Here is a 58,149-nt window from a genome sequence, read left to right on the forward strand (position 1 = left end):
AAAACATAACTTTTATTCACAATTAAACCTCACACAGTAAGCTTCCTTTTTAATTTTGGCCAGTTTTGCACATTTTCCCAGTGGCTTTGAAAGTCATATCAAATATAAAAAAATGTTTTACAGTATTGTATCCAAGTTAGAAATTACACTATAGAGACAACACTAGGTGTCAGAATAAAAATGTGATAACTGGGACAAACATTAAGATGGAAATATAATAAAACAAGTGTATTCTCTTGCAGGACTGCTGTCATTAACACTGAGTATACAACAAGAGTATATTCTAATCAAGGAGTCAATGACATGGAGAAATGCACAGAATTACTGCAGGACACACCATACTGACCTGGTCACCATTCAGAGTAATGAAGACTGGACGCGTATGCGAGAAGATACAGATAGTTTTCCTGGCTTTACCTGGATCGGACTGCACAATGACATCAACAGCTGGCGCTGGTCCTATAACGAGGAGAGTCTGGTGTTCAAGAACTGGGCTTCTGGTCAGCCAGATAACTACTATGGAAAAGAGCAGTGTGCTGGAAAAAGTTATAACGGAGGCTGGCAAGATAAGGGCTGCACCGACTTAAATTATTTCATTTGTTATGATGGTGAGAAACATGTATATGCACTCTTTATAGATACTCATTAATTTGGTGTGTTTTTCTGGATTAATCGATTAATTTGAATGTAATGTTTTGCCGTGATTATTATTATTATTATTTTTTTTTTTGAGGAATCACAATTTTGAAAAGAATTGACATAAATATTAGATTTTGACACTTTAACAAAATGCCGGTGATAAGAGGAAAGAGTAATCTAACTGCATGTCGTCGCACGTGATTAACCTCTCGTGTATGTGACTGCCCATATCGCTATGACAACTTTTCAAATATCTGAAAGTACACTCTTAACATCAGTAAGTCAAGCGTTATAATTAGGGATGGTAAACGATTAATTTGTTTTATCTAATTTCATGATGTGGTGATTAATTAATCTAATTAATCGCACGTAAAATTTGGAGAAATTAGTCAAGTCATCTTTATTTATATAGCGCTTTAAACAAAATGCATTGCGTCAAAGCAACTGAACAACATTCATTAGGAAAACAGTGTGTCAATAATGCAAAATGACAGTTAAAGGCAGTTCATCACTGATGAAAAGATAATTTAAAGTCATTGTTGTGCAAAGTATCTAATGGAGATTACAAAAAGTAGGTTGAGCAAGAAATATTTAGTTTGATAAAATTGATTACATATAGCCTACTCTTTTGGACCATAATGGACAGAATTGTAATTTTTGGTTGGGTAGACTATAACTTTAATATTTTTATTATTTTTATTTTATTATTATTACTATGAAAATATGAAACTACTTCTTTAAAGGTGCCATCTGTAATGTTTGGCAAAAAAATCAAGTCATACTCCACATTTCATACCAGATGGGGGCAGTATGCCTCAATAAAGTGAATTGGTCTACTCTAGAGTAACAAACAAGAAACGGCATAGTCTCTATGCTCCGCCCCTACCTTCACAACAACACTACAGCCACAGCCGAAGCCTAACTGTGCGTTCACACCGCCGGCGTCTAGAGCGTCAAAAATCGCTCTTGCCGCTCTGCTCACGATGCTGCAGAAAGATTTGTGAGCGCTCAGACGCTCTGACGTAGATCGAATGCTTATTTTGTATTTAAAGCGGCCGCAAAGCAAACAAGCTTGTTTATCTCGTGCAGACTAACCACAGGGAGTTATAAGTTAACCTCATTAAATATTGTTGTGGACGAAATATTAGGATATTTTACTTAAAATGAACAATCTCAGACACCTTGGTCCACGTATCACTTTTAATTAATTTGTTATGTCCCTGTACGCAAACAGGGACACATCATAGATTAATACAAAGGCTAAACAGCAATAATCAACTTGTCCTTTATTCTGCTTGGGAACTAATGTGCCAACTCTCAAGCATTCACCGTGAGACACACGCAATTGACTCTTTTCACACGCTTTCACGCCACACATTAATTTTTTCATGCACAGAAAAACCACGAAGCAAAGAGGACACAGAGACCAACAGACTAGACAGAGCAGGTTAGTTATGATATAATAAAATGGGTAACGTTAAGTTATAGCTAGCTAATTATCAAATGCAGCTACGGTTAGCCATCGCTAACATTAGCCCGTTTATCGAACAGCCTTTGATACATTTCTATGTTATAACTTCCCGAAAACAAAAACACAAACATGTAAAACAAACTTCTAGCGAAATACTAACAGCATCTAACTTGCAACCAATGCAAAAGAAATGTTGCAAGTTCGGAGTCGAACCTCATTTCTTTCAGGTCCATCAATTGTCTCCAGCGATTAAAAGCAGTGCCGATGTTTACTCTGGTTCGGCTCCTTTTCTTATCGGATTTGATTTGTGATTCCGAGCACGGTGGTGGTCTCTTTCCAAGGGCTTCAGTCATCCATGAAGTACTGTGCTGTGCTTTCCACATGATTGACATCAGGTTCAGGCACGCCGACAAGCCGTGCGAGTTATTCGTGTATTGCAGGTTGGCTGGTGGTTATGTTGCCCACATATCGCCTCCCATGGCCGAAACTGGTATTACGACACCTGTCGGGCCGGGGCTAGTAATGCTAATGCTAATTAAGGTTGATATCTCTGCAGCACTATGACTTGAAATTTTTTTAATGACATCATCACCCTTATTTCTTCTCATTCTTTTGATGCGCGTAGGTCATGTTATGGATATTTTTATCCTCAATTTTTGCATATGGCACCTTTAATGATATGATACTCTAAATAATAAACTAAAACTGCCAGTAGGTGATGGTTAATGTCTTAATGAATAAGTCATCAAGTATTTCATTCATTCATTTGATTCGTTCAAATGGCTGATTCATTCAGGAGTGAAGTAAATGGATCTTTGTGAATGGTTCATTGAATCATTAGGCTTGATCAACTTGAAGCATGACATCAAAGTAACGCAAGAGCTTTAGAGAGCAGACGACTCCTTGTGCCTTTGATTCACACACCGATCAGTCTCTGCAGCGCCACTTCAAAGTCAACTCTGGCCAATGGTTCAACATGCCAAATGGTACAACTATGTAATGTAAATTTTTGAGACACAATTTTAAAATTTTGTCTCAAATTTTGTTCCATATCTTAAATTTCAGGGATATTCTCTCTGAAAATTTTTTATAAAGAATGGGTAAAAACTAACAATAATACTTAAGATAATAATATTTCGAATTCCACTAATAAGAACAAAGTAAACCTCACTATGGATTAACAAGCTGCTGGATTCATGAATATTAATCAGGTTGTGTGCAATCGCTCGAACTGATTTGCTGAAATCAAAACAGGGACGATAATATTTCCGCCTACTACGCTCTACAGAAAAATTCAACAAAGGATATTGTTTTTCATGTAACGTGTCAATTCTGCATGTAAGCCTCTCTTGCTTTCTCTCTGCATGTGTGTGAGACAATGCGGTGAGTCGTGCGCTTCACACTAGAGTTCACGGTATGTCAAATACAGATGCTCTGTGCATGAGATGAACTGAAAAACAGCACAGATCACAGCGCGAGAGAGAAACTCTGAAGCGCTCTGTGAAAATAAATCTGGGCTTAACTTATAGTGAGCCTCCAACTCACACACCGGCGAGTAAAATCAGACAATTTATTAGCTATTGGCTAATATTAGACGTCATGTAGTAGCCCAGAGTCATTTTTAGTGATTTATTCGCAAGTGTGATTGATTTACTTGCAATGTAGAGGGTTGGCTCTGCGAGTGACGTGTGTGTGTGTGTGTGTGTGTGCATCAGTAAAAGCAGCGAAATAATATAGTAGCAATATAAAGTTAAAAGCAAAGAAACAATTTAAACTTTCTAAGCTGAGGAAATAAGGAAGTTGAATTAACTTTATTTATAATGTTCCCTTTTAATTTCAAAATTGACTAAATGTGTTGTTAAAGCTCTACAAACGTCTTGATCGGTCTCATGATCTGGAGTCTGAGTTCATATGAAGTGGTGTGAAGAAGAAATGGCCTGAGATCACTTCAGTGAGGAAGAGGACCATGAAAATAACCAGGTTTTCTTTTGAGTCCACTATATTGTGAATAAGAGGACTGAGGTCCCTTAGGCTGAGTTTGGTTTAAAACAAACTATATGTGAAAAGACCTATTTTTTTTTTTTTGTTTTTTTGTTTTTTTACAAATACAAAAGATTTTTTGGATTCCCCCCCTTTTTTTGACTTTTTGAAGTTTCTGCTCACCATGCATGCATTTAATTGTTCAAAAATACAGCAAAAAACAGTAACACTATTTCAGAGTGTTACTGTTTTTGCTGTATTTTTGAACAAAAAAAATCTTTAAACTTTTGGCCAGTAATGATAACATTATAAAGTTCTCAATGATTCAGTTCACAAAAATGGTTAGATTCTAATACAGAAAATGCTGAAAGGAATTTTGGTCTTCAGTCTTCAGTTCTTCAGATATTTTCATTATCTCAATTACAGCCCATGTCCTGCACCGAGTACTCGAGTTCTCGTTTTTGAAACATATCGATGATCGAAATGAGAAGCTGCCAAAAATGCCCATCCCTGGTTCGTACATGGAAAAAAATGTTGAAGGATTAACTTTGAAAAAAAAAAAATAAATTAATTCAGAAATTGCTAGGAAATTTCACAAATAGGCCTAATTACATGGCATTAGCAATTTTGAAGAAGAAAAACTTAAATGGTGTTTTCGTGCAAAATTTAACCTAATAATATTTTGTTTACAACTTCAAAAAAAGTTTTTACAGTGCAAATTGAAAAGTCTTAATAGTACTTAAGAGTAAATTAAAAAATAGCTTTGGGTGAACTTTCCCTTTAAACTCATTTTATATTGGGTGGGGTATGAGTGGTTATGAATGAATGAATTCAATGCATTAGTCCGTGTTTCACTCCAAATTGCACTCACGGAAAGCGCTTGACAAATAGTAGTATAGGATTTTAAAATGTTTATAACAACTTCATTCTCATGACATCCCTATAGGCTCACATTTGGTAGAGAAAATGAATTTGGCTTTAATGTCTTAACTGTTTTTGATTTTTCACAGGAAGTGCAAATGCAACAGAGAAAATGGTTTTGAGCAAGACTTCAAAGACGTGGATTGATGCTCAGGAGTACTGCAGACATCATTATACAGATCTGGCTACCATTAGGAGTCCAGAAGACAATGATAAGATAAACACGCTGCAATCTAGTTTGCAGGCTTTTGTCTGGATTGGATTGTACAGAGATAGTTGGAAGTGGTCAGATCAGACAAACTTCACTTCCTCAACCCAACTCACCACTCAGAAATTTGGACAACGGACCTTTGACTGCGTTGGTGCATATATTAATTCTGGTTCACTTGAGAGCTGGAGTTGCTCCTTAGTTTATTACTTCTGCTGTAACACTGGTAAGTCTATCCTGAACTATTTTGTACAATCATTTGTTTGTTATTTGTTGACAAACTCTGAATAGGAAAATGTGACTTTGATTCAAATGATCTACTTTAGACTTTTACAGAGTATGTTTGGTGGGAAAAAAAAACTATACATTTTAACATTTTGTTTTCTATTTAGAGATTTTACACACAAGACAAAATAATTATGTCACAAATAATATTCTGAAGGTCAAGTGGGTTTTATATGATACTTTTGTATTGTGGGTTTGGTGAAGAGTACTGAAATTTTACATTTTTCACAGTCTTCCAAATTGACCCAAACCTAATCAGTTTTTAATTAAAGTAATTAATTAAAAGATTAGTTCACCCAAAATAGAAATTCCCCCGTTTTACTCACCCTCAAAGAAACCTAGGTGTATATGACTTTATTCTTTCAGAAAATCCGATCGGAGTTATATTTTAAATTATCATTGCTATTCAAGTGTTAGAATGGGAGCAGGCGGGTGTTTTTGTTCAACAGACCAAAATTAGTCAAATAAAGTGTGCGCATCTTTAATAAAACATGTCAAAACTAAAATAAGAATAAATATATTGCTTTCAGAAAGCTACTTGTTTACTGAAACATTAAAACAGACATGACATTCACATTCCTAACAAATGTTCATGTGGAGGTTTGCTCTTCTAAGGGTAAGTTCAACAAAAAAATTAAAATGGTCATAATTTACTTTTCCCATTTATTCCAGACCCAATACAAACTCTGCACATTTTTGGAACACAAATAATTATATTTAATTTTCTCTTAATTTTTGTCCTCGATGGCTAATCTGGGAGACCAATATTTTCTTTCGAACAGACATGTTTGTTATCATACAATTTAAGACATATTCATATATAAATATCTGAATGGATTACTTCTGCAATAACTCTGTATTAATGAGGCTTGAAAATACCAATTATCTAGACTCTCAATGGATTAACAAAACAATATATGAGAAAATTAAAAATATTAATTTGTTTTGTAAAGACAAAAGTCTTATAGCTTTGGAATGACATGAGGATAAGTAAATTATTTTTTGTTTGTACTTTTCCTTTAAGAAATTGTGGGCACAATGAAGACACAAGTTCAACAAATCTAAAATATTCCATGCAAAACATTACTTTTAACAATTACCACTTCAACAGCCTCAAAACAATTATGCCAGTCTTTATTACATAACGCTGTTTCCTTTAGGAAACTAACATTACATTCAGTTTAACCGTGAAAAATCAGATAACAAATTAACATGAGTGTAACCGTAACCATAACCGTCTATTAGCACCTAAAAAATTGCAGATATTGTAAAATCTTATGAAAATATTACATAAGATACTCATGGACATTATATTAAAAGTACCTTTTCCATTCAAGAGACAATTAAGACCCGTTTCTGATGGCCAAATGTGTCAAACTGCTGTTTTGAGCATCGCCAGCTACTTCTCAGATATAGCAGGTATGGCTAGGAGACAGGACAGACATCTCTCACATATGGAGAGGAGTAGGGCTGACATATGGTGGTTCACTCTGAAGATAAGTTAGATGAATATGCACTATATATGCGCATATTAAGTGTTTATGGGAAGTTTGGGGGTGTTAACCCGCTTACTGCATGACATTTAGGTGCCCACGCAATCCCTTTTTTTCCAGCAGAAAGAACTTCAAATACTTTCATTTTTGGTAATACAGATAAGAGCAAACTAATAGGCTACAACTTTTGCAAAATAATAATAAAAAAAGATTGCTTTTATTTATGTACACTCACAATAACGCCAAAACGCTGTGTTTTTGTAAAATAAAGAACATAAAGAGGTGCTTTTTGACTTCTAATCTCTGTGATCTCCATGACAATAAACCAGTTACATGCCTCACAGACAAAAGAAAGAAATCTATAGAAAGAAGTAAATATCTACTTTTAAACAAACCAATATTTTTTTGTTTTTAATTAAAATTGTAATTATGTATGAAAATGTGCATTCCTCTATTAAAGGCACGTCTAGTGTCAGCGTTCAGCAACTTCATCTTTACAGGCAACACTGACTGAGAAAGCATAGATTATTAAATATAAAATATGTATATAAAATAGAATATTTTTCCTAGACAACTTCATATTAATTTCTTTTGCCAAAACGTGTGTGATGCATAAGATATGAAGCGTCTGTTAAGGTCACGTCTATAGCACATTTTTATGTTTAATAAGAGCAAAGAATGGAGATGATCTGTTAATCAGAATTAGATTGGACATAAATTGGCTTTGTACAGAAAGTTTCAAGTTAATTGCATTAGTAATTACTATATGATATAAACGTAGTCTTTAAAAATGTTATGGACATGACAACTCTGAAGCGCCCTGATGTCATTAATCTAGCTCGCTGTTAGGCAAACTGAGTTTTTATTTTTCATCTTTCTAAAAAATGCATACTTTTGAATAAAAAAGGGCAGCCTTTGATCTCTCATTTGAAAACATTAAATATAGTTGGATTAAAATTACATTTTACTCTTGGTGCACCCCTCATATGTGGTGGATAAACATAGTGATTTCCTTTGAATTTCTACTAAAGCATGTTAATACGGTGAAATACAGACTTAAAAGCATAACTTAAATAGGGTTTTGGTCTTTTGGTAAAAAATAGATTTTTTCATGATGAGGTTGACATTTGCAAGCAATTGCCCATATAGTAAAACATACAACATGTGTTTTTTTTTCCCACAGTCAAGAGGAAGAAGCAGATGATCCGAGTGCAGGTGAAAGCCGCTGAAAACGTGGATGAAGATAAACTGAAGGCGCTCGTCTTAAACCAGGTTAACTTTATAATACTCATCAGACTAGAATTAATTGTAGAACATACAGTATATATATATATATAACAGCAAATATCATGTCAGTTTAACCCTTCCAAGCTGCTCATCACCTTTTTGACCCCAAATTAAAATTGATGAAATAAAATAAAAATTTTCCCTTTATCAAAGTGGAATGAGACTTTGTACCACTTCCAACACTTGCTAGCTCTACAACAAAAAAATGAAATTGCATTGATATTTGTTATGTTAGTGTGAAAAAAGTCACACTTAGGATGTTGAAATGAAATAGGGAAATAATTAAAATGCTTCATTTATATAGCATTTTCAACAGACCCATGGCCATCCAAAGTGCTTTACAAGTTGCCTCACATTCACCCATTCACTCACTCATTAACCAACGGCGGTGGTGTCAGCCATGCAAGGCGTCTTCCAGCTCGTCGGGAGCAGCTGGGGTTAGGTGTCTTGTTCAAGGACACCTCGACACTTGGTCAGGTGGAGCTGGGGTTTGAACCAACAACTTTCCGGTTCTAGACATGAACCACTGCTGCCCATAGATACTTTTTCTTTTGAATTTGTCAAATAAAATCACTAAATCCACTGCAGTGCAGAACACAAAATAAACTAAAATTATGTGCAACCTTCAAAATTCTTTGCAATTTTATACAGGTTTACAAAACCCTTTGGAAATCATGTCAAAAAGTGAAGAAAATTAATCTGAATAGATTTAGAATAATTTCAAAGATGTTTCCAAAACAACAGTTATGGCCAGACGGTCGCTCCACATGATGTTTTGACACTTTGAATAACAGAGCAAAAAAAAAAAAAAGTTAAAATTGGTTAATATGTAGGAGAGGTGCTTCTTATATACACCATCTTTTTTATGCATTTAAACCAATTTTTAATTGACAGAAAATGCAATCTGACGAAAATATAGGTCTCGTTATTGAACCATACACCATTGTACAACCATTGTCAGTCTTCTTGTACAGACAAAACACACTGCTTTGTGTTTGTAGTTTTGGCCATTTCTGCTCTTTTTGTAAGATTTATAAGTAAGAGGTGTTAATTCTGAGCTGAAAAAGGCTTCAAATTAGTTCACGTGAGACTGATTCACAGAGTAATGGAAGTCTGTTCTGTGTTTAGTTAAAGCAGACGCTGAGCGATGAGGACATCACTATGACATGGAGGACACAACCCAACGGGAAAGTCTGGACTGTACGGAAACGTAGTGAAGCAAACACTACTCTTGTTTGTCCTTCTTTTCCTTAAATTAATCATTAGTTACAGATATCTGAATATTACAGTTAGATTAAAAAATTATTGTAATTTCTCAAAAATATTTACATATATTCATTCTGCATTTATTCATAGTTGACATATGTATGCCTAAATATGAACTAACAAATGGTAGTATTTAGGGATGCACAATATTTGATTTTTGCCAATATCCCATATGCCGATATTTTTCAAATCATTTTGGCCAGTAGCCGATGTTGATACTGATGTGTTTCCCATTGTTTTCAAACAACACTAAGTCTCTCCTGTGTGGAAATAATAAACAAATAAATTTTGGTTATTTTTGAGCAAAAACTTAACAAACATTAAAACTAATAAAATTTGTACATTGTATATAATTTTTTATAATTCATAAGAAGAAATATTACATATTAGCAAATCTGTATAAAATATTTAATTTATTCATGTAAAGAATACATGGCAAGATATATAAGTATAATTCCTTCAAATGCTGATGTTTGCATTTTAAGCCATTTTTGGCCCGATTCCGATAACCTCAATAATAATAATAATATTGTGCATCCCTAGGAAAATGTTTTAGCATTGAAATTTTACTGCTACATTGCCTTTTAGAGTAGATAAAGGCCTTTTGGACGATTAAAAATGTTTTCCCAAATGCATATCACAAAACCATGATCCTAAAGGAACCAGCCTATTAAACTTTGTGGAATAAATGTACTATATAAATGAGTCGGTTTCAAAACCGATTCCAGTCCAGTTGAATGTATTACAGAAGGGTTATAATGGTTAGAGCTTAGATCGGGCCCAACAAATCAAGCCCGACCCTACCCGAGCCCGGCCCGGCCCGACACGTTCACTGTAATTATGAGCCCGAGCCCAATTTAAACCCGACCATTTTTAATATATGGGCCGTTATAACCAGGGGCGGCGCCAGATTTTATTTTTTATTTTTACCGCAGGTGTTGCTGTGCTACGGGGGAGCTGTATATATATATATATATATATATATATATATATATATATATATGCGTGCCGCATTTAATGCATGAGACAAAGCCAACACATATGTTGTCACTCCCCACAACTAGTTTAAAATGCTTCCATACCTCCGATTTTCCTCCAAACTTGCTCAAAGTTAATTCTCCTGTTTTTTTTTTTTTTTTTCTTTGCTTCTTCAAGCTCAATGTTGCACTTAATCTACTGAATAGTAGGCTACAGCGCGCACAGCAGGTGTGATGCATCACGCAAGCGAGACTGAGAGTGGACGAGACACTGCGCATGACACGTGACGTGCTTTATCAAGGGCCCGACCCGGCCCGAGGACGGTGGCGGGAAATATCGGCCTGGCCCGACCCGGCCGGCCCGGCCCAAGCTCGGGCTCGGGCAGAGAATCTAAGCTCTAATAATGGTACACAAAAATGATCATTTGGTAGGTACCGTTTGATGTCCCCTGAGTGTGTATGTGAAGATTTAAATCAACATACCCCACAGATAACTTTTATAAATTGTTAAAATTGCCACGTTTAGGGTATGAGCCAAAACGCGCTGTTTTTGTGTTTGTCCCTTTAAATGCAAATGAGCTGGTGCTCCCAAGAGGGCGGAGCTTCAAGAGCTCACTCCAGCTTACAAATAAACATTCCACTATTAGTACAAGCTTGTTATTTTTACAGAAAATGTACTCTGTTTAAAATCAGTTATCTGATTGTACTGTCAATAAATAAATGAGCATTTATAAATTAGATAGGACCAGGCGCAGGAAAAAAAAAAAATGTTGGGGGGGGGGGGTTAGATGAACAAGAGTAAAATAAGTGAAGATAAGAGCAGAAGAGATACTGATAAGACTGATACTCGTAGCTGTACACAAACACTGGTGTTCATCACACCTGTATGACGCCTTACAGACATTCACATTACAGACAGAAAACAACAAATTAACCTGAAAGGAAAAAAATAACGCTGGAATTGGTGCTTTCTGGTTTTGTTATAATTATATGTGAATAATTAGAAAAACGTATTATATAAATATAACTCTATATTATATAACTATATACATTACTAAAACAATATTTACACTGTACTATGATTTGTGGTTATGGTTGTAATAAAGCATCTAATGCACTATAGTAATTCTGTTGTGTGTTTGTCATTTTTATTATTTTTTGTTAAACATGTCTTTATAGTATTCATTATTTATTTGTTAGTTGTAGATTATTTGGTATATCAGTTTTAGTACTTTGTGTTAAATTAAATGAAAATAAAAAAAAGCTTTTTTGGCAGTTAGCACAAAAAAAGAGTTGTATATTGATATTTTATTACATTTTATTTTAGTTAACGTTTATTTGAAGTAACAATGCATTATGAAATATTTTTTTTTAAGGTAAAAAAATCTCACAATGTGAAACAGACAACAAATGCTGCGTTCAGTATACTATATTTCTCTATAGATTGCAGGATAATATACAGATTCATTTAATTTAACTATATATTATCTATATAGATTATATTTATTAACTATGTAATTTGACTGCATAATTTTGTTCATGGGAATATGTTTATTAATTAAAATGTGTATTCCTAATTAATCTATCTAATGTACTGTTATGATCTATAGATATGATATTAAATTATTATTAGTATTAATAAATAAAAGCACTAAGCTGTCAATAATGCAATTCAAATCAATGTTAAAATTCTGTTAACAACCCATTTTACATACACAATCTGATGCATTTTGAAGTAAAATGTTCCCAATGAGAGTGGGACTTTATCCATGAAGAACTGACTTCAGACTGCAGGATAATATAGACTTTATTATATAGTCTTTAAATGATAGGTAGTTGAAAAATCAGAGCACAATTTACTACTTTTTGGAGGAACATTGCTTAAAAATCCAGTTTTCCCAGCCAAGGTCTGATGAGGCCTCCAGAGTGAGCTTTATCTGATCTTTTGCTGCTTGAACTTGTCTAAGTAAACCAGCCATGAGTTATGTCATGATGACATTAGAGCTCTTACTTGGGAGCCCCAATCCTCTCTTACTTTAAGAGAAAATTTCAATCAAATTTGGCTCCACAGTAACTCTCGGTGCTCTCGGTTCAAATACGGAGGGGCTGGGACATTTTCTATTGTAAAGCACTGGTGGATTCTGGCGCAGAAGGTAATTTTTTGGATTGTGGCACAGCGTCTAAGATGGGTATTCATGCAGTTCCACTTAGTCCACCTATCTCAGTCAGTGCCCTCTGTGGTCAGTCGCTTCCACCCATCACTCATGCCACTGAGTCGGTGAGTCTTATCACTTCGGGCAACCACACTGAGACCCTTTCTTTTTATTTGACTGATTCCCCTTTGGCTCCTGTGGTTTTGGGTCACCCCTGGCTAGTGTTACACAACCCCAATATAAACTGGCAAATAAGCACAGTCTCATCCTGGAGTGAATAATGTCATGCATCATGTTTGTTGTCTGCTTCCTCTTCTGTGTCTTGTTCTGTGTTGCAGGATGAACATGTGGATCTGTTAAATGTGCCCGCAGAGTATCTTGACCTGAAGGGAGTGTTCAGTAAGTCCCGGGCTGCTTCTCTTCCTCCGCATCGTCCTTATGATTGTGCAATAGATTTATTGTCAGGTACTTCTCCGCCTAAAGGCAGGTTATTTCCGTACCGGAGAGGGAGGCCATGGAGAAATATATTTCTGATTATCTTGCAGCCAAGATCATCCATCCTTCTTCTCCTGCAGTTGCGGGATTTTTTTTTTTTTTTTGGAAAAGAAAGATGGTTCCCTGTGTCCTTGTATCGACTATCGAGGGTTGAATAGTATCACGGTAAAGAATACCTACCCTTTGCCGTTGATGCCTTCAGCCTTCATGAGTCATCAGGGTGTTTCCTTTTTCACAAAATTGGATCTTCGCAATGCCTATCATTTGGTTCACATAAGAAAGGATGAATGGAAGACCGCTTTTAATACCTCCAGGGGGAATTTTGAGTATCTAGTTATGCCGTTTGGGCTCTCTAATGCTCCCGCGGTCTTCCAAACACTAGTCAATGATGTGCTGAGAGACATGGTTGATCATTTCATATATATCTACCTGGATGACATTTTGATATTTTCTCATTCTCTTTAGGAACATGTTCAGCACGTCAGGGTAGTGCTTCAGAGGCTGCTAGAGAATGGGCTTTTTGTCAAGGCGGAGAAATGCATTTTTCATGCACAATCTGTTTCTTTTGTAGGGTACATTATAACATCCGAGGGATTACGCATGGATCCTAACAAAGTTCAGGCTGGGGTAGATTGGCCAACCCCGGATTCCCGCAAGGCCCTGCAGAGGTTACTGGGCTTTGCCAATTTTTACCAGCTTGTTATTCGCAATTACAGCCAGCTCGTCGCCCCTTTGTCTGCCTTGACCTCCGCCAAGATGACGTTCAGGTGGTTTAGTGTGGCGGAAGCTGCGTTTTGCAAATTAAAGAGTTGCTTTGTTTCAGCTCCCATTCTGGTGGCCCCTGACCCCTTCCGTCAGTTCGTGGTGGAGGTCGATGCATCAGAGGTGGGGGCTGGTGCGGTTCTTTCCCAGCATTCTTCCACGGATGGTAAGGTTCACCCTTGCGCATATTATTCTCACCGTTTTTCTCCTGCCGAATGTAATTATGACATTGGTAATAGAGAGTTGCTGGCGGTTAAGCTCGCTTTGGAAGAATGGCGCCATTGGTTGGAGGATTTGGAGGAACCTTTTATAGTCTGGACTGACCATAAGAACCTTGAATACATCAGTTATGCTAAAAGGTTCAATTCTAGGCAAGCTTGGTGGGCCTTATTTTTCAGTCGTTTATTTTTGATAAATCTGAATGCCCGTTGTCTCCTGAGTCTATAGTGCCACATGACATCGTGGTATTTGGTATGACTTGGGAGATCGAGTCGAAGGTCCGTAAGGCTTTAAAAGGGGTAACGCCTCTGCCTGGATGCCCACCGAGTAGTTTATTTGTGCCAGAAGAATTACGGTCCGAGGTCATCCGTTGGGGCCATTGTTCCAAAGTAGCTTGTCATCCAGGGGTAAATCGTACAGTATTTCTTGTCAAATAGCGGTTCTGGTGGCACTCTATGGCCCGGGATATACGTCCTTTTGTTTTGGCTTGCTCTGTCTGTGCCACTTCTAAGGTTTCCAATCGACCCCCTGCTGGACTCCTTCAGCCGCTGTCAGTTCGTTCGAGACCCTGGTCCCACATTTTGCTAGATTTTGTTTTGGGACTCCCGCCATTGCAAGGTAACACGGTAGTTTTGACCGTGGTGGACCGGTTCTCGAAGGCAACTCATTTTGTTCCTCTGCCCAAATTACCCTCAGCCAGAGAAACAGCGGTTGCTGTCGTCTTTCGTATTCATGGTAGATGTGGTCTCTGACAGGGGGCCTCAGTTTGTTTCCAAATTTTGGAAAGAATTTTTTCGTTTGTTAGGGGCGACTGTTAGTCTTTCTTCTGGGTTTCATCCCCAGAGTAATGGTCAGACGGAGAGGGTCAACCAAGATTTGGAACGGATATTGCGGTGTTTGGTGTCTCAAAACCCGTCCTCTTGGAGTCAGCAACTCTCATGGGTGGAGTACGCACTCAGTTCTTTACCAGTGTCATCCACGGGCCTATCTCCGTTTGAGTGTAGCATAAGTTACCAGCCACCTATCTTTCAGAGTATGGAATCCAAAGTCGCGGTCCCCTCTGCTCACGCCTTTGTCCAGAGGTGCCACTGCACCTGGAGGAGGTCTAGAGAAGCCATCCTCCTGGTGGGGGCACACACCAAGGCCCAGGCCGATCGCCACCCATCTACGTCATTGGTCAAAAAGTGTGGCTTTCATCTAAAGATATTCCTCTCCGTTCCGTCTGTAAGAAGCTTGCTCCCAAATTTATCGGCCCGTTTACTGTCACCAAGATTATTAGTCCAGTGGCAGTACGCCTCAAACTTCCTCCTGTTCATAGACTTCAGTTCAGCATTCAACACAATCATCCCTCAACAGCATCGTTGACTTTATTGCAAAAAAATGCACAGACACTATTTAAACTGAACAGAGATGACATCACCGAATTCAATGATGAACTGCCTTTAACTATCATTTTGCATTATTGACACTGTTTTCCTAATGAATGTTGTTCAGTTGCTTTGACGCAATGTATTTTGTTTAAAGCGCTATATAAATAAAGGTGACTTGACTTGACTTAATGAAAATAAAATGCTCATTGTCTTCTGGTTGTTTAAAGATAAAGAAATAAAGTAACTGATTTAAAGAGTAGAAAGATCGCTGTATTTCAAATCAGTTTGAATGATGGGCAACTTTGGCAAGAACAGCTCTGATCCAAACCCTGTTGCGATGCTGTAAGATAAAAAACCTGAAAGCCTGCACATCTCCACTGTTCCTTGATAATTTAAAGTTCTCTAGCAGGAACCCTGTAGAGTTAAATACTTAACTTACAGATATCAATTTTTTTTTTAATTTTAAAATGTTTAAAAAGGAGGAACAGTTTGGCATTTCCTCCATCTCACTCTAAATCCACAGCGAAACTCCATTTTTGCCACCCAGTTTTTGGCAACAGCTCTTCTATCAGCACCATGATACCTTAAAATACTGCCTATGCAGACAGTGCACTAGGTTTAGGTTCAGAGCCACAGAGAGATGGACGGGATGTGATTGTCCGGTGATGGAGTGACAGTGAACCTTTAGCACTGAAGGTAAGATGATATTTGATGTTTAATAAGCTTTAATGATTTTAGTTCAGTGAGAGAGATGCGCTATAGAGATGAATGCAGACACAATGTGTGTGTGTGTGTTGGAATGTTTCAGAAGCATGATGGGAAGGCAGATGGTCTCTTCACGAGGGACGTCTGGTCCAGATGGCCGGTGTGTGAGTGTGTGTGAGTGTGTATTGTGGTGGTCCAGTGACTTACAGCACACGCAAATGCTGAAGTCAAAACCATCGTATGCGTATCTGCACACGAGTCTTCAGATGTGCTCTTCTCCGTCTGCATGTGCTGTTGTCTAGTTGAGTGGTCTGGAAGGGAAGGTCCTTGTTCACTAGTGGGTCACCGCTGGATATTTCTGCGTTTGCTCTGGACCTGCAGGTAAAGCAGTGGAGGCAGGCAGTGAAACGAGCTAAACATCCACGTGTTCAGATGAGCGGCACACGGTTAGCTCTTCTCTGTCTGATGGGCCCCCTGCTGGTTCGGGGTCAGAATGACACGGAGCCCATCGTGCTGGAAGGGAAGTGTTTAGTCGTTTGTGACTCCACACCGACCACAGAACCCGCTGGGAATGCTTTGGGAATGTCGGTGCGCTCCGGAAACGGCCGCATCGCCTTCTCGGCTGTGAGGAACAACAACCACGAACCGTCTGAGATGAGCAACCGCACCATGACCATATACTTCGACCAGGTAATGATGCATGTGTTATATGATCATTCCTCTATCAGCAGCAGCTAGTGCTATAACAGACCCAATGCTTTCCATGTGTCTTTCTTATTCCATCAGGTTCTGGTGAACGTTGGGAGTCATTTCGATCCGGCACGGAGCGTTTTCGTGGCTCCTAGAAAAGGAGTGTATAGCTTCAGTTTCAATGTGGTGAAAGTTTACAACAGACAAACTATACAGGTGTGTCAAAAGATCCATTTATAAACACTTGACGCAGAGCCGCATGGAGAAAAAGATAACAAATATCTAAAAATGAAAATGAAATGAAAGTGTGTTTATCATTCAAGATTAGGAGGAGTGTGTTTCTTCATCAGGTTTGTAGAAATGTAGCATTGCATCAGTGTCTCATCAATGGATGCTCTGCAGTGAATGGGTGCCGTCTGAATGAGAGTCTGATAAAAACATCACAATAATCCACAGCACTCCAGTCCATCAGTGAACATCTGGAGAAGACAAAGGATAAAACAAATCCAGCATTAAGATGATTTTAACTCAAACACATAGAGTCTATAATCCAGAATAACACTTCCTCCAGTGAAAAAGTGTTCTGGTCTGAATCAGGAGAGAAATCTGCACAGATCAAGCAGCGTTTAAACAGATCTAATAACAAATATGTGAGAGACAACAGCAGATGCACTTTTTCACTGTTGTACCCATTCACTGCAGGGCATCCGCTGGTGTGAGAGTAATGGAATACTACATTCTTTCATTTTTGTCTGAATAAATTTTTTGTTTAAACTTTTTAGTGACAACAGATGACAAAAAAAAAAAAAAACCCGCCACATTTAACAGTTTCCAACTAGTTTTTCTTTTCAGCATGACATCTAAAAGCCACCATACACTGCACGAAAACATTCCTGTTCATTGCACAAATGTTATTTTAAATCCAGTTGCTATTATTATTAAAGATTGTAAGGATTCCTTTCTTCCTGGCTCTCCGTGTCCAGGTGAGCCTGGTGTTGAACGGCTGGCCGGTGATCTCAGCGTTCGCCGGTGATCAGGATGTGACGCGGGAGGCAGCGACCAACGCCGGGCTGGTTATGATGGAGAGAGGAGACAAGGCCTACCTCAAACTGGAGAGAGGAAACCTGATGGGCGGCTGGAAATACTCCACCTTCTCCGGCTTCCTGGTCTTTCCCTCTTAGAAGGAAGTCCACACAGAAAACTGATAAGAAGCACACGTTCAGCAGAAGGACATGTTCACAAGTTCATAAGTGTTCAGACAAGGACGCTTCTTCTGTTCTTGTACTTACACACCCTGCCGGGCTTCTTTTCTATATGCATGAACCTGCTTGATGCACGTTATATGGCACTATCCACTAACAAGATACATAATGGAGTGTAAAAATATTCCCTTTTGACAGATAATCAGTGAAGAGTGTTAAACCAGAAGATTGTGGTGATCATCATCAACCTCAGGACGTCAAACTAAATATTATATAATATGTTGCGCAATCTTTTCATTTTGAATTTGAAACTTTGCAATTCTGTAACTTGCATTTGGGACATTTTTGGTATTTTCAATTAAAATTAAATAAAGATTAAGGCACACACACACTAGTTAAAATCCAGAGGAAAAAAAAATAAAATAAATATATATATATATATATTCTTTTTAGTGATGGAGTATTTTACATATATTTTTGCAAACAAAGCATTGGGCAGATCAGGTATGATTTTAGTAGTTTGATGCACGTGTGAAAGTCGTGACATCTGAGATTGAATGGGACATAACTGATGTTTAAAGTGAATTATTCCAACTGTACAATAAAATTCTGATGTGTTGAAGCATGAATGAGTCTACATTGGAGCATCTTCTGTTTTTGACCAACAGATGAAAGAATAAGGTGATCATAAAACCATCCTTATTGGCAGGAATTAATTTTCTGGTGAATCCCTACATGGTGGACTTCCATAAAACATCCTAAGGCAAGACACTAGTGTAAAAAAAAAACTAAAAACATCCAAACTACACATATAAGTGTTTACTTTTGTCTGTGGACTTCAGTTACAGTACATATCTTTAATAGTCTTTTATCTTCACTGCAGCAAACACCAAACTCAGCAGATTTATTACTCTCTATATTCTGAAGGTTTCTACTGATGGGTTTGTTCATATATCATTTGCCTGATTTCATACAATATTTTATTCCTGGTGGTAAAATTGTATTTGTTTTCTGATTTACTAAGACAAAACAATTACTACTTCCACAATCGTGTTAAAGTATGTAGATATCTATTAGTTATCATTTCTATTCTGTAGTGTCTCGCCTGTGAAACGAGTCATGGTTTCATTCTGCCATGAAGGTCAGAGAGTAAATGGACACAAATGGCTGCAGAGTCTATTTATCATCATTATCCACCATCTGTTGTTCTGGCCACAGACGCCAGAGCCAAAAAAGCGACTTCCTCCAGGATATTCGATGACAGCACATGTCCTGTTTCTGGCTTCAAATGATCATGGTGTGAATATATGGAAATGTAGCATATTCTTTTTAAAGGAAGCTTTAAAGGGACAGCTCACCCAAAAACGGAGATAGTTTAAAGAATGTTGGTAGGTAAACAGTTGAAGGTAGCCATTGACTTCCATAGTATGAAAAAAATACAATGGACCTTTTTGACATTTCCGGGTCTCTCAGCAGCAGAAGCTGTCATAGTTGGGTTAACTTCGAGAGCAGCGAATATATTTTTTATATTCCATTTGCTCAAATAGCAAAAGAGAAACACAAGTTTTAATCAAAAGAAACAAATGAGAGAGACTGACAACGGCAGTCAGAGTGGTCAAATTTTCCATCCTTCTCATAGATTCTGTCCCTGCATTAAAAACACCCATTTCCACCACTGAATAAAAATAAATAGAAAAGGGTAATTGCAACTTTTTATCTCACAATTTTTTTTTTTCTCAGCATTGTGAGATACAAACTCACAAATCTGAGAACATGTCAGTACATACAGGTGTGGAATCACACTTGTGGGTGAGTAAATGTGGGTCAATCCATAACTAAAAGTTCCTTTAAAAGTAAAGCATTACAATATTCCTTTACTCCCTAAAAAGTAACTTATTATGTTACTTAGTTACATTTTTGTGATACATTATGTTAATTTTGCTTTACTTTCACGTTACTTTTTAAATATGAGCAGGGCTTGATGGTTTTCATATAAGTTCTATTCATAGTCCATGTCAAAGCCCTTTCACGCTAAAGGGTAAAATTAAAAGGAAACAAAGTAACTGGTGTTACTTTTTTGAAAAAGTAACTCTGATATTTTCTTGTAAATTAAAAAGGAAAGCATTTCTTTACTAGTTACTTGAAAAAAGTAATCCGAATGCTAAACTCTCGTTACCCCTTACACTGCATGGCTTCATTAACAGTGCAAATTCTCTGAGACAATGAAATTACGTCAACATATGCTGATAATGCTATGTAACTGTCTTAAATTATTCCTTTAATATTACTCTTGAAGTGAAGTCAAGTCTGCTTTATTGTCAATTCTTCCACATGTACAGTACATACATACAGATAATCGAAATACAGATAACATTAGCATTAAAGCCTAAAAATCTAGATCAAATATAAAATATAAAGATACAGCTATACAATAAGGGAATGCAAAAAAGACATATCAATCAATCAATCACCTTTATTTATATAGTGCTTTAAACAAAATACATTGCGCCAAAGCACTGAACAACATTCATTTGGAAAACAGTGTCTCAATAATGCAAAATGATAGTTAAAGGCAGTTCATCATTGAATTCATTGATGTCATCTCTGTTCAGTTGAAATAGTGTCTGTTTTAATTTGCAATCAAGTCAACGATATCGCTGTAGATGAAGTGACCCCAACTAAGCAAGCCAGAGGCGACAGCGGCAAGGAACCGAAACTCCATCGGTGACAGAATGGAGAAAAAAACCTTGGGAGAAGCCAGGCTCAGTTGGGGTCAGTTCTCCTCTGACCAGACGAAACCAGTAGTTCAATTCCAGACTGCAGCAAAGTCAGATTGTGCAGAAGAATCATCTGTTTCCTGTGGTCTTGTCCTGGTGCTCCTCTGAGACAAGGTCTTTACAGGAGATCTGTATCTGGGGCTCTAGTTGTCCTGGTCTCCGCTGTCTTTCAGGGATGTAGAGGTCCTTTCTAGGTGCTGATCCACCATCTGGTCTGGATACGTACTGGATCCGGGTGACTGCAGTGACCCTCTGATCTGGACACAGACTGGATCTGGTGGCCACGGTGACCTCGGAACAAGAGAGAAACAGACAAATATTAGCGTAGATGCCATTCTTCTAATGATGTAGAAAGTACGGTGTTATGTGAAGTGTTCCGGTTCCAGTTTACCTAATTAATGCAGCCTAAAAATCCTTCAACGGATTTGGATATTAAAAGCATATTAGTATGTTATGTGTATGCCAGGTTAAAGAGATGGGTCTTTAATCTAGATTTAAACTGCAAGAGTGTGTCTGCCTCCCGAACAATGTTAGGTAGGTTATTCCAGAGTTTAGGAGCCAAATAGGAAAAGGATCTGCCGCCCGCAGTTGATTTTGATATTCTAGGTATTATCAAATTGCCTGAGTTTTGAGAACGTTGCGGACGTAGAGGAGTATAATGTAAAAGGAGCTCATTCAAATACTGAGGTGCTAAACCATTCAGGGCTTTATAAGTAATAAGCAATATTTTAAAATCTATACGATGTTTGATAGGGAGCCAGTGCAGTGTGGACAGGACCGGGCTAATATGGTCATACTTCCTGGTTCTAGTAAGAACTCTTGCTGCTGCATTTTGGACTAGCTGTAGTTTGTTTACCAAGCGTGCAGAACAACCACCCAATAAAGCATTACAATAATCTAACCTTGAGGTCATAAATGCATGGATTAACATTTCTGCATTTGACATTGAGAGCATAGGCCGTAATTTAGATATATTTTTGAGATGGAAAAATGCAGTTTTACAAATGCTAGAAACGTGGCTTTCTAAGGAAAGATTGCGATCAAGTAGCACACCTAGGTTCCTAACTGATGACGAAGAATTGACAGAGCAACCATCAAGTCTTAGACAGTGTTCTAGGTTATTACAAGTAGAGTTTTTAGGCCCTATGATTAACACCTCTGTTTTTTCTGAATTTAGCAGTAAGAAATTACTCGTCATCCAATTTTGCATTCCATTAGTTTTTCAAATTGGTGTGTTTCACCGGGCTGCGAGGAAATATAGAGCTGCGTATCATCAGCATAACAGTGAAAGCTAACACCATGTTTCCTGATGATACAAGTCCAGTAAGGTACTCCATACTGCACTTGTGATCGATATGATACATCTTCATTCACTGCTACGAACTGATGGCGGTCATATAAGTACGATTTAAACCATGCTAATGCACTTCCACTGATGCCAACAAAGTGTTCAAGTCTATGCAAAAGAATGTTGTGGTCAATTGTGTCAAACGCAGCACTAAGATCCAATAAAACTAATAGAGAGATACACCCACGATCAGATGATAAGAGCAGATCATTTGTAACTCTAAGGAGAGCAGTTTCAGTACTATGATACGGTCTAAATCCTGACTGGAAATCCTCACATATACCATTTTTCTCTAAGAAGGAATATAATTGTGAGGATACCACCTTTTCTAGTATCTTGGACAGAAAAGGGAGATTCGAGATTGGTCTATAATTAACTAGTTCTCTGGGGTCAAGTAGTGGCTTTTTTATGAGAGGCTTAATAACAGCCAGTTTGAAGGTTTTGGGGACATGTCCTAATAACAATGAGGAATTAATAATAGTCAGAAGAGGACCTATGACTTATAGAGGACCTATGACATATAATTAAATAAAGCAGCGCAAGGCACATGGCAGATGGAGTGCAAACCAGTGAAGTGAACAAACAAACAAAAAAGATTTTTAGTGCAAAAGAGGCTTATTCAGTCTGATTAAAGTAACAAATGGCTCAAGAGCAGTTATTTTATTGAACTGACTGATGAGGTAGTAGAATGACGTCAGTTCCATGCGGAATGAAGAAGTGAGCAGACCAAGGTTGGAAGGACCTGGGGATTTGTGTTGTAGTTGTGTGACGGTGTGCAGTCGTGGGTCAGCAGAGTAAAGAGGAGGGGGCTCAGCACACATCCTTGGGGGGCCCCAGTGTTCAGTGTGATGGTGCTGGATGTGTTGCTGCCGACCTGTACTGCCTGAGGTCTTCCAGTCAGAAAGTCCAACAACCCCAGCTGGACCAGTTTGTGAATGAGCTGTTGAGGGATGATTGTGTTGAATACTGAACTGAAGTCAATGGACAGCATTTTGAAATATGAGGTTTTTTTCTCTAGATGTGTGAGTGCTGAGTGGACGGCAGTGGAGATGGCGTCATCGGTCGACCGGTTGGACCGATATGCAAACTGGAAGGGGTCCAGGGAGGGGGGAAGGCAGACTTGATGTGGTGCATGACTAGCCGTTCAAAGCACTTCATGAGGATGGGGGTAAGTGCAACAGGACGGTAGTCATTGAAGCCCAGAGATGTTGTCTGGACCCGGAGCTTTGCGGGCATTGATCCTGCTGAAGGATCTCCTCACGCTGTCTGGGGTCAGCGTCAGCATCATCACCTGGTTGCCGGGAGGAGGTGGAGTCTTCTGTGCAGTGGAGCTGTTTTGTTGCTCAAAGCGAGCGAAGAAGGTGTTCACCTCGTTCAGCAGAGAGATGTTGTTGTCACAGGTCCGTGGTGGGGGCTTGTAGTCCGTAATGGTCTGGATCCCCTGCCACAGGTTCCTAGTGTCTCTGCTGTCGCTGAATTGGTGAGCTATCCTCCTGGAGTGCTGTCTCTTAGCCTCTCTGATGCCGCGGGACAGGTTGGCCCTAGCTGTTCTCAGGGCCACCTCATCTCCAGTCTATAGACCTCCCCTGTCATCCACAGCTTCTGATTGGCCCGGACATCCCGTTACATCATCAAAACTCTTGTAGCCTGTATAGTAAAAAAAATGTAAAAAGGTTAAAAATATATATATAAACCTGTGCTCGAGATAAAGTTGCTCTTAATTTCCATTGATGACTGCAGTGTTCATCGTTTTAATAATAGGGCTATAATTCATTGTATAAATTAATAGTCATGTTCAAAAAAAAGAAAACATAAAAAAATAAAAAAATTCAACCATTTTTTACCATGTTTTCCTGCCAGTTGGCACTGAGAGTGACTGACACTGGATGGATAGAAACAAAAAATACTACATAGCCTAGATATATGTGTGTGTGTGTGTGTGTGTGTGTGTATAAAGCCTGTATAAATGACAATAAAATAAAATAATGGAAAAAAAAATACTTTCTCTTTTCTGTGTGCGTTCATACATTGTATACATTTTTGGCATATCTGGCGGTTGGCATTAGAAGTTATATAACTAATAACAGTGGCATATGAGAAGTTTAATAACTGATTTTTTTTTTTTTTTTTTTTTTAAGGTGCCTTTTTCGAAGCTGCTGAAAAAAAAAAGGTGGCTGAATTTTGTTGTTCTTATTTAGAAAGCTGAAGCTTCTAGGCGTTCATTACTTTCACTCAATTTGATTATTTTTAGCATTCTTCTGCATGTAAAACTACAGTAACTCGCGGAGCTGGCGAGGGTTTTGAGAGAGCTAGTATCGTCAGCTATTTCTGCCTCCAGCCACTCGTTCCACGCGCAGATCACCGGGAGACGCGCGGCACGAGCGGATCCGTGCCCGTTAGATCCGGTGGGACAGATGGAGGACGCTCTGAACGCCAGGATCCCGCTGACTACACGACACGAACCGTCACTCCTGATTATCGCGATGCCTCCTCCGCCATCTGATCATCTCACACACGAGTCACACCTCGGGAAACAAGATAACATTTATCTGAAGGGAAGACAGCACAGAAGATGACTGACGCACACCGGTGTTCTCCTGATCTGATCACCAAAATCAAATCATTTATTTATTTGATTGTTTTCTGCATTGTGACAATTCATGAATATAACGCACATGAAGCACAGGCCAGAAAACCAGCACAAATACAATTCAGTACAATTCAGTATATCAATGTCAAGATTTTTCACATTCAATTTAGGAAACCTAGTTATTATTGTATTATCACATATACTGGCAATTGGATGGTGAAGATTTAAATGCATATAATTGTCCTGAAAATGTCACACACAAAAAAAACAGTGGTTCTAAAAATACATATTCTGCACCAAAATATTAATCCTTGAGTTTGAGGTAAACTTGAGCTGGGAATGTTCTTCTCTGGTTTCTCCTCCATTCACTCACATTATTTACACCTGCATTTAAGACTTGAGTATTTGAATTGCATATACAATTTCTATTCATTGGATTATGCCGTTATAACTTTGGGCAATAAACGTATTAATGACTTTTATTTGTCATTCTTACATAAATGAAACAGAAACAGGTGATTTCTGCACCAGTGTGAGTCATTTAATTACATTTTTATACATTTTGTTTTTTAATGTTTTTGTCATATTTATTATTGATTTGTTTTTCTGTACAATTTCTATGCTCAGTCATTTTTATTTCAGTTTTAGAGTTAAGTACCTCAGGTTAAACGAAATGAAAGAGAGATTTAGAAAATAAAATGCATTTTTTTTTTAAAAAAATGCATATAAAAATATACAAATTATACAAAGAAATATATTTATATAAAATACGTTTATAAAAAAAAAAAAAAAACATTGCATAGTTTATTACTAATCTGACTTTATGCATGACTAACAAACATGCATCTCATTGAGTTTATTGGGTAGTTAATGTTATACTGTTTAGGCCTAAATCTTTTCAGTATCCAGCCGTATTTCCCTTGGACTCAGTTATAGATCAAATGGTCTGATCTCTTGAGATGTCACAGAGGTTTCTTCTCTGAGCTGGAGCGAGACGTGCTGACGCTGGAAGGAGCCGTCCAGTGTCTCGTCCGCTGTCTCTGGACTATATTCATGCTGTTGTTGTTGCCGATCTGAACTCCGTAGACGTTGGACATGGTGATGTGAGTTCGGCCTGAGAGGAGAGCAGAAAGAGCAGATCAGATCGGTCACCTCCATCAGCTCCATCTAGTGACAGATCTGGGACTTCTGACCATAAAGGCTTTCTTTTTTAGTTTTTTTTTTTTGCAAATAAAGGGAACTGCTGTTAGCTTAGAAGTACGATAAGGGGAAATGTTATTTTTTTTAGAACAAAGAAGTACACTAGTTGTGAAAGCCGGTTTCTGCATGGAGTGAAACATTGTAAAAAGTAATTGTTCTTAGGATTCTGAGTTCACATCCTTTCAGGGATATAAAGTAAAAAAAAAACTGACCTGGTGTTGAAATCTGGCGCTGAAAGAGAAACACACCGCAGGACGTTAGGACAGGAGCGCTCATTGATAGGAAATTTGTTTGTTTGTTTGTTTGTTTGTTTGTTTGTTTCAGACCTGTGTTGTTCTGCCAGACATCACCGGCGGAGCAGCACGAGGAGATGCTTCTGTGAACTCATCTCTGGAGCTCAGATCACCTTTCTTTGAGGACTTTGTGAAACCAGCAGCGGTTTCCTGACAGATAACGTCTTTAATTTAATATTTCTATACGATAGCAGCTTTAGTTAGAAATACAACTGTATACAATTTAAATGAGTATAAAATGTAAACAAGACATACTTATGTTGATTAAATGCTTTTATTTAGCTGTGATTTGAATGATTTTGATGGAGGTATAACTGACCTGTTTGGGAAGTGGTCCAGTGACGCAGGACGAAACCTGAGGCTGTGCTTCTGAAACATGAAGAGGATCAAGAAATCAAGAATAATATTTATTCTGAGAGCCAAAATGAGACAGGTTTGACTTCCAAAAATAATACAGTAGAGCAGGACGTCGTTTATTTGTTGGGTGTAAAATTGTGTTAGGCGTAAGTTACTTTAAAATGAATGCATTACAGTATTGTGTTACTCCATAAAATGTAACTAATTGCATTTCTTAGTTAATTTGACATAAATTAATAAATTACATTTAGTGCTGCCAAACCACATACAAAATACGTTTTTGTCTGCATAATTTACGTGTTTTCTGTTTATATTTATTATGTATATATACATACATAGATAGATATATATATAGATACACATATACAGTACATATTTTGAAAATAGTAACTACGTCTATAATTTATATCATAAATATATTTAATAAATGGACATAACATATTTATTCTGAAGTATATACATGCATGTGTGTGCTCATATATATATTATAATATAATATATATAGTAATATATAGTAATATATATAATATAGTATTACTACATGTGTGTGCTGTTTATTTATTATATATATATTATATATCTATATATACAAACTTTTATTTTGGATGTGATTAATCATGATTAATTAGTTTGACAGCACTATTTATGTTACTTTTGCATTATGTGTTTGAGCTGAGCTTGCTGATTTAATTTTAGTGATAAAAAAACAACACGGACACAGTGGAGACGAATAAAAAATAAAATAAAATGTTTTTAAATAAAAGTTTAATTTTAGTTAAACACAAGTTTTAGTAGTTTTCCTGTGCAATATTAAACTGAAACAAAATAATAGTTTTTTTTTTTTTTTTTTGCAAACAACAGAATTAAAATAATGCGTTATTTATCAAATAAAAAGCATACCATTGTGTGGTTTACGGCTGATCTGGATTGATTTCAAACCGGAACAAATGTCATCCTCCTGCTCATAGGAAAAGATAGTGTTAACTGAGGATAAAAATAAGGCTTAAAGAGTGTAAACTTTACTTTCAGCGTGCGATGGAAATGGTGAATAAGCACTGGTTAGAAACACAAAGACCGTACCAGCTGCTTCAGAACATCATGGACGGCATCATTGAGTCTGTGTCTGTGCATCTGAAAGATCTTCTCAGTCGCGTGAACACAGTCTGAAAGTATAATAGTGGGTTACAGATTCATCTGAATAGACTGCTTGAAACTAAAATCTGTTGATATTCGATGCGGTGACACAGTTGAGGGTTGGCGTCTCACCGAGGAAGGACGGTCTGCTTCTGGGCTCCTGATGCCAGCACTCGGTCATGAGCTGCCTCATCTCGTCCAGGCCTTTAACCCCGCGGGGGTCGATGGAGGTCAGGTCAGGTCTGTCCCCCAGAGGGATCCGGAAGCGCACGAGTGTGGACTGAGCTCCTGCGGGACAGACACGAGTGAGAGATGCTGCGGACGCCAGACAGAGATCACTGCGGGATGCTTACCTTCATACGGCTCCTTCCCTGTGACGATGGACCACAGCAGAACGCCGTAACTGCAGAGCAGACGTCACACTTTAGCACACACTACACCTTGTGTCACTTCATTCATGTGTGCCATCTGAATAAATATTCTGTGTTTTATATTGAAGATATCTTAGATGTGTGTACCGGCTCTTTAAGAATCGCGGCTGGGAAGAATACAGAAGTGAAGTTTCTTTAATTGTATTTGTTTAGTTTATCTCTGAGACATGATTAATGCAGTATATCAGACCAGAGTATGTGCACTGCTTTATTAGACACGGAGCGAGCAAAGCTGAAACTAAGATGTCATTTATTTTATTTGATTCATTTACTTTCCAGATTTTGTAAAATAACATTTTAAGAGACAACCATTTAGCCGAAATTGTAAATAAGTAAAAAAAACAACAAAAAAACTAAAATGTTTTTATTGCATGAATAGATGATCAAAATACAAATTGTGTGTATATATATATATATTTTTTTTTTTTTTTTTTTTTTCAGATAAAAAAAAATTCAAGCGATATAACAATTTAAATCTATATTTTTTTACACATTTGGGCCTTTTTTTTTTACACTTTCATCAATCAAGGATGCATTAAATTGATCAAAAGTGAGAGTAAAAACATTTAGAATGTTACAAAAATGAACAAAATTTATTTGAAATAGAAATCTTTTGTAACATTTAAAATGTTTTTGAGCTTTCTGTTCATCTGTGAATCCTGAAAAATAAAATACATCACAATTTCCACATAAATATTGTGCAGCACGACTGTGTTCAACATTGATAATAATCAGAAATGTTTCTTGAGCAGTAAATCATCATATTATTCTGATTTCTGAAGATCATGTGACACTGAAGACTGGAGGATTGATGCTGAAAATACAGCGGAGCATCACAGAAATACATTACACTTTAACACAGATTCACAGCATCTGTTTTACATTATAATTGTACTGTATTTCTGATCTGATGCATGCAGCCTGTGTGAGGTAAACCCATGAAACCCCATCTTCAGTGTGTGTGATGTGTCTGTGGTCACCTGTAGACGTCAGTGGCTTTGCTGGCTTTATGGTTGATGGACTGCAGCGCTTCAGGAGGCATGTAGCTCAGCGTTCCTCCATCATCATCCTCATTCTCTCGGCATCTAGAAACGCTCCGAGCCACTCGAGACAGACCGAAATCTGTGAGCTGCGGGGAAAACAAAGCAAGGGTGAATTAAAGTCTCAATGCATTATGCCTGTTTCACACTCAAAGGGCGCTGACAATCGTGATTATACACATTTTTCAAGCAATAACCTGATATGGACACAGATTTTAATATTTTCAACAGTAGCTCTGTGAATTTAACGACGGATGTGTTTTTTAGCAATGCAACACGATCAACTTTTAAAGATTTATTTGGGGGGTGAACCGTCCCTTTAAGACAGTTTCCGTTTCTGTAAGAAAGGTCAAAAGGTCTCATTCCTGGAGGAGTCTGTTTTACGTCTTCGTCTTGGTCTCGTGATCATCTTGTGAGAGTCTGTCTGGACCTGGAGGGGTTTCTCCCGCTCAAGGAGTGAACTACACTCGCTCTTTGTGTTAAAGCGGAGTGGAGGAGCACCACAGAAGATGGTTTGTGGGGATATTCCCAGATGTAATGACTCTCGATGAGCTTCAACACTGAAAGAGCTGCAGATCCACACAGAAAACAAGGAAGTGGTTCACAGTAGCTTAGATTCAACCGCACAATCTATTAATAATCAAACCCAGTAGCCTTCAAGTAAACACGTCAATGAAATCATTTGACCTCGATTACATTTGGATCCAACTGAAGACAGAAGTGTAGAGCTGAGAGAATTCATTTGATCCAAATAAAGACCAAAGTGTATTAAAAATGGATGGAATTGTTTGCTTTGATTTAAACAGTAAATCTCTGTTGTGCAGCGATTGTTATTGAATTTAATTACGAATAAGAGGATTAATTAAATGGTAAAAAAAAAAACATTGCTTTTTTTTATATTTAATCATAAAGCAGAATCCATAACAATTAACACTGACGACTCAGGAAATAGTTCCCCCTCAAGGGAACTTCGAACTGCGTCCTCTGAAGGGACACTATGGGGAACACCTCGTCGTGACCCGTGTCTGAAGCATACTTTGAAAAAACGCCAACTCGTTGGCCGGTGACAGCGTCTGACGTCACTACCGGCGCGACTATAAATAAGCGACCGGAGAGCACATCATTTATCTTCTTCGTCTTCATTTGACTGTTTTGTTTGAAGTGTGCGTTTGAGAAACGACCACGGTAAGAGCGATCTTTACTTTTGTTATCATGGCTTCCACTAGCAAGGTGTTTAGGCAGTGCGTGCATCCGTGTCAGCGTTATTTGACACCGGATGACACACACAGTCTTTGCGTTTTTTGTTTGGGCGAAGAGCACGCGCGCGATGTCCTTGAGGGGGCGATTTGCGTGCACTGTGAGCGTTTTTCCATGAAAAAGCTCCGCTCTCGTTTGTCTCTCTTTTCGAGGAAAGAGGGACAGCCATCTGTCTCCCGCGGCTCAGGACCCGCCGCTGTTGAGGCACGGAGGAGAATGAGCTCGTGGGGATCACAGGTGGACCTCGTTGAAGAGTTTAGAGAGGGACTTTCTCTTTCTCGCTCTTCGGCGGCGGACGAGAATGAACTTCAGGAGGAAGACGTGTTATCATTAACCCTTTCTGATACTGAAGTTAGTGCTCTGCTGGGTTCTACCCAGGAAGAGCAGGAGATGTCTGAGGATGGCGAAGAAGCTGAGGCTGAGCCTTCTCAATCCTCCTGCCCTGCGTATGAGGAGCTGTTAGAGGTTATGGATCGTGCCACAGCAAAGTTAAACTTGCCATGGAAACGTACCAGCAAAATAACGCCGCGAGGTCGCCTTGATGAGCGTTATTTATCTGACCATAGCCCTCCAGCCCAGGTGAGCCTTCCATTCTTGCCTGATTTACATGCGGAAATCGAGAAAGAATGGAAGAGGCCATTTTCTTCTCGCATCCATCGGTTTCAGCATACGAGTTATGCTAACATCGAGGGCATGCGCGAAAATGGCTATGAGAAGATGCCCCCTGTAGAAGAGACGCTGGCTAGCTATCTCTCTGTGGGGGAAACATCCTCTCTTAAATCTCCCTCTTTGCCATCTAAGCCCCTCCAGGATACATCCCGTTTAAATGGCAAAGCATACGCAGCAGCAGGTCAGGCTGTGGCTTCATTGCACACTATGGCGGTGCTTCAGGCTTACCAGGCTGACCTGCTGAGGGACCTGGATAAAGGCGAGGGCCTTTCAGCTGATCAGGTGGCCGAGCTGCGCCGCACCACAGACCTCTCTCTCCGTGCTACCAAGCAGGCCGCCTCCGCCATGGGTAGGTCTATGGCTGCCATGGTAGTAACGGAGAGACATCTGTGGGTGAACCTGGCAGACATCGGGAAGAAAGAAAGGGGCTTTCTTCTTGATGCTCCGGTCTCGCCTTCTGAGCTTTTCGGTACCTCCGTCGAGATGGTGGTTGAAAAGTTCAGGGAGGCAAGGGCGCGCTCAGCTGCTTTTAAAACCTTCATTCCACGAAGGTCCAGGTCCGAGCCCGAACAACATAGGGGTCCTGGCCCGTCTCGTTCTGAGGATCAAAGACGGGCGCAGAAGGCTAGTGTCGCGGCTCGCGCTCCTCCCCCGCCTATGGGCAGGGGCAAGAGGAATCGTGGGTCGCGAGGAGGTAAGCAGGACCTGAGGGATGTGATTCAGACGAGGCAGCGTTCTCGTCCGAATCAGAGCGATACCTAGAGCGAACAGTAACTGTTTTTTATGTTTAACTTCTGCTCTTTTCCTCCCTTGCCTGAATTCCCCTGCGACCACCAGCTCTCCACCTGATCGAGGTTAGGTGGGGGAGAATTTCTCTCATAACAGTCTCATATGCTGGACCTATGATGTTTTTGGTTGGTTCTATATTCATAGTAACCACCTTACTGATGGTCCGGACTATAAGGAGGCGCCCTGTGAGCAGGGTTCCACTACAGGAGGATGGGTGAGTAAAAAAAAATGTAACCCTTTTTCTGTATATACTTATGAGTTGAATTGCTGGTGGTCATATGTCTACTAACTTTCTAAGTGAGTCTCTTTTACAGTGCTCAGTCATGGCATCTAATAACACCCGTCAGCACCGTCCTTCCGGCCTCGTGCTCTGGTATTAGGCGGCCGAGATCACGGGCTTCTGTGGGAGCCTCGCTGATCATCAGAACTGGCACGGCACTGCAGGAGATTTCATGAATGTTGGCCAGGTCACCCTGAGGGGCCTCCTGACCGCTTATATAAACACCTCTGCGATGCTTAGGAACCTGTAGGTACGCACGCTACATTCTGTGTACTTCTTAAAGTGGTAAGTGTGCACGCAAGTCTCTGCACACTTTTCTAAAATCCTGTATGGTAAGGGTTACGCGCTCAGCTTCGTTCCCTTTTTGAGATGTTTAGACTTTGGTTCCTTTGGCTCTTTTCAGCCGGAGTGCATTTGTTTACACTCAAGCATTGCTTCCCTCATCAAGGGATATTGGAGCGGTTCTCGCAGTAATTTTAACCACGGGCCCCTTTTTCCAAAAAAAGAAGGGTCACGTGTTATTACGCTACTCTGAATTCAGAGTTCCTCTCGTTTGACAGTGTTCTCTGCTTTCCCCCTTCAGAGTGCCACGAGAACCCCTCCCTAGAACAGTATTTTAAAATCCATACTATGGTAAGTGTGCACGTGTACTCTTTGCACACTTTCTGAAATCCACTCTGTGGTAAGTTCGCACGCTAAGGCTCTGCGTTCTTTCTAAAAATCCTTTATGGTAAGGGCTTCGCGCGGTGGCTTCGTGCCCTTTCTTGAGTTGGTGTAAAGCCCCGTTCATCTTGGGCGCCACTCCATTCAGGTATCCTTGAATACCTATCTAGCAGGGGTTTGCTACCAGGGTTCTGTTGAGACAGCTCCTTCGAAAAATTTTTGCAAGAGCAAGCGGTAGCCCCTGTGTGACAGGCAAGACCTTGTATAATACTGGTTTCTTAGCCGTATCCCTTTAAAGGAATCCTTCCTATTCCAAGCCTTTAAGCTCTACCCTGGGTCGAGGCCCTGATCAATTAAATTGGGTATGTAGCTTAGGCCTTTGGCCGTAAGGGATAGTGTCACAGACAGCTGTCTAAACGTCCTAGGGGCAACTCCCATAAGAATGGTAGAGTTGGTACTTAGTGTTCGCCATGGTCTGGCCTGCGCTCCCCTCAGCATGGCGGCGTGGGTATACTGTTCCCCATAGTGTCCCTTCAGAGGACGCAGTTCGAAGTTCCCTTGAGGGGGAACGTCTCAGGTTACGAATGTAACCATGGTTCCCTGAGAGGGAACGAGACACTGCGTCCTCTAGATCCCTTGCCATGCTTCGGACGCAAGCTTCACGAAGAAGATAAATGACGTGCTCTCCGGTCGCTTATTTATAGTCGCGCCGGTAGTGACGTCAGACGCTGTCACCGGCCAACGAGTTGGCATTTTTTCAAAGTATGCTTCAGACACGGGTCACGACGAGGTGTTCCCCATAGTGTCCCTTCAGAGGACGCAGTGTCTCGTTTCCTCTCAGGGAACCATGGTTACATTCGTAACCTGAGACGTTTTGACTACTGTATAGAAACTATGTAACGATGTGAGAGTGTGTCTGGATGTGAACTGGCCTTGGCTCGGAGGCTGTCGTCCAGCAGCACGTTACTGGGCTTCAGGTCCAGATGCAGGAGCGGAGGAGACAGATGATGGAGGAAGTTCATGCCCAGGCTGATCTCGTGGGCCATGCGGAAGGTCAAAGGCCACGGCGGCGGCCCGGCCAGCGTCTGCAGCAGATCGGCCACCGAACCCTTGGGCATGAACTCCATCACCAGCCCCGACTGCAGCCGCTCGCCGTCCACACGGCCCTCGTACAGACCCAAGATCCTGATCACGTTAGGATTCCCTCCCTGGAACATCAGGTGCGCTTCCCTCTGGATGGAGGACGCCGAGCTCCTTCAGGAGGAGAAACAAACCAGGCCACATCTTTCTTCATGAAAATACAGTAATGCTCATACATGTACACACACACACACACAAGTCTGCCATGGTGACCCAGTTTCTGCCAAAACACTGCTTTCACTACACTACAACTCTCCCAACACATGTCACATCACGTGTGTATCATTGCTCTTTTATTGATTTTGATTGCTTCTGTTGTCCTCATTTGTAAATCTCTCTGTATAAGTGTCTGCTAAATGACTGAATATACAGGTAAATGGAAATGGAACAGTTTTCACTTTTACATTGCTTGTAAATTTCACAAATAATTAAAAAGAACTAAATGTGACATTTTATTTGAAAATTCCTGAAATATTACATACTTTTGTTTATTTATTTATTCCAAAATATGTGTTTTATATTGTAAAATATATATATATATATATATATATATATATATATATATATATATATATATATATATATATATATATATATATATATATTTGTGAAGTTGTAAATGAAATAAAGATTACTGGAGTGCCTTTTACAAGAAAATACACTATTTCAGTCTTCTTAATAATACTACACAATTTTACATCCAGTTCAAGTTACTGGTATTTGTGAAATTTATTAGCAATTTCGTAGAAAAAATTAATATAATAAATTAATTTTATTTATTTTTTTTATTTTTTTACAGTGAGTGTACTTTTTAAATATGAAACACTCACACATGTCAGTTATTAGTATGCTATGGACAACACAATACAACTCATCAAGAGTGGAAACAAACTCCAAGCTACAGTTCTGGACAAAATAAACTAAATGTTACTCTCTTCATTGAAAGTGTCGTGACACAGAGCTCTATCTGTCCTAATGTTCTGGCTCTCGGTCTGGTTTTACTGTGCTCACGTGATACAGACAACTTCCCAGTGTCTCAACTTGCCCCCACCTCTCCATTTAACACAATGATCAAAATCATAAAGAATGAGCGCATCTCCTTCTACCTGAAGAACAAGTTAACGCACTGTACAATATTAAGATTGGACTGGGCTGTGTAAGCTGTGGTTATCAAGGCAAGCATGTAAGGATGTCCCCGTGCTGTAATTACCCGTGTTTATAATGTAATAACTTTATGGCCACGTCCATCCCCAGGGTCTTGTGCTTGGCCCGGTAGATCTGACCGAATCCGCCGGTTCCGACGCTCCTCCAGCCCTGCAGACATTCATCCCGGATCACCTTGAACCTGATGCACAGAGATTCGTCCATCTCCTCACCGAGCGTCTGATCTACTCAACTACTCAACCGGAGAGCGCTCAAATCGATCATATTCCGTCTGAGTCCGTCCGTTCCTCCGAGTTCCTCGTTAATGGCGACGCTTCCACATCGAGAAGCTCGTTTCACTTCCCTATCACACCAGCGCTTCAGGCGCATCGAGAAGAAGAAGAACACAACACTGCGTCGTTCTCACCTTCCCTCCTTCTCAAATCATATTTATTGGCACACAATGTCAGTCAGTCAAAGGAAAACATGTTCCAAGCGCGTTTTTGCTGACGTTGAGCGATTAAACTCTATTTTTGAATGAACGTTCCAAACGTTTTCTTTGTTTTAAGAGCAAACGTCAACAGAAAGTTCCATTTGATAATCTCCAAACATGGACTGAAATATAATAATAATTCTGAAGCAGCTGAAAACTAGAAATAACACTTTGAAAGAAACGTTCTTTGTGTAGCTATTATTTGATAAAGTTATTAAATGTTATTTCCGAATGCTCGCTGAAAGTTAAAATCATTAAATGTTTCGAAAACATGTTATGTTCGGGTCATGTTAGAGAAACATTAATGTTGTTTTCGAACCACTTCGAACTGATTATAAACAACGAATGTTTCAAATAATGTTCCATAAACATTATTTTCTTTCTGATGTTTTGGGAACATTGTTAAAGACCAGATAGCTCGGAATAAACAGTCTTTTCCTGGAAGAATGTGGAGGTTTCTGAGAACATTCCCAGATAGTTGTCGTCCGTTTTTATAGGGTTTCCAACCCCACCATTTACTTTTTCACTCATAATTTATTTTTAAATTAAAAATAGGAAAAATAACAGTGTTTCACTTATATGTTTTTAATGTCATCCTAAAGTAGCCTAAGTCGACGTGTTCTTCAAGAAAATTATACATTCAGTAGTAGTCTATACAAGATTGAATAATAAATGTCCCCATTATTAAAATAGACTTGTATATATTTTTGCTGCTGACTGTAAGCGGATGTTGCTGTTTTACGTCAGTGGAAATTCCCACACTATGTGACAGTGACACAAATAGCAAAATAAAGTCTGCGTTATCATGGTTTTCACTCATATTCAAGGATTCTGTTTCATTGTGTGTTTTTAACTCATTTCCGATCAAAGGTCATGTGTTTCTGCGTCTTATATCGGGAGATGAATGAGAACAAATATTAAGCGCTTGAGCAGATTCTGGAGGCGCGTTCTTTGTGTTCGTTACGGTAGACGCGACGTTTCCCTTTGGTTTCACTTTATTCACAATCATCATGAGCAGATCAAAATGCGGGCTGACGAGTCTCGCGAAACCACTGGTGATTTCTAAACCAGAAGAAGCCTTTTATAATCGAGCAGGACTAAAATTTGACTGAATCCGGATCGTCGCAGAAGAGCGTTCAGACTCGCTTCGGATTGTTTATCGCGAACGCTTCGTAAACAGACGCAAGAGCGCAGTTTAAAGTTCACGCGATTATGGTAAGAACGCAACTTTACTGTCGGTCCTACATATCGTATACACATTTCTGTTTTGTTCTTGTGTTTTTTTTTATTGAGACTTCCCTGGAAATCTGTTTCGCCTGAATCTCTTTTTTAGTCACATCTAGAACATTTTGGAACCGGTTGATCTTTAATCGTTCGACCGATTTTGATTGCGAAACACTTGCGAATGTTACGTGATTACATTTGTTCTAAGCACATTTGACGCCGTTCCCATTAAGGTTTATACTTTTAAAAAATTACAGTGTTTTGATGTTTTAAAGCCATTTTTCTTTGTTGTTTGAACGTTAGCAGAAGTGGAATGTTCAATTCGTTTTCCAGACATTATGGGAACATTCTACTTTTGAATGTTCTCTTAACCAATCGTTACTGTTTTAAACAATTGTATACCAAACACACTTTCTTTGTTACATCCACGTGTCAAATCACTAACACTTTATATTAAGGTGTCCTTAACTCCCCGTTACATATCCCATGCAAAAAAAACAAAAAAAGAATAATGATAAAACGGTAGCCTAATTTGTAGTAAATACATAGTGTTTTTGAAGTGCATTATACTGTATTATAATAATTACAACACTTTGTTAATGAATGCTACAGCACACTGAATTATTAACAATGGTGAACTGATCAACTGTAATAAATACTGTCTTATACTTTAGGTTTTACTATAGTAAATTGTAGTGTATTGTAGTATAATATATCCATAGTCTTAAAAAACATAATTCAGTATTGGCTGATGTAATTAGTTTATATTTCTGTAGTTGTTATTTTACAACAGCAACTATAACAACCACAACTAATTAATTCAAGTACTTTACTATAGTATGCTTCAAAAACACTATACTTACTATAAATTACTATATTATTGTTTAATGTGGGATGTACTTACTATTATGATATCAATAAATGATGCATAATTATATGCAAGTATTCCTAAGCCAACCCTGTTCCCAACCCTCACATACAGTAAGTACAAGTAGTTAATTAATATTATTTGAGTGTATAATTACACTCTAACAAGGACACCTTCAAATAAACCTTATTTTTGAGAAAAGAAAACAGCAGATTATGCCAAACACGAATAATACTCGAATAAATATGTTCTGAGAGCATTTTGCTAACGTTCCCATTACGTTCTAAAAAGGTTTTCTTGGTTGTTTGAACATTAGTGAAAATGGAATGTTCAACTTGACTGTTTCCGAACATTAATGGGAACGATACTTTTGAATGTTCTCTAAACCACCTGCAACTTTTTAGTAGTAAAAACAAACAAACACACACACACACACACACACACACACATTAGACGTGCAAATAAAAAACATTCCATGAATGATGTACAATGTTTTGAGCTAACATTTTAAGGATGTTATTAAAGACCACATCGCTTTGAATGAATATGCTGAGATTGTTCCTGTTTTAGACATTTGTATACAAAGGGTTTTCAAACACCTTTTCTTTGTTACATTCACTTCTCAAATCTCTCGCTCAGATTTTAATAGCTGAATACAAATAAAGTGAATAAAATGAATCTGCGAGTGGCGAAGCCTTTGGTAGCAAATAAACTACAAACAGAGGTTTATATTCCAGTCTGAATCCCGTGTTGTCTCAGGATCGTTCCTACAGTGCTGAATCATAAGCGTGTTGTCTCGTCCAGTGAGGTGCGTCATGGCTCTCTCAGGTCTCACACTGGCCGGCTGTGGATCTCAGCGGATGGAGCAGGAGGTGGAGGACGAGTTCACCTGTGCAGGTGTGTTGAGGGGGGTGTTGCTGGCGCTGCAGCCCTCCGTCGAGCGAGTGTTTGGGGTGAAGCTGAGTGTGGGAGGAGAGGATGGTCCGTCTGCACAGAGCGGTCAGATCTGGCTCCAGCTGCGAGGGACTGCAGGAGACGTGCAGGCAGCTAAGGTGAAGAACAAGCCTACACTGTGAAGTTACATCTAACTGCATCACATTGCATGTCTGTAAACTACACCATCAATGAATGTGCAACACACACTACTGTAGTTCTAGTTCATTTCCTCTCATCACAGATGCATGTAATGGTTTATGGATTCAAAAGCCACAGTTATAACACATATGTTTCCTATTAAAATTGTTGAGGGTTTACTCACCTTATATGTTTATTTGCGACTCGTAGCTTTTTGTGAAAGGGGTCGTCAATCAGGAAGCTCAGCAAGAGATCCATTTCCCTGAAGTGCTTCACTGTGTCTTCTGTGGAGCTAAAGGGCTGTTTCTGGATTGCCTGATTAAAAATACCTCTGCTCAAATAGTGGTGAGTTGAGTTTTTTTCTAAACGTCATTTGTGCTAATCCAGTGTTTTGTAGTACAGGAGCAGGTCTATTATATGATGCTGTACTACAACCTTTGGTACAGATTATATCACTGAATGTGTTTATGTTTTATATGCATACAGTTATTTTCCTGGTGCACAGCACTAAAACCTTACAGCCAAACATGATTTGCATATTTTCATCCAAACATGATTCTACCACCTTTGTTAGTAGTAACGAAGAAAACAGAAGGTGATACAAAATGTCATACACACTACATGGGCCTCTAAGATAAATAAAAATGCATAAAATACAATATAAAGATTACATTAGAAACTAAATAAAAATGCATGATAAGTGTAGCATGAGAAACAAAACAATGCATAAAAAGCAAGATAAATGTTATCTTATATTAATGATATACAAATGCATAAAACGCTAGATCAATGTTGCATAAAAAAGCATAAAAAACTAAAGTTACCTGAGATACTGTACAAAAGTCAAATGCAAGATAAAGTACACAAGTCAAATGTAACCTGAGAATCAAAAGAAAATACAAAAAATGCAATAGAAGGTAACATGAAAATCCAAACAAACTGTATAAAATGGCAAATAAATGTTACATTACAAAAATGTAAGATAAATGATACTATAAAACATACTTGTGCTTTCTCTATTCTGTTCTGATGATTAAAACAGTTTTTTTTGTTTGTTTGTTTTATAAAACTAACTTGTGCATTAGGTGCACTTTTCAAACCTGTTCCTAAGTTTAATCCCTGATTTGTAAGGTTGATGCACTGTTTTACTGTACCATAGTTTATCCCGTTGTGAAGTAGCATGCATGTGTCGATCCAGCTCCTGAACATTGCATGACTAAATCTCTCCTGCAGGTGAGGTCTCAAGGCATCGTCTCCATGACCGGTCTGGCAGAACCTGTGGTGAAAGCCTATTCTCTTATTACTGACCTGGTGGAGAAGTACAAGAGCAGCCAGGGACGGCGCTCCGAGGCTGGACTCGAATCCCTGGAGTCACGTCGGGCCTTCAAAGCCATCGTGGAGAGTCTGGAGGACCAGCACACCCTGGACCTGCTGGTGTTACCTGTGCTGGTGAAAGAGGTCCTGCTGGATTTGGTGAAGCAGTCCGGATTGGACTCGCATGCAAAACGGGAACAAGAGGCTCCAGTCCCAGTTGAAGTCAATGGAGCATGGGATATGCAAAGACCTGTTGGGGAAATAGTTTCTGGAGCCTCTGGAGGATCGAATCGTAACGCAGAGAACTCACATTCCCAGCAGCCTCATCTTGTCCCACAATCCTCACACAGAAATACCAGCACGAATGATTTCAACAGCCAATCCTACACTCCGTTTTCAACACACTTTGAGATCCCAGAGTCTCCAGAACCAAGTTTGCCACAAAAACACGAACCCGAGACGCCACCTCAGGACACGGTCTCGTTGCCCGCAGGGAGCAGAGAAGATTTTGACCACCTTCTCAAGTTCTTCACAGCCATGGGATTTGCCGATGAGGTGGTGCAAGCCGTTCTAACTCGAACCGGCCCTAAAGAAGCCTCACAACTTCTGGATTTGATCCAGCAGGAGCAGGAGAAAACCTTCCAGCGAAACAACAGCTGTGAGTCCCAGAATATGGCGGGAGTTGGTGGAGAAATGCAGGAGGCTCTTCAGATACTAGAGGACAGTAAAGGAAAAGAGGGAGACTTTGTCTTGGACGTGTTGAAGAAGGCCGCGGCTACTTGTGGCTACACCGAGGAGAGAGTAATGGAACTGTTCATCAATCTACCCGAGCTCCAGCCCCACGAGCTGCTCCTGCAGCTGCAGAAAGAAGGAGAGGTGAACCGGACAAGAGGAGGCAGCAGAACAGCTGATCAGAACATTGCTCCAGATCTCAACACTGGAAGCAGAAACTCAGAAACGAGGAACGCATCTAAACCAGTGAACATTAACGGCAGGCCTCCACCGGTGAGAGGACCGCCGCAGATGACATACTCCTTTGAAACCTTGGACTCTGAAGTGCACCCAGTGGCTTCACCCATCCGGTCAACTCCACGGACCTTCGATATCAGTTCGCCAGACATCTCCAACCAATCCGCTGTGTCCAAACCTAACCAGGGCAGACCGGGAGCGGCGTCTGTGGTCACAGGGCCTCAGCGGTTCCTCGAGAGCCTCAAGACGCCCTTCAAACTGCAGCTGTCAGACGAGCCGGGTGACCACATGCTGCGTCAGATCATCGTCGATGGGAGCAATGTCGCAATGAGGTCAGAATCACAGTATGATGAACTCGTGAAGGTCAGAATGAGAACAGAGAGGGTGTGTCTCGGTCGACTCCCTAATTCTCACAAAACACAGCATCTGCATCTCTGTCTTTCAGCAGTCCGTCTCTATTGTGCTTAAAACATAGCTAGTATTGATCCGAATTTAACACTTAGTGACTGATATCTTTTGGCATTGTCACTTTTTATCTGCTGGAATAATTGCTACAGTGAAAAAACTAGTGTCATGAAAAAAATCCTCCATCAAATTAGAGTTAAAGGATTTTGGATTTCTCTTTTTATCAGTTCAAAAATCAGAAAATGCTGTCAACAAACAAATAAACCTGTAAATGTTGGTGTATGTAAGTGCTGCTGAAGTAGAGATAAAAACTCAAACAGCCTTTAGAGATACAGTATGTCCTGTAATTGACGTCTATAGGCAAAACAGATAAAATGCATTAATAAAACCAGGCAAATGATAAATCAACAATCGCCTCAGTAAAAACATTCAGAGCACAGAGAGGAATAAAACTGCTAAGTTTGGTGCATGCAACTGTTGCTGAAGTGGAGAAAGAAACTTGAGAAAACACCTTTAAAGATATGTTTTATATTAGAAATCTGCAGACGCTTATGGATAACGTGCAATAAAATAAACACTTAAGTGTTTCTTTCCTTTAGCCTGAAAGAAGACATGTTATGGAAGCAAAATAGTACAAAATGAAAATGTGAAAAATTGGTTAAAGTTTACACTTAAAACAAGAAGAAGAAAAAAACTGGGTTTATGGGATTAGAAAAATACACGCTCTCTCTTTTGATTATTTTTCTGACCACTACTTCTCTGATATCTTATTTTAGGCACAAATAGACTTAATTTTCATAATTTTCTCAAAATACAAACCTCTTATCATTTGTTATTTTGCATTTCTCCACTAAATGCATCTCGAGTTAAGAGTGTTTAGATATTTGTGCTGGAAGATAAAAAGAAAATACAGAGTAAATGTCTTGTCAGATAATATGGTGAGCAGTCAGGGATGCTTTGCGAGTGCATTTAAGTCAGTTTCTGGGTGTTAAAAGTTTCAGAGCACTAGTTCTGGATTGATTTTGACATTATCTGACATGAGCTAGTGAATGAAACGAAGCACACCCAGAGTAAAGAGTATAATCTGATGCCTGTCCTCCGCAGTCACGGTTTGGGGGTGTTCTTCTCCTGTCGAGGCATCGCTCTGGCAGTGCAGCAGTTTTGGGCGAGAGGTCATCGTGAGATCACCGTGTTCGTCCCTCAGTGGAGGCAGAAGAACAACTCAAAGGTTAAAGGTGAAGCTCACTCTATGCCTTCACATCTCAGTGTGTTGTGACCGCAGCGAGTGTGTCATCATGTGGCTCTGTGTTTTCTGTAGAAAGGCAATACATGAATGAACTCTTCGATCTGGGTTTCCTCAAATACACTCCATCCAGAGAAGTCGAGGGCAAGAGAATCAACTCATATGACGACCGGTAATCAGTCACTCCATCTCAGATCAACACGTCTTAAGAAGGGTTAATGTTAAACTGTGTAGAAACTGTGTGTCCCTGCAGCACAGAAGCAGTCATCAGTAGCACAGGGATATTTGGGTCAAAATTATCAATTTTTCTTTGATGCCAAAAATCATTAGGATATTAAGTAAAGATCATGTTCCATGAAGATATTTTGTAAGTTTCTTACCATAAATATATCAAAACTTCATTTTTGATTAGTAATATATATTGCTAAGAACTTCATCTGAACAACTTTTAAAGATGATTTTTTCAATATTTAGATTTGTTTGCATCCCTCAGATTCCAGATTTTAAAATAGTTGTGTCTCAGCCAAACGTCGTCTGATCCTAACAAACCACACATCACTGGAAATATTGTTAATTCAGCTTTCAGATGATGCATAAGCGGAAAATTTACACTTATGGCTGGTTTTGTTCTCCACATTTTACAAGCAATTGATTATATAGAATCCTGAATATATTTTTGAATGCAGTAAGCTGTGATGAGAATCACACTGGACAGAAAGCAGTGTGTTTCGTTAGTTAATGCGTGATTGTTGGTCAGATTCATGCTGGAGCTGGCGCAGAAGACCAAAGGAGTGATTGTGACTAATGACAACCTGAGAGATCTGGTGGACGAGTCGCCCGCCTGGAGAGACATCATAAAGACAAGGTTTCTGAATTAGACTGATTGTTGTGATTGTTTTATGTGCAAAGCAAGGTCTTTGTATTTGAAGTGCCCCTGATGCACCTGAAATGATCCAGTCATGAAGGCAGCACTGGGTTTTGTCTGTGTGTATGGTTGTTTTATCTGATGGAAGTGTTGTTTCAGTTTGCTTCAGTACGTGTTTGCTGGAGATCTTTTCATGTTACCTGACGATCCTTTGGGCCGCGGTGGACCTCATCTGAGAGACTTCCTTCATAAACACAACAGGTGCTAACATTCACATCCCATCACTCTGTCTGTTTGATTAAATGCACTGCCGTTCAGAAGTTTGCAGCTGTTGTTAATTACTCTACAAACAAACACCTTTGTTTACGTTTGTGTGTTGCTCAGCATCCGATTGTTTGGGGAAAGAATACTGTTTCCATTACACTTTATTTGCTCTGTTATGAAGCAGTAAATATTCTAATGTTCTCTAAAATATGACAACAACAGTAACAGATAACATGTTGAACTCCCCTGTGTGTGTGTGTGTGTGTGTGTGTGTGTCTCACAGTAGTGTACCGGTTCCCAGCGGTCAGTCGTTCGCAGGTGTGTCTGCGTCCTTCTCTCCTCCGCGCACACACACTGAGCTGCTGCAGTACCGGGACTGGGCCCCGGGGGGTCACGGCAGGGGTCAGGGGTCAGGCAGGGGTCAGGAGGTCAGGGAGCGGACGGCGGAGGAGACGCTGAAGCTGCGGGAGAGTTTAGTGCAGATGTTTCCAGCTCAGGAGAGCGTGATCATCATGATCCTGCAGTGTCACCCGACCGTCAGAGACATCAGCCGCCTCACAGACCTCGTCCTGGAGCAGCAGGAGTAAACAACACCTGCATCTGAACTGTGCTCCAGACTAAACACAACACAAGATTTCCTCACCATCCCAGAACTGTCTTCAGTTCTAAATATAATGTATATATTCAACAAGTGTAAATTATGAATATACGGTGGGTGAGACGAGCTGCAAATTAAGAAAACATCTTCATCAGTTTGACACAAACTAATTAAGAAACTGTAAAACAAATGAAGATGCTTTCAGGTGTTGCAGGTGTTTTTTTTTTTTTTTTTTTTCAGCCATTGTATGTTGTATTAATTTTAACTTTTGTTCGACACACAGTTGTGCTTTTAGACGGTCTTAATTTGAAAGAGTTAACACTTGATGTTTTGTTGATAATATTTATTTCCACACGTTCTGTTCTTGATGTAAGGATTATAAAAAAGATGACGAGTGTAAGAGACCAAATCAGCCAAAGAATACGTCTTCATGAGTTTGGGTTTTCAGATTCGCTCTAATCTGGGATGTTTACATTTTTAATTTTTATACAGATGTTCATTAATGTGCTCTATTCTTATTAAACAGCTAAAGTAATCAGGTTGTCTGTAATCTCATGAATTTTATTTTTTGTATTATTATTATTTTTTTGCATTATCTGAGGTCATTAAACATGAGACTGATTTACTCAGTTTTACTTTCATAAAATTAGACGGTAAATTTGGACATCATTCCATTTATCAAGTACAAGTTAATCATACTAGTGATGATTATAAATATTCATGACCTCAGTGACAGAAGACAGAAATGTCATGATCCACACGACCAGAGAATGAGGATGTGGAAGTGTGTATAGGTGAACTAGCTCTCCATCGGGCAGGTCTGGACCATGTGTAGCGTACTAACGGTCAGCTTTAATGAAAACATGAAATCCCCTCCAGTCCTAACAACAGAAGAGACCACCTTTCCAAAAGTGATTCAGTTCCTGCCATTAACCGGGAGGAGAACTGGTTTTAACGTCTAGACGTGTTTGAAAGCTGTATATTTTAACCATATTCTCTCCTCTTTTGATTGGTCATCTGTCCTCGGGATGAGACTCGGCTACGAGATTAGACTTGATCTTAGTTCCTGTCCCGAGAGGGGTGACCCTTAAACCCTGTGGTCCGGTCGTTCAGATGATTACGAGATGGATCTGCTGGAGGTTTACGATCAGGGGTTGATTCCTGCTCTTCTCTGTTGTTCTTGGATCTAATGTGAGCTCTGAACTGAAGGAGTGGATGCTGAGTTGCCATATCCTTCATATTGATATTAATTATATTATCACATGATTTCCCGTTCGACTATTAATCAAGTTATGGAAAGAGTGAATTGTGTAATATCTTATGAGATATTAAAGAATCCTGCTTTATGCTATACTTCTCCTCTCTAAGATGATGACTTCATAGTGTGTGTGTAAGTGTGTAAGTGTGTTTGGAACCAGTCAGAATTTAGTTGACTTGTGCATTGGCGCAATTAGTATCCTCTTACACTATATATATTTCAATACATTCACATTTGTCACATCTGGAGAAAAAAAAAAAGTATTCGACAGCATGAAGTGAGGTGTGAGCAAATACGTAAAATACAATCACACCAATATGCGCGATCATTGAACTGATGTTGCAGCCATTGATGACCAGCTGGATTGTGAAATATTGATTATGCTTTGTTTTGTATGACACTGGATGCTTCATAAGAGTGTGTTTCACACAGATATGAAGAGAGGTTATGAGAGTCCAAGTGAATTCAAGACAAATTCTGAATGGTCCTGAAATGAAAGATTTTAGTGAAGCTGAGCCTCCTCATCACAAATAGTCAAAAATGTAGTTTGACTAAGTGTGAACTCTCTTTTCATGCTAATAATCACTCATTTTAGTTAGTGGACATGCTATGTCTGTCTGTCCCTATGTATACTGTCTTACCTTCATGTGTTAATAATTTATTCCTCTTTAAAGTTTCACGTTTTCTTGTTTTGGGTAGATTTTTGGGTTGTCTGTCTGGCCTTATTAAACATTTAAGTATTCTTTATATTCTTTTATGTTTTTTTTTTTTTTGTTTGTTTGTTTGTTTGTTTGTTTTTCAGAATTATGTCTGTGAAGTGACTGGGCTTATCTGTTTTAAATTGACAAAATATAATTTTTAGCTTAAAGATCTTTATTTCAAGTCCTGAAGTATAACAGAGCCCGGAACATTACATGCAAATATATATATATATATATATATATATATATATATATATATATATATATATATATATATATATATATATATATATATATATATATATATATATATATATCAGAGGTGGGTAGTAACGAGTTACATTTACTTCGTTACATTTACTTGAGTAATTTTTCGGGGTAACGAATACTTTTCGGAGTATATTTAAAGATGGGTACTTTATACTCTTACTTGAGTACATTTTTTGGGAAAAATCTGTACTTTTACTTCGTTACTGTGGGCGACGCCCCTCTCGTTACTTTATCTTAATGCAATAAATGCTTTAGTTTATTCCAAACACGCCGTCTACTTTTCTCTGGACAATGAGCGATGCCCATTCGCGAATGATTCATTCTTTTGAGTCAACTCTGTTCAAAGGCTTGATCAAACCATTTGGCAAACGAGTGAATTGGTTCATGAATCAGTTTGATTGAGTCGTTCAGTTCCATGCTGCACGCGCTGAGCTCTGAAGCGGTTCACTCTGAGTTGTAACGTTTAAGAATATTAGCAGCGTTGAAAACGGGGCTATGGAACTGCACTGAATTGAAAGCTAATCTGCAAAGGCTATTCTTTGCTTGCGATGGAGATCCTTATTAGATGAACACAGCGTGTGCTGTCTACTGTTTAACAGGTAATAACTTGGGCTACATTCGATTACAGTACACGATACCACTGTGACATTAGTTTGTTGTACGTGTGTGGCTTATAACAGGTTGAATGCAGCTTCCAAAACACAAAGAATAGCCGATTAAGATTTTATTAATTTTAATACAATCACACCGGTGCGAGTACGTTCAGCAAGTCATATCATCAGCTGCTAAATTCAGATCTGTGATCGCTTGCTGGCGCTGAGCCAGAGACAGACGCGTTTTTACAGCGCTGCGCATTATAACCAATCACACACGGTTCTGTTGAGCTTTTGAATGCAATGGCCAATCAGAAGTGTTCCGATGAGTCATCGCTGAAATGCCGGTGCTTCCTTCACTCGCTCACTTACTGAATACCTCTTTCTGCCGAATTCTCTCGTCAGAAACAACAAAGTGCAGATGTGTGTACGAATCTATAATTAAGATATTGATTTCACAGTGTTAACAGTTTCAGTGATTTTAATGGTAGTTTCTGAGAGTGAATGAAATCTAGACTGTCAGTGAAAATTATGTTTAATAATGTAAATGTTATTTGCTCTCTTTCTGAACAATGAGAGATTAGTAGCAATATTTATATCACATTAATTTTCAATGTTAAATTCACATTTAATATAAAGTCAGTCATATTAAAAATATGTTATGGCATGACACCTATATTTGTTACTTAAATAAACAGACAGGGTTTTATAATAAATTACATAAATTGGATTAAAGGCTGATGAAATATATACATTTATACACACACACATACATTACATACATTTTTTGTCTATATATCTATATAAAAGTAGGCTCCGTATATATGACCCAAAGTAACTAGTAACTAACTACTTGAGTAGATTTTTTATCCGATACTCTTTTACTCTTACTCAAGTAACTATTCAAGACTAGTACTTTTACTTGAGTAAATATTTCTAGAATTACTTTTACTTTTACTTGAGTAAAGTTTTTGGGTACTCTACCCACCTCTGATATATATATATATATATATATATATATATATATATATATATATATATATATATATATATATATATATATATATATATTTTTTTTTTTTTTTTATAAAAATCATGCACACAATTAACTAACTCATTCTCTTGATTTATAAATCAAGCACACAGCTCAGTAAAACAGACACAAAGGTCTGAAAGAGACAGACAGAGACATGTCAGTCCCATTCAGTCACCAGCAGAGGTCACAGTGTAATGAAGCAGACAGATACATGCAGCAAAGCAGCACAGTGTTGGGGAGAGCAGGAGCTATGCAGGGACACACGTGGAAATGGATAACAATTTTTTTTTTACAAAATAGGAAATGAAAGAAAGTAGGACTAATGTTGCTGTCAGTAAAGACAGTGAAGTAAGGTGCATGCATGATATGTACTGTATTGTACTGTGGCCCTGGTGCAAGCGTAAAAATAAAAAATAAGTTCTATTTTTGGCAGATTTAAATGCCATTTCAGGCCAAAAGTGAAATTAATAATCCTCGGGCTAAATTCCATTCCATTCTATTTTATTTATAATTTTTTTTCTTAATAGTATGGTTAATTTTTGCTTGTTAGTACTATTTCTTATTAGTTGAAATGGATCTTCAAAGGCCAGCAGTGAAGACACTGGTTAGTAAAATGGGATTAAATGCATATTTCAAATATTTAATTATTGCATATAATAGACCCATATCCTGATTTTTATTCATTTTGAGGAACACTGAATCTGTTTTTCCACTGAGGTCTAGACAATTCGTATGAGTTAGCCCCCTCGTAACACATTGCTCGTGAGATGGTCATAGCAATGCAAAGATTTGATTTCAAGAACAGTATCATAGCTATTAAAATATTTCTTGTCATGAATTTAAATCTGTTTAATTATTACATTTCCAAAGTATAACCTTCGCACTGGAAACAATGTTGTCATTTTCATGCACACACACATAAAGATAAAAAGGTAAAGGCGACGGCGATCTTAATGATATAGCACCAGTAATTACAAACCAAGGTGTCCGATGTGCTTTACAACAATAATAATAAAAACTACAACACATTAGGCTACTAAAGAAATTAAAACAATAAAACAGTTAAATAACAACCATTTTCTGAAAGTTTGGGGCGTGTTGTGAGAAAACATCTGTTAAAATGAATTAAAGGCCTAAATATTTTCTTTATTTACAATAAACCTAAGTAGCATGTACAAATACCACTGTATTGTACAATTATGAAGCCATTTAAGTTAAAGGGTAGTTATCTTTTGTGTAACCCACAACATCTCGTCCTAAATTTTTTATTTTCCATAATAAATTTTGTGTGATTCACTTTGAGATCAACGTGAGTTTGAAACAGTGAGACGTAACGAAGCTTCGTTGGCTAAGATCACGTGACCTGGACGGTCTGACATTAAATCTGGCAGAGGAGACGAACAAAGCTGTAGTAGTTTCAGTCATTATTCATTGATATCTGAATACCAATGAAAGGGACACTAAATTGAATTCAGCGAGATCAGACGGGGATTTCTGAAGTAAGAAACATCGACACTGCTCTTTCATCTGTCACATCACATCTGATTTACAAATCAAATACACAAATGTGAAACCGACATCAGATACACATGTAAATCATCTTGTGAAGCGCTATAAAGCCTAACATGTGAAACATTATCTGTAACACTTTAGAATAGGTAACACTTGTTTACTGTTAACTATGACATTGCTCTCAATTAACCCTTAATTTGCTGCTTATTAATAGCTAGTGCGGTAGTTGTTAGGTTTAGGTATTGGGTAAGATTAGGGATGCAGAATAAGGTCAAGTAGAATAAGGGGTTAATAATAAAAATTCTTGATTAGCACTAATACATGGCTAATAATCTAGTAATATGCATGCTAATAAGCAACTTATAGGTGTCACCACATTATCATTAGAAGATCTACACATCTGAATTAAACTGATTATGTTCAGTCACATCAACATTTAAAAAAAATGTAAACACTTTATTATTATGAGTGCATTTATTTTCATAGTCTGGTGATGATAAAGTGTGTGTGTGTGTGTGTGTGTGTGACCCTGGATCACAAAACCAGTCATAAATGGAGTACCAGTGTAAATTTATCAAAATTGAGATTTATACATGATCTAAAGCTGAATAAATGATCTCTCCAGTGATGTGTGGTTTGTTCGGAGGATAATATTTGTCTGAGATTCAACTATTTGCAAATCTGGAATCTGAGGGAGCAAAAACATCTAAATATTGAGAAAATCCTCTTTAAAGTTGTTCAGATGAAGTTCTTAGCAATGAATATTACTAATCAAAAAATACGTTTTTATATATTTACAGTAGGACGTTTACTAAATATCTTCATGGAACATGATTATTATATCCTTATCTTATTAATATTTCCACACAGAGATGTGGGCTGTGTTTAAACCAGGTGTTTAGGGCGATGAGGACGAGTCTGAACTTTGATAAAGAATATCTCTCTGGATTTGAGACTTTAGTCTAAGCATCTTCACAGATCTTCTTTATTCACCAAGAGCTTGTAACACTCCAAAGAGAAAGGAACAGTTGAAATCACATCATATCATTGTGCTTGTCTTCAGTCTACTGTCCCTTCATAGAGCTACAAACACCTTTCTGTAGCCTGAATCTGGTGGTGGATGAATAGATGAACACAGTGTTATGGGTTTGAATGTGTTTGAACTCTGTGTGCCAGACATAAAGCTCTCTAAGCAAATGCTGCACATTTTGTAACTCTAAAACAAACACTAGTCAGTTTGAATGAAGATTTCTTTAAGCAACATCATGACAGAAAACAAGGCGATCTGAGGGGCGTTCTGTTCTCGCGCTGCTATTTATATATATATATGTAGAAAGGATATTTTCAAGGAAATGATTAATATCAATGTGTAAATAATTATTTTATTAGTACGTTTGATCTGCAGTATAGTATTGTAGTATTACATGGATTTATTTAAGTTTGTGTTTATTTCTGTATTCGCTGTATACACTTTTCCCCAGGTTTTGTCTTAAAGAGATAGATCACACAAAAGCATTTTGTTTTTCATCATTTTCCCTCACTTTATTTTTGTAAACATGACTTCAGCTCATTCTTCTGTGGAACATATAAGATCCCTTTTTTATCACACAATTGAAGTTAATGGGGTCCGATGGTGTTTGGGTCCCAACATTGATAACAAAAAAAACATATAAAATTAAGTGTATAATATAATATAATCGATAATATTATTAATATACAATTATTGTCTCAAATGAAGATTTAAAGCAACATTTCTTTTTAATTAATTATTATTATTATTTTTTTTTTTTGGTGACGTTCCCCTTTAAATATAAGCGTGATATCTGAATTGTCTGGCTGACTCACATTAGAAATCACATAATGTCCACTGACACACTTTGAATGTTATTTTCAATGTAAAAGAGATGTGTCACGATCAAACACCGAAACAGAGGACGACAGACTTATAAAACACCCGACGGTGGACAGATCTCACACAATCTCTCTCTCTCTCTCTCCTCACAGAGCAGATCATCTGTTCATCATGAGGACGGATTTCATCTGCACGCTGTTATCAGGTCAGCTTCTTCTTAAACAGATTTTAACATTAAAAATGCATCTTTAATGAACACTGTAAAAATGAATCTTGTGTCTTGTAACTTAAAATAAAGGCATTGTGGTGCAGTGTTGTATAAAATTATGAAAGATTATTTTCTTTCTCTGTTCTTCAGCTCTGATATGTGATGTTTTCACAGTTTCATGTCTATTTCTTTGCGCCTGAGAAAGTGAACTGGAGCGATGCACAGACGAACTGCAGACAGCATGACACTGATATAGCCAACGTTAATTATCTTAAAATTTAAAATTGTTAAGAAGACCTCTGACTTAAAATACATGCATTATTATTTGTTACTTAAATCTACAACATTAAAAAAACATTAAATATTAGATCAAGTAAGCAGAGAAACAACTCTGGTTCAGACAAATATACACGTGCATCTTAAAAAGTGGATGTTTTGTGCAATCTAATCTCTGGTTTAAAAGAAAATAATATCAAACTGTGTTTCCACTGTCTGCTCTTTCACAGGTTTGTGCATCTCATCTGTGATCTCCAAACAGTTCGTCTTTGTTCAAAAGGCGAAAACGTTCAGTGATGCGCAGAAGTACTGCAGAAGTTTTCACGGCGATCTGGCGAGTGTTGAAGACGAGGCGGACTTCAGTCGTCTGCAGGCTGTGCTGAGCGGGGTCTCGGACCCGAGCGTGTGGATCGGGCTGAAGAGAGCCGAGACAGACTGGTTCTGGTCTCTGTCCAACAGCACGTTCTACGGGGAAGGAGAAGCCGTGTTCAGACGCTGGCAGCCCGGACAGCCGGACAACGAAGGAGCAATCGAAAACTGCGGCGTCATCGGTAACGCTGGGACGTTCTGGGATGTTCCGTGTGGAAGTCTTTATACGTTCATTTGCTATGATGGTAAGGACAGTACAGTCTGTGACGGTATCTCTATATACACAGAAAAAAATATAATTATATGATGCATATTTGTCAGCCATAGATAAATGAAACCAGTGTTAGTGTCATTGAGGTACTATTATAAAAGTTATTAATATTTAGAATGTTGAATTTTTACATTATAATTTAAACACCAAAGTGTGTGTGTGTATATATATATATATATATATATATATATATATATATATATATATATATATATATATATATATATATATATAATAAAATAATTATTATTTTATTTAAGTAAATCAATTTAAACCCAATGAAATATTTGCCTTGTTTTGTATTATTATTATTTTTTAGTTTAGTAATAATAATAATAATAATATTAATAATAATAATAATAATAACCCAGAATGAAACGGGTCAGATTTCTATAATACATTACTTATGACTGACAAATATGAGTCACATTAGGTTTAATACTTTGCGTTAAAACTGTGTAATCTAAATGGATGGCAATTGTATATGAAATTAATACACATAAATCTTACATTTAAGTCTAAATATATTGTATTTCACTCCAAATTGTTTTGCATAAAAAAATTAAAATTAAAACATAACAATGCATTAGAGTAATGAGATTTTTAATAGATTTTATCTGAGTAATGTATTTCTTCTCCGCTGGTTAATCTTTGAGAATTCGGGAACAATGCATTTTATTTATTTTGTTATTTTTATGTGCTATATAGTTGTCTCCTAGCCCAAGTCCAAGCCTGATTTAGTTTGTTTAGATGATTTCCAATAATCCAGTTTTGCTGTAGTGAACATACAGTGTGGTGTGTTATCACAGGACAGGACAACGCCCTTCAGAAGTACGTGTTTGTGAATCAACTCAAGAACTGGAGCGAGGCGCAGACGTTCTGCCGACAGAAACACACGGATCTGGTCAGCGTGAGGAACACGGATGAGCAGCGGCTGGTCAAGGTGTTGGTGCCATGGGGAACTCTGGTGTTCATCGGCCTGTTTAAAGATTCGTTCAGATGGTCCGACAACAGCAGGTCCTCATTCAGACGCTGGTCTGTTGATGAACCTAACGTCTCTGGAGATTGTGTTCTGCACCAGCTGTCAGATATAAACACATGGGCCACTCAGAACTGCACTGAAACAAGACCGTTCATCTGCCAAGACGGTGAGCAACAGATCTTTGTTCCATATTAAGACATATCTCCAAATGTAATGGAGAAAGAACAAGGGGCGGGACTTGGTTCTGTGCATCACTTGATTGGATGTTGAGATGTAGGCGTGTCTTTCATAAATGCAGGGGTGGGGCTTAAATGAAAAGAAGTCCTTATTTTCCAGTTATGACATTCTGATTGAACATTATAAGGCCAAAACATTGTTAAATGTGAAAGAGTGCTGTGATGTTTTTATCAGCTGTTTGCCCTCTCATTCTGACGGCACCCATTCACTCGATCTCACAACCACATCTGTTCCCACAGAAGTGAAGTTGCAGGTCCTGAAAGTGAAGCTGAAATCAGGTCAGAATGTGAATGATCCTGTGCTGAAGGCGTCCATCATGAAGGAGGTGAGTTATTATTCCTCCTCATGTGATCGAGCTGAGCGTGAAGTATCTGTGGTGTTTAACATACGGCTGTCGTGATCTCAGAACCAGCAGAAACTCTGGAGTCTGGGGTTGCCTAAAGATGCCAAACTACGGTGGAGAGCTCAGCCTGACGGAGAGATCTTCCAGCTGCTGGAGAATGAGAAGAATTCATGCAAATAACATGCTGAAAACACACAGATCATTTCCCCCTAGATCTAAAGCCTTCACAAAGATGTAAAATATCACGTAAACCTCACATAACCAGCCTGTTTTTAAATGATATGAAGGTTATTCTCTACGTTTTTTTTTTCTTCTTTTGAAATGACATTAGGGCGAGTAAATAACTCTCATATATATTCATGCATGCCATGTTTTTCTCTGTTGCTACGTGTACTGCGTTGGGCTAACCGAGACTTTTGTTGGTTTTGATTGCTTCTATCATCCTCATGTAAGTCGCTCTGAATAAAAGCGTCTGATTAATGACTGAATGTAAATGCATAAGAGATTATCATTACTGAATGAAATATTTGTGTAATTAATGCCATTTGAGACGTTGTTTCCAGTATGGCATGCTGCTTCAGAAACGTAAATGGTGATAACAGAAAGCCTTTTTAATGTGTAAAAACAAACAAAAAATAAAACCACTATAAAATAAATAAACGTTGAACATGATCTATAACAACAGGACAGCAAACTCTGATGAACTGTTGACGTTGCATGATTTACAGGAGTTGGTTTTGCGTTGTATTTTAGTTAGGGTATAAAGTGTTAAAATACATTATAAAACCACAACTCACCTGATGTCAGCACAAAGATACACGAAGAAAGAACATTTTGAGGATCTGGAACAATGTTTTCAGTGTATAAAACATGGCAATTTCATTTTTCGGTCACTTTTCATGTCCAATTAGCCAATCATTTATTTCCAAATATACTGACAGAGTCGAGTCGCCGACGTGAATCCCATATCGAGCCAATTATTACACAACTAAAGAATAATCAAATTAATAAAATAATATATATATATTTTTTTTTTACTGGAAGTTTAGCATACAAGTTTTAGTAGAGCACAACGTTTCATTTTGCATGACCATGAAGTGATGAACTTTTTTCGGACAAAACTTGTTCATTTTTATTGTTATAACAATGTAGCGATGTATGAGGCACTCTCAAAACAAGCAGCTTTCTGTTATTCAAAACGGCGGATCACGACCAACTCGAATCCTGAGAAAATCCTCTCAACACTATTGCAGCAGATCAATGGCAGGAACGTAATAATTTCACCAAAAAACAAGACTCGCCTCTCAAGATAATAAAGGAAGCATATCTAGAAAACTGCTCTGTAAATCAAGACCAATATACTGAGGGAGAAATGTTATTGAGATCTGTTGGAAGAATCAGACCTGTTTTCAAGTTCTGAAGTGTTGTAAATACTCATTGTGTTCCCAAAGCAAGTTGGTTATGAATTGACCTGCTCTGTTTGAGACTTCTTCTATTCAGCTCATTTAGCAAATACAGATATAATGTGCACATAGTATGATGCTGTAGCTTAGATTCATCAGTCATGTGTTTCGTTCTCTTTGAAGTCATTGTTCAAACACTAGAGGGAGTGATGCCTCTCTGACGTAGACCAGACATTAATGCTTCAAAACCTATTGATACTGTCATGTTGTCCAGTCATTCATCCCTCAGTCCACCAGGACATATCACTTTCCAGAACAGAAGAGATCTCGTGGGAATTACAGATGGAAGTATCAGATATTTGTTAAAGCAAACGAATGAACCAGATTTCACAGCAATACATCTTATTAATATTTAAGATGTTCAGATTTACTCAAACATCAACAAACAACTTGTGCTTCTATTTCTCCGACTTCAGTTGCTCTTCTTGAATCCAGAATGTGCATCTTAAGAAGTAGTTTGACCATCTAGCAGTTAAACAACTTGTAGTCTTACTTTTCAGATTCAGACTATATTGTGAAATTAAAATCAGTGGGGTTCATTGATGTTTGATTCCCAGCAATCTTCAAAATATCCCATATAATGGTCCCAGAAGAAAGAAACTCCTACAGTTTTGGAACCACGTGAGAATTGATTAATGTTTATTTATTACCATTGTTATATAATATCATACACTCTGATATCTAATCATAAACAAAATAATGATTCATAAGGCTTGCGATCATAATGTTGACTTAATGTCATGATTTCAAATTTTGCCATGAACTCTAAAGTCATTGTTAGAACAATTATGTCAAAAATCTAATTAAGTCATAAATCAAAAACAAAATAAATCTTTATAATCCAGTAATTAAATTCAAGGAAACATGGTGTTTCGAGTTCTCGCGCCACAAAAGAAAGAAATCTACATCAGCTAAGCTGGAAGACAAATAGTCAGTTATTCCCATGACTTTCCCTTTTGTTCTGTCACATGTGTATATTAATATAATTGTCAATATGGTTATGATTACAGTAGTCACTGGAGAAGGCAGCAGGGCTCAGTGTTATGAAATATGACGGGGTTCCTCAGGGTTCGGCCCTGAACCGTCAGTCATGCCGTCCGACCGGTTTGTCAAGTTCAAGCGAACAAAAAAAATTGAACCGCCAACTATTTCGAGAACTGGAGTGACGGAGAGAGAGCGGAGGAGAGCTGACAGAATGGAGGTATGTCGACTTTCCTCTGATTTTACAGCGTGTTTTTGAGGAACAAACATTTTATTCAGTGTGTGTTAAGAGGGACCGTGTCTTGTTTTTATCACATGGAGTTTATTTGATTCAAACTATGATGAAATTGTAAATACAATGAGAATGTGAACAAGTGAGTAATGTGTCAGACTTGGTAGCTATGTCTATATCTATATATATATTCAGCTCTGTCACATGAAAACAGTGTGAGCTGAGTAAGATGCTGTGCTTTGCTCCATCATCTTCTTCTGACTCAAACCAGCATCTGTAATGGCACCTTTAGAGACTTTTCTTTCTAGAAAGACTGGCCAAAGTAAGTTGACATGTTTAATCAAACATTTGGAGGATTGATCTCATGTTGCACTTCATCTCTCTTCTTTATTACACAAACTGGACAGAGTCGAGCTACAGTGATCAAGATCTGTTCCTTTGGGTTTTAGAAACCAGACTGGTGTATTTTCAGTCAGGTTCATGAGCTGTAAGAGCACAGCGCTAGCAACTCTAAGGTCATGGGTTTGAATCTGAGGGACACATTCAGCCGCAGTCAGACACAACATCAACAGAGCAGGCCTGCGCTCTCATGATCTCTGTAGGGGTGTTTCATAATTATATGTTCCTAGGTCAGTCTGATCATTTTTAGTTTTTTTTTTTTTTTTTTATGTTTTCAGTCAAGTGTACTTTGTGAAATTACGATTGTGGTGTAAACAGGTAAATTTGGCCTGCAAATACCATGTTTTTGTTGTGTTAAATAGGTTTTTATTATGCCTGCTTTCCTCAGAGGGTAATAACATGTGTGCTATAGGCAGATGCTATTATTTCTTTGAATAAAAGCATCTGTCTATAGCACACACGTTATTATAGCACACATATTATATATATAATCTGATTTTAGTTTGATTTTATATATATGTATATATACATACATATATATAGTAGTGTTAATTATTAAGATCAAAATAATAATAATAATAATAATAATAATAATAATAATAATAATGAGTAAAA

At 38.3% G+C, this 58,149-nt stretch overlaps 5 protein-coding genes across 7 annotated transcripts; 4 read left to right on the forward strand and 1 right to left on the reverse strand.

The window, feature by feature from the left end:
- Window positions 1-23: 23 nt before the first annotated feature.
- Window positions 24-10,359, forward strand: LOC113105264 (putative C-type lectin domain family 20 member A). The gene is made up of 4 exons (XM_026266319.1): window positions 24-608; window positions 5,101-5,445; window positions 8,181-8,269; window positions 9,413-10,359. The coding sequence occupies exons 1-4, from the start codon at window positions 299-301 to the stop codon at window positions 9,536-9,538; spliced, it is 870 nt and encodes a 289-aa protein (XP_026122104.1). The 5' UTR covers window positions 24-298; the 3' UTR covers window positions 9,539-10,359.
- Window positions 10,360-16,402: 6,043 nt separating this feature from the next.
- On the forward strand, window positions 16,403-18,545 carry LOC113105265 (cerebellin-1). The gene is made up of 3 exons (XM_026266320.1): window positions 16,403-16,921; window positions 17,018-17,137; window positions 17,905-18,545. Exons 1-3 carry the CDS (start codon window positions 16,664-16,666, stop codon window positions 18,100-18,102), a joined length of 576 nt encoding a protein of 191 aa, XP_026122105.1. The 5' UTR covers window positions 16,403-16,663; the 3' UTR covers window positions 18,103-18,545.
- Window positions 18,546-24,839: 6,294 nt separating this feature from the next.
- On the reverse strand, window positions 24,840-35,751 carry ripk3 (receptor-interacting serine-threonine kinase 3). The gene is made up of 11 exons (XM_026266455.1): window positions 35,302-35,751; window positions 33,884-34,205; window positions 29,234-29,382; window positions 28,176-28,225; window positions 27,955-28,110; window positions 27,769-27,851; window positions 27,589-27,646; window positions 26,651-26,700; window positions 26,365-26,481; window positions 26,251-26,269; window positions 24,840-25,952 (listed from the first exon to the last, which is right to left on the reverse strand). The coding sequence occupies exons 1-11, from the start codon at window positions 35,457-35,459 to the stop codon at window positions 25,801-25,803; spliced, it is 1,314 nt and encodes a 437-aa protein (XP_026122240.1). The 5' UTR covers window positions 35,460-35,751; the 3' UTR covers window positions 24,840-25,800.
- A 777-nt stretch (window positions 35,752-36,528) lies between these two features.
- Window positions 36,529-45,089, forward strand: khnyn (KH and NYN domain containing). 3 transcript variants are annotated; one of them, XM_026266456.1, is made up of 9 exons: window positions 36,529-36,942; window positions 38,557-38,871; window positions 39,104-39,238; window positions 40,127-41,508; window positions 42,686-42,816; window positions 42,900-42,996; window positions 43,582-43,689; window positions 43,849-43,950; window positions 44,237-45,089. In XM_026266456.1, the coding sequence occupies exons 2-9, from the start codon at window positions 38,635-38,637 to the stop codon at window positions 44,538-44,540; spliced, it is 2,496 nt and encodes an 831-aa protein (XP_026122241.1). In that variant the 5' UTR covers window positions 36,529-36,942; window positions 38,557-38,634; the 3' UTR covers window positions 44,541-45,089. The 3 variants fall into 3 exon arrangements, with proteins under 3 accessions (XP_026122241.1, XP_026122242.1, XP_026122243.1); XM_026266457.1 differs by having other exon boundaries at window positions 38,624-38,871; XM_026266458.1 differs by lacking the exon at window positions 43,849-43,950 and having other exon boundaries at window positions 43,582-43,746; window positions 44,460-45,089.
- A 6,645-nt stretch (window positions 45,090-51,734) lies between these two features.
- Window positions 51,735-55,098, forward strand: LOC113105266 (macrophage mannose receptor 1-like). The gene is made up of 5 exons (XM_026266321.1): window positions 51,735-51,978; window positions 52,488-52,871; window positions 53,707-54,045; window positions 54,356-54,441; window positions 54,523-55,098. The coding sequence occupies exons 1-5, from the start codon at window positions 51,945-51,947 to the stop codon at window positions 54,637-54,639; spliced, it is 960 nt and encodes a 319-aa protein (XP_026122106.1). The 5' UTR covers window positions 51,735-51,944; the 3' UTR covers window positions 54,640-55,098.
- The last annotated feature ends 3,051 nt before the right edge of the window (window positions 55,099-58,149 follow it).

Source organism: Carassius auratus, chromosome 7 (genome assembly GCF_003368295.1).
Source record: "Carassius auratus strain Wakin chromosome 7, ASM336829v1, whole genome shotgun sequence".
NCBI classification, from domain to species: domain Eukaryota; kingdom Metazoa; phylum Chordata; class Actinopteri; order Cypriniformes; family Cyprinidae; genus Carassius; species Carassius auratus.

What these genes read in the sequence shown, in the direction of transcription:
- LOC113105264 (XM_026266319.1), top strand. Translation starts at nt 299, where the DNA reads ATGACATGGAGAAATGCACAGAATTACTGCAGGACACACCATACTGAC. An exon ending in TTATTTCATTTGTTATGATG is followed by an intron (nt 609 to 5,100) that starts GTGAGAAACATG and finishes GATTTTTCACAG; the next exon opens with GAAGTGCAAATGCAACAGAG. An exon ending in TTACTTCTGCTGTAACACTG is followed by an intron (nt 5,446 to 8,180) that starts GTAAGTCTATCC and finishes TTTTTCCCACAG; the next exon opens with TCAAGAGGAAGAAGCAGATG.
- LOC113105265 (XM_026266320.1), top strand. Translation starts at nt 16,664, where the DNA reads ATGAGCGGCACACGGTTAGCTCTTCTCTGTCTGATGGGCCCCCTGCTG. An exon ending in TGACCATATACTTCGACCAG is followed by an intron (nt 16,922 to 17,017) that starts GTAATGATGCAT and finishes TTATTCCATCAG; the next exon opens with GTTCTGGTGAACGTTGGGAG. An exon ending in ACAACAGACAAACTATACAG is followed by an intron (nt 17,138 to 17,904) that starts GTGTGTCAAAAG and finishes CTCCGTGTCCAG; the next exon opens with GTGAGCCTGGTGTTGAACGG.
- ripk3 (XM_026266455.1), bottom strand. Translation starts at nt 35,459, where the DNA reads ATGGACGAATCTCTGTGCATCAGGTTCAAGGTGATCCGGGATGAATGT. An exon ending in AAAGCCACTGACGTCTACAG is followed by an intron (nt 28,226 to 29,233) that starts GTGACCACAGAC and finishes TCTGCTCTGCAG; the next exon opens with TTACGGCGTTCTGCTGTGGT. An exon ending in ATGATGTTCTGAAGCAGCTG is followed by an intron (nt 27,647 to 27,768) that starts GTACGGTCTTTG and finishes TCCTATGAGCAG; the next exon opens with GAGGATGACATTTGTTCCGG.
- khnyn (XM_026266456.1), top strand. Translation starts at nt 38,635, where the DNA reads ATGGCTCTCTCAGGTCTCACACTGGCCGGCTGTGGATCTCAGCGGATG. An exon ending in GGGAGCAATGTCGCAATGAG is followed by an intron (nt 41,509 to 42,685) that starts GTCAGAATCACA and finishes TGTCCTCCGCAG; the next exon opens with TCACGGTTTGGGGGTGTTCT. An exon ending in AGAGACATCATAAAGACAAG is followed by an intron (nt 43,690 to 43,848) that starts GTTTCTGAATTA and finishes GTGTTGTTTCAG; the next exon opens with TTTGCTTCAGTACGTGTTTG.
- LOC113105266 (XM_026266321.1), top strand. Translation starts at nt 51,945, where the DNA reads ATGAGGACGGATTTCATCTGCACGCTGTTATCAG. An exon ending in CATCTGCACGCTGTTATCAG is followed by an intron (nt 51,979 to 52,487) that starts GTCAGCTTCTTC and finishes GCTCTTTCACAG; the next exon opens with GTTTGTGCATCTCATCTGTG. An exon ending in AGGCGTCCATCATGAAGGAG is followed by an intron (nt 54,442 to 54,522) that starts GTGAGTTATTAT and finishes TCGTGATCTCAG; the next exon opens with AACCAGCAGAAACTCTGGAG.